The 60948-nt window shown below is 42.4% G+C and overlaps 1 protein-coding gene across 1 annotated transcript; it reads right to left on the reverse strand.

Moving 5' to 3' along the window:
* Window positions 1-9681: 9681 nt before the first annotated feature.
* hs6st3b (heparan sulfate 6-O-sulfotransferase 3b) lies at window positions 9682-60396 on the reverse strand. Its single transcript, XM_071927071.2, has 2 exons — window positions 59849-60396; window positions 9682-10447 (listed from the first exon to the last, which is right to left on the reverse strand). Exons 1-2 carry the CDS (start codon window positions 60394-60396, stop codon window positions 9682-9684), a joined length of 1314 nt encoding a protein of 437 aa, XP_071783172.1.
* Between the last annotated feature and the right edge of the window lie 552 nt (window positions 60397-60948).

Below are 60948 nucleotides of genomic sequence, written 5' to 3' on the forward strand. Positions count from 1 at the left end.
TTAAATTGGTGGCTCTGATTCTGGATTCACTTTTCTATCAGTTCCTCTCACACGCTGAAACATGTCTTTTCTGCTTTGTGCTAGACTATAAAGTGTACAGTAGCCTACCTCAATATGGAGCATGCATGTATAGCTAACTTTAGGGTTATTCCCTGTCACTTACTGGGGACCAGATTTGGGATTAGGCAGGTATTTATGGAGACAACACATTGTTTCCAGTAGATTGAATGTGGTATGTGCGGAATGATGAAGCGTATGGCCGAACACATCAGAAAACAGATCAGCAGCAGACTGGAATTTCAGTCTGCTGGTTGGCAAGCCTGCTGGTCATGCTCCACCCAAGTGGCCACGTCATGGCACAGCAGCTTCTGTGTGTGCTGAAGGTGGTGTGATGCAAGAGTGCAATTTACTGCCAAATGCCTGTGCCTCATGACTGTTTATCAGCAGACAGTAAAAACATCACATGAAAAAATTACAGTTCCAAATGGGTATTTAGTTACTTGCTGTCATTCTGACTATAGAATTCTTTGTCTAAAAAACCCTTTGGAAAACAGGGACTTTAGTAATTTAGTGATCAATAAAGGTATTCTGACCTTAGTGATACTGCTGTCTCGGCAACTAGCTCATAATCATAATTGTACAGAAATGTACTTTTATCCATCAAAAGCAGCAGAGCATGAAACATTTTATCTATTCCATCACCAGTCATGGAGTTATTTATCCCACACACACATGCACACGCACACACACACACACACACACACACACACACACACACACACACATACATAAATGCACACATACAGACAAACAGTTATGACTAATTCATTAATTTCCCCATTCATGTTACTGCAGGCTTCTTGAGACAGAGTCAGAGCAGATGAGATTTATCTGATGTGTCACGCTGACAACCCCCTTCAAAAGAATGGAGCTTTGGCGTCAAGCCACATCAAAAGGTCACCATATTGCTCCCTTTGAGGGAAATGTCACTGTCAAACTGAGTCAGATATAAGAACAGAGAGAGTCCAGCAATCCATGATTTCTCTCCTCTGACCTTCCAGGAGAGTAGCTGTCTTTTCTACTTTTTAGGTCTTTTTTGTTATTACACCTCCATTTAGCATTATTCATTAACACTTGCTTAAATCTGGCGTAAGGTTCTTTTAATGAAAGTTCACATAATGCTCATGTAACAGAGTTGTTAATACATGTATAATTACACTAAACCTGTTATTTTAATTTGTATACCTGACAGTTTTCTTCTACCTCCACTTCTGCTGTCATATAGGCTACAGTATGTACAGTAAGAGCCCCACCTCCTGCACCCCTCCTTCTCCTAGCCCCCATAAACTTCCTGTCCCCCCTTCACCTCTCCCCTTTTGCTGTGTTCCCCTATGGGAGAGGTGGGTGTCATTTTTCCTCCCGTATTATCACAATCCATCTTATAGTTTCTTATCATTCATATTTCTATTTTTGTTATCCCTACTGTCATAAAGTCTGGGTGCACCTGTTAGTTTATAGATTGTCATTTATTGGCCCTTATATAAAGTTATATTTAACAACGAAATCTGCTAGCTAAAAACTGTAGGAGTTAAGCTAACATTCCCCCTTTTTTTCTTCATTAATTTCATTTGTGTAGGAGCTGGAGTGACATATTCACTTGGAGGATTTGTTTTGTTTTATTTCATGTCAGGTATGTTTATTGTGTTTTATATATATATTTTTAAGTTTAGTAGCGTCATACCGTATTTTAAGCCACAATCATGTGGTGACGATAGCTTCCCCCTTTTGCTGTGTTCTCCTATGGGAGAGGAGCTGGAGTGACATATTCACTTGGAGGATTTGTTTTGTTTTATTTCATGTCGGGTCAGAATAAACGGACGTCAGGTCCAAAGACATCCTGGTTTTGGGTCCTTCCTTCACCTTCCACACAACGCAGAATTTCACCGGTTACACTCAGGCACATTACGTTAGCTTTCCTTAACCTTGTGGTATTCACTTAAATTGAAATGTGGAAAATCGCAATTGACAGCAATCACTTCCAACATTAACAAAACATCATTCCATTAGCCTGATTTCATTCAAATGTTTACCTGGGAACCCGCTGCTAGTCATTAAAACTATTGCCTAAAAAAAACAAGGAGGTTGTTTTTTGTGGGAACTGATGAATTAAGATTTTGACCAGGACAAGCTTATTGGTGTGCCTCCCAATACAGCCTTACTATAGAACTACATTATGTGCTCCACCTTCTTTTGGTTTTTGTACTTTTTGTCATTACACTCTTGCATACCCAGCAAAAAAGCCCCCTTTATCCAATTAAGTACCCTTTCACCAAATAGAAAAGGTAATCCTATTTGCCTCAAAGGTGTCCATGATTGTGAAGTTTGTCTTTCAATTAACACCAATCACAGTTGTGAAATTAACCTTTCTACAGCCGCTTGCTTTTAAATTAAATTTTCTCAATTTCAATTATCACAACATTGAATACAGCTCTTAGTAGAGTTGGGTTTAGGGCTCATCTATACCTGCAGTGCCAATAATTATAGAGGACAGTGCTTGTTACCCCATCTAGTGGTAAAGAAGTTTGAATGAAGCAAAGCAGATCTGATTTAAGGTTGTTTGGGAGGAAAAACAGGCTCATTAAAGTTAGAAATAGAGGTTGACTTCTCATGTAATTTTACTGTTATATAAAGGTCATAAGAAAAATTATGGCAGTCTTGTGTGTACATAGGAAATAACAGCCCTTTGAACAAATGCAGGAGATAAAAAAAATAAAAAAAAGGAGCAATTCTATTTTATGGCCAATAGATGTCAGTCTCCCCCATATTTTCATGGATCTCAGAAACCCAGTGACTCCACGAACGGGGGGAGATGGTAATAACTGAGGAAACCCCAAACTGGGGTATTTGTCTTGTGATGCAAACTGTATCACACGCTGTGTTCACTGAGGCTGTACAGTGGGGAGAAATAGGTGCTTTGCATGCTATTATGTGAATCAATATCCTTATATTCTCTCCAGAGGTTGTACCATTCTTTGATTTGACTCTCCCTATACTGGCAAGAGACAAGTTTCCACCAGGCCCACCTGAGCTTGAATGGTGCAGGAGGACCAGATGAAAGTCTGAACTTCAATAGAACCAACTGTGCTAGAATATCCTATCATGTTGCACACCAAGGACTTTTATTTTGGTTGAAAATAATTTCTTTTTTATTTTCACACCCAGCCTCCTGTTTGCCCTCAAGCTCTTTTGCCTTATCAGAGATATTTCTAGTGAGAGCACACCAGCATTGCTCATATTATCAAAGTGTTTTTTTTCTTTTGGCATTTCTGCTTTAGGATAGTGGAGAGAGACAGGAAAGAGAGAGGGGATGACATGCAGCACGGGCCAGATTCAAACCTGTGCCGCTACGACAAAGACTTAGCCTTAGCACATGCTCTAGCAGTTGAACCACCCCGGGCCGCCCCATCAGTGTTTTTATAGGTAGATTTAGTGTGAACTTCACTCAAACATAAATCATTGAATGCAACAATTTTACCTTTGTTAGATTGGATTTAGTTGGGAATTTTTTAGACTTTTTCTTGTTTTATTTCATTTTCTTATTTTTGTTGGCTAAATTGAACAGTACGCTTCCAGCAGAATTGTTTTTTCCCATCTGAATTAACAGTTTGAGCACTGAATTTCATCTATGTTGATAATGACAGTCAAGCAATTTAAAAAAAAAATGTTATCTGTTTGTTCCGTCTACATTGTGATATTATTGTTCAGTTAAAACAGTTAACATCTCAAAAACATTGCTATCCATCAAACTCCACACTGCTGATGACATTCAGAATCACTTCATGAAGTTTTCAAGTAATTTCTCCAGGTTTTGGTAGCAGGCACCATGGTGGGGTAGCAGGCACCAGGGTGGGGTAGCAGGCACCAGGGTGGGGTAGTAGACATCAGGGTGGGGTAGCAGACACCAGGGTGGGGTAGCAGGCACCAGGGTGGGGTACTAGACATCAGGGTGGGGTAGCAGCAGGCATCAGGGTATGGTAGCAGGCATCAGGGTGGGGAGCAGGCATCAGGGTGGGGAGCAGGCATCAGGGTGGGATAGTAGGCATCAGGGTGCATCAGGGTGGGGAGCAGGCATCAGGGTGGGGAGCAGGCATCAGGGTGGGATAGTAGGCATCAGGGTGCATCAGGGTGGGGAGCAGACATCGGTGGGATAGCAGGCATCAGGGTGTATCAGGGTGTGGTAGCAGGCGTCAGGGTGAGGTAGCAGGCACCAGGATGGGGTAGCAGGCGTCAGGGTGAGGTAGCAGGCATCAGGGTGGGGTAGCAGGCATCAGGGTGGGGTAGCAGGCATCAGGGTGAAGTAGCAGGCATCAGGGTATGGTAGCAGGCATCAGGGTATGGTAGCAGGCATCAGGGTGTGGTAGCAGGCATCAGGGTGAGGTAGCAGGCATCAGGGTATGGTAGCAGGCATCAGGGTGTGGTAGCAGGCATCAGGGTGGGGTAGCAGGCATCAGGGTGGGGTAGCAGGCATCAGGGTGAGGTAGCAGGCACCAGTGTATGTTCTGACTATAAAAAATTCAGAAAGTAGAAAACTGTCTCGCAGAGTCGTGTCATTACACACTTCCTGCTGTTAAACATTTAAAATAAAACAACCATACCATCTGGGTGGAAATGATTTGCAGTAGTCATAGGCTGAAAGACTGAGCTCGCCATCCATACTGCTGAACCTGAGGGAAAAGGGAAGGCGTGTCAATAGATACATACAGCTGTAATGTGAATGGGGAATGTGTGTCACATTAGGAGATTGGTGTATACCAGTGAATTCTGTCCAACTCCATTGGGGCACGTTGTTTTCCAAAAGTAGACCTTAGGTCAATGGGGAAATCAATGTAATTTTTGGCAATATTGTTTTTTCACAGTCAATCATTGATCTGGGAGAACAATATGACATTGGATGAATTACATTTCATTCTGCTTTTCAATGGCTCACTCTGCAAAAACAGATCATGTGTAATTAAAATTTTGTTTTGTAAATATGAGTATAACACAACATGGAAGTATCTCCATATATTGTTTTTACCTAGTAAATGGTATTCAGAACTTGTATCCCTGCAGTGTCCAAGGTCACTCAGTGATATTACAATCAAAAAATGAATGAATTCCAGGCTATGATGAGTAAATGGTGGGTAATTACATTGATGTAAGTTGAGATGAGAGATAAGTTGAAATATCGAGACAATTTCCTACCATAAACACTGGATATGCCTCTCTTTGAAATGGCCACATTGACATTATAAAAGCAGCAGACACCTCCTTACCTTGTTACTTCTAAATACCAGTGAATGGGAAGAGACGAGTGATTACAGCCTCTGAGACTACAGCCGGCTATTTCTGGGACTGAACATTCTGCATTATTCTTTCTTGACCTTTAGCAAGATGGAAAAATGTCTGAAAAACATTCTCTCGATTTGTTCTCTATCGCAAGTCCACACAAGAAGACCATGTTCCACATTTTCTCCTTACATGAGCGTATTCTTATCGAAACAGGCTGACAGATGATGACAACTGAATTACACTCAACATTAAAAATAATTAGCGATTAAATCAGTGTATGCGTCACCCATGGGCTAAAAATATTTGTATATGTATATCACCCTTTTCATCAAGTTGATCTAGTCAAGTATATCTTGTGGTTAGAGCTGAAATAGTTGATTTGCTTTTTGAGCACATAATTATTTCAAAATGCAAATATTTTCCTAAAACATATCAAACATCCCTTTGAAACATTTCTGAATATTCATTAATGAATATGAATTAATAATTTTTTTTGTTAAAATGTAGTTTAAACTATATTTACCCTGGAACCAGAATGTTTAATGACCATATGTTCATGGTTCATGGGGAGAATAGGTAAATCAGATTTAAGGGGAAGGACTAGTTTAGCTGTAATTACCTTACCACCACATCTTTACTTTATAATGAGTGTATAGGAGTTCATACCTAAACTGTCTCAAAATATTTTGGTGTTACTTACACTAATATATAGCTGGTTATTCGATATATATTTCAAAAAGTGTAACTATTCATTTTCAATGTTTAACAAACATTTTGAGCACATGCATGGGTGTATTTACTCACATCCTCATGTTTCTGTGGAATTTACTGTCTATACAGTAAATACATCCTAAGTCCTGCCTCTGCAATAATCAACAACACACATCATGATATCATGGCCATTCAATGCATTTATTTCTGATATCTTAAGTAGAATTCACTCATTTTTGCAGATCTGACAAGAAAATGGCAGATTAAATATTACACGCCAAAAGGCTTGGAGACTTTTCATTTCATCACAATACTTTTAACAGGAACATACAAATTCTGACACTAAGAAAGCTCTCTTTCACCATCACTGGGGTGTTGATTATACTATTTTCCATCAGGCAAAGCCATTCTTTTGCAACAATTAAAAATATATAAATAAACAAATACATGTTAATCAGCTCCTCAGAGATGTGCACTTTTATTGAGTGGCAGTTCAAGTTTATTAAAATGATTCTTTCAAAGTGGCATGTCACACATTTCTGGGGATGGCAGTACAATTTAGAGTGACAATTCCATTTTGGCCTCTGCTTCATCACTTAATTTACACCATGGTCTGATAGTTTTCAGTTTTCTAACTTCAAAAGTTTGTGGAAGCCGTTTTAGGTCATTGTTTGGTACAGCAGATAATGACAAAGTCACCGGAATAATAAAGCTCATTTTTCTGCAGTATACTCCTTTTATTTATCCTTTTTCAGCAGAGCAGGCAGTTCAACCTCCTTGTGTATTTATTCTATTCAGACAGGGAGTAAGCACAGAGGGCTGACATAGATGGATCATAGTACAGAAAGTGCCATCGCAATTGGGAAATGAACCCTGGCCTCCGTAACAGATTCCTACACGAGTCTCAGAATCCATATCTCATCCTTAAAGGTGAGCGTTCTGCCTACAGTGTTGATGATGCTGGGGCAATGGATCTACTGGAAATGATTTGGTTAATTTATCAAAGCTGCAAGCAAGTTGTGCTAAATTTACAATGGTAATAACACACAGACACAGACAGGCACACACACACACACACATACAAACACACGTACACAGGTAACACTTAAAAATAAAAACGCCATGATGATAAACTCCATTCACACTTATAACACATTCATAACACTTGAAGGAGCGCTTCATTAATCGTTATATGGCACATCCTTGAATGCTCATGCAATCCTTATTTTATCTGTCACTGGGGGTCCATGTAATACTTACATGGTTTGTGACAGTAGCAGCATAGCAGTGGAACAGTGTGTCAATTTATGTAATGAAATTTCCCAAATAAAAGCTCTTCAATTGCCATTTTTAACAGAAAATCATGCCGTGGGGTTCGCCAGGGAAATCAGTGTTGTGAAAATATTCTTAGCTAGTAACTGACAGCTAATCAACCAATAGCTATGGAACTAGCAGTAGCTAATTGGTTGAACTTACAGTAATATATGCACATGTCCAGAGGAGAGGATGAGAAGCACATTGAATGGCGGGTAACACAATGGGCTTCGCACAACATCGTCACAAAAGCTCGCTTCAAATTTCCTAACTATAAATCAAAGCCGTTCCACTGCTAGGGCACGAATGGCACAAGTATTACATGAACACTTTGTTAAAAATGATAAATTGGTTGAATCAGTATTCAGAAATGTAGGTGGTAGCTGTTTTGAAACTCTTGATCAGGTGTTATCAATGTGCTCTAAAGCTAGAGTCTCCCTCCTACCGCCATACACACACACACACAATCAACCCCCCACCCACACACACTCACACACTCACACAGACATAAGTGCATCCGTACAACTAAGTGCACACATACAGTCGCTAAAAACCTCGGAACAATTTAACCTGCAGTAATTAACGACCGCATTTATCAGTTGGATAAATCATTCAAACAAGACAAAACATGGATGCTTGTTTTTAATGAAACAACATTGTGCCATTAGAGGTATTTTATCAGTAACTGCAATCATAAGTACAAACATAAGAAATTACTGTTAAAATAGCAGCAGCAGTATGACTTCAATGTTGACATTTACTGAGCATTTAATTTGATAAGCAGACATTTTGAATGAGCAAAAGATAAGAGGCATAAAAGCATCACGGCCATTGAAGCCTATTTAACCAAATGGAAAAAAAAAGAAGCCCTCATTCATCTTTTCATGTATTGCCAAACAGATTGGATTTAAGGGAATGGAAACTATCAGGCAGAGGAGATGACGGACATGTTTTATTTCTCGACTGTTTGCTTTGAGGCTGGTCTTTGTAGACTGGCAGTCTGCTGGCATTAGAGCTCCCTCACTGCCCACGGTGCCGCTGCCGTGGGCTCGACAAACATGTAAAAGCAGCCAGTGTGACGGGGAGGGGCGCGAGAGCCGCATGCTGATCACCTCATTCACAGTCAGGCCGCACACCAGACACGCTGACATATTTCATCACCTGTAGTATTTACCAACTTTTCATCTCTGCAACCCACTACTTCAAAAATGAATCAGTCTTAATCACTTTTTTAAAAAAAACATGTTTTTTCTTGTCATGGAGTACTTGAGCACTTCTTTCTATTTGTTATGTAAAAACTTAATGCCTTAGCAAAGGTTCAGGGCAAGACAGAAATGAAAGACGGGTGATTTTCTTCAGTAGGTAATCCCTTCTTTGTGACTCTATGATTGACTTTCTATACCAGTGTGTACACAGATAGCAGCTGAACAGGAACTGCAGAATTTCAGAATTTACTGTAAGTTGGAGTCTGAGAGTTGTCTGGAGAATATGTTGTCTTTGGGAGAGGTGTTACAATCTGCAAAGTATTGCACTCAAGAGAAGAATGTATTGCACTGTAAGCAAAATATCAGCATCAGAGATATACTATAATTTGGACAAAAAATAACAAGAACAGGTACTGCACTTACACGCATAAGAAGTGATCTTCAGAGAGGGTTTCATTGGCAAAAAAAAAAAGGTAAACAGAAACATTTTCTTGTTTATTACTTTGGCTTTTATCTTTTGGAAGTAACTCTCCATTCCCCAATTGTAAGTATAATGTGGACATGTGACATGCAACAATAAGTTCTTTCATATATTTTTCAAGTGGAATAAATTTTCTGCCAGTTGCAACAAAAACATTGATTGACATTCACCCCTTTGCAGTGAATGTCAAAACAAAACAAAACCACTGCAGTCTATAAGCAGCGTCTTCCGATTGTTTCTTCTTTCAGCTTAATTGACTGTCTTTAAATAGTTATCACAATCCGCGTGATGATGAATAACCAAGGCAAAGAAATACATGAGGAAAAAAAGATTAACAACCATTACAAAAGAATCAATAAAACCATCCATTTAAAGATTTAAGACACCAAAGGGCACTCCAAGGCAGAGCTGCTGTGAGACTCACAGACTTGGCAGTTTCATGACCATAAAGAAACTAGCAGAGCACTCGGATCACACTGAAGCTGAGAAACAGATAGATGCAGTAGATAGATTAATAGTGAGACAAAAAGAGAGAGATAGAATAATGAGAGAGTCAAAGTACACATTGAAACTGTTCTGTGGGGAATCTCCAGTAGCTCCTCTCTCTCTTGCTCTCTCTCTCTTAGTGGGAGCACGGCCTCACCAGCGGGCCACTTGGCTTGTGTAGTCCTCAGTGGTGGTGGGGAACTCACCGTCGCCCCCTTTCCCAAACCCTCCCCCTTTCCCGCCTCTGTTTCCATCCCCCCTGCGTTTGGGAAACCAGGACCTGCCCTGCTCTCGTTGCTCCCGGAGCCAGCGCCTCTCCTCGCGCCTCTTCAAGCGCACCTCCTGGTGCTCCCGCTGGCGGGTGAACTGGAAACGCTGGAGGAACAGGTCTTTCGCATATTCGTACAACTGCACGTCCAGAAAGTTGAGCTCCTCGATGCGTATGCGCACGGGCTCGCTCAGGTCCACGTTGGCGGCGCGCGTGCTGTTGATCTGCGTGAAAGCGGCGATGAAGCGCAGGCTGAACGTCCGCTCAAACAGGTACTGCGTCTTGCGCTGGAACTCGGTCAGGCCGTAGAAGGCCATGTTCTTCAAGTTGCTCATGGCGCTGCTCAGCAGGATGTGGTTGCGCTCGCTCTCGTTCATAGAGGACAGGTTGTAGCAGCCCACCAGGCTGAGATCAGCCAGCATGCGCACTTGCCGGTTGTTGGCCAGGTTGGACGGGCAGTTCATGAACTCTGTCAGGGTGACACCGGACCAGTCGTCCCCGCTGTAGCAGGTGGGCAGCTCGTCCTGGGTGGGCGAGCGTCCATCGCACATATGGAGGGAGGTCTTCCACGTGGCTCCGCGCTGCACATGCTTCCACTCGCTCAGGTAGCGGGAGACTGGGTCGCGCAGCATGGTGATGTAGTAGAAGTTCCTGCAGCCAAAACAAACACAGTCAGAGAGCTGTGAGCACATCAACATCACAGAGGGCTGCCCTGCATTGTGCTGACAGATGGTGACTTCTCTGACTATGTATCAAACTTCAAGGTTGAATGCTAATTGGCAAACTGAAAGTTTCCCTAATGAGATTATCAGAGAGTTCTCTCTCTCTGTTGCCCTTGAATATTAAGCCTTTGCATCAGAGAGATATAAGTGATCAAACAAAGTGCAGCTAGAAGTCACTTTTTCATCCCACTGTTTTTTCATACCTGCCAGCATTGAGAATTATTGAAAATGAAGGCATAATGATTATCCCATGTATATGAACAGAAATCAAGCAAAACTGACCTACCAAGTCCTGAACCTCTCAGTGTTTAAGAATAATGAGGTTTCAGTTTGGTGTGGCTCAAATCTTTTGCGGTTTTAACTGGGTATTCTAGCCATCATTTATCTACCAATCACAGCAAGGCTTTTTAGAGGAGAAAATGTATTCCACTGGCATTTTGGTGGTGAGGAGCTGGTAAATGAATGCTATTCCTTTTTATACACACCACTGCCTCTCCTCCAGAGAGTGACTATCTCCTCAATCCTTGTAAGCCTAAGGACAGCCACTGAACATGGAAGACAAACGAGGAAGCTTTACTTCGATTCATCAGTTTTCTGCAGTGCCAACATAAGGACATTCAAAGGAGAGAACGCTGCCGAGGCTCATTGGGTGAGGAAGGAAAGCAGCCAGCCTCTGCCCCGAAACACATAACAGTGTTTTTGTTAACCAGTGTGAAAACAAAACACCTTTATAGCGGCTGAGCTGAACAGTCATGATTTACTTATCACTCAGCAGAAACATAACTAGCTCTATGGGCACACTTAAGTTTGTCAGTCAATATTTTGGTGAGTGAATTTCAGACGGACTGACATTTACAAAGAAACATGTAGAAAGTTACATCTGCCCTTCATCCCAAGGTTGAGGACCTCCAAGGAGATCTATCAGTCTGCTGAACCACAGGTATGTCAAAACGTGCTCCGATGGAGAGCAGAGATGGGACAGGTGTTGGCCGGGCGAACCTCTCCTAAGGTGATGTCCTCTGAGTGCCATGTGAATATTTAATGAGGCGACCCCCAGAGAACAGTCTGGGTGGATAAAGTGGAGTGTGCCGCTGAGATTTCACACTGACTCCAAAGCTGCTCCACGCTTCAGTTCTTTCCACACAACAAACATCCACACAGTCTCACACCCAGGAGTGGAAATAGGAGGGCTACACATACAGTGTGTGCACAAACAATCTCGCAGTCTCCGGTGCTTATTTTTCTGTGTTTGCTAGTCCTTCAGGGTCGGATCCAAAGAGGACGATAAGCTGAAAACTGTATTTTGAAATTGTCCACACAATAGAATATTCTGCAGAAACTCTGCAGAATAACTATCTGGTTATTTTTGTTTCAGTCTGGGGCGAACACACTGATCGTTCTGTTCCTTGTCTTGTCCTCTAACAACTACTTGTTCTGTTTTTGTCCTTACCCGTCCTGTTAAATCAGCCCTAAGTTCTTCAAAGATAAAAGCAGTGAGATTACATCATGGTCATGGTCAGAGCATGAGTCTGCTACAACTCACCGCCCATGACGAGTCTGAAAATATTATTCAGTGTGGTTTGAAGGGGACTGTCTACGAGTGTCCGCTACAATACCACCAGGAAATGGAAAAAATCAACCCAAATAGCAAAAAGGTCTTCAAATGTTTCAAACTCAAAACTATATAATTACAATAAAATATAATTATTTAAAAAAATTGAGTAAAGACGAAGAAAATAATCTGGTTTTAGTTACATATTTGCATTTTAGCGGTGCCAAGCCAGGTGATGTCAGTCTCATTAAAGGCTGTCAAATATCATGAATCACATTTCGTCATTTCTCTGCCACTGAAAGCACGCAAAGCAGATGTGATGCTTTTATGGAAACTGTAGGTGGGATCAATTTGCAGAGACTGAGCCTGTTCTCATTTCAAATTCATACTTATAGTTACAGAAAGGAATGCGGCTTAATTTTTGTATGATATTCTATGAATTGAGTGAAACAGGAGGTGGAGTTCAGGTGATAGTAGTGAATGATAGTTTCACACTGAAATAGCACATTGGGAAGTAAGAGTGTGGAGGTCAGGGTGTTGGATGGGTGTAATACTTGTCTTCAACTCAGGTGACACAGGTTCAATTTCCAACTCATGAAGTTTTCTGTTGTAAGTTCATTTTCAGCTGAGGTTTTTTATTTAGCCATGACCAAAGCCTTACCCTTATCTTAACCAAAGTTTTAGTTGCCTAAACGTGAGCCTAACCTTAACCCTAACCTTTATAGAAGTTGTTTTCGCTGCCTAATATTAACCATAACTGTAACCTTAACCTAAGTTGTTTTAGTGATAGATAGGTAGGCATAATATAGTACGAATCAAATGCGTAGGTGTAGTATGAATCAAGGGTGCATAACGTTGTTGTAAGCTACCATAGGAATGTTGTATGAGAACACGTTGAAAGACTCCATTATTCTATCAGAGATAATTTCTTGGCTTTCTAAACCTCAGAAAATGTCACAGTGCACAAATAGAAATATTCTCTGACTCAACAAACTACAAGATGACCAAAATATATGTCTTGAGTTTATTTGGGGATGATTTGTTCTTAAAGTGCCACAGGAATACCCCGTCCGACTAGGCAACCCAATATGAGTCAGGCAAGAAGTTGTGATTAGAGCCCCAGTGGCAGCAGCTGCATCCTGGCACTTACTCCTGGAGTGGGCTCGCTGCAGACACATCCTCATTAGACTGTCTCTGGGACATAAACACATGCAGCAAGTGTTGTCTGAGCGCACTCAACAGCCCAAAGGTCAGCTGTGTGCACCATCAGTGTCACAACGCATCAGCGTCAACCGGTCTGCAGAGCTGTCTCAGGGAGCCTTTCCCTGAGTGATACAGATGGACTTCTAACGGGGGGTGGGCAAGCTAACAAGCTAACCTTACCTCTGGCCTATTTTATAATCAATATCATACCCATAGTCTTATGATACCCATCATACAGGATGAGAAGCCAACAGTTGTTATTTTTTACTAGAAAAACTCTACACCGCGAGGATGCTTTCCAGTAGATGCTTGTTACTGTAAAAGTACAGCGATTACTGTAGTAAGCAGCTTTAATAAGACATCATTTTAATAATGTAGACACTCGTGTAGCGACACGGTGACAGAGCCAAGAGTTCCCAACCCATTCTAAGTGTTTAAGTCCAGAATCCTGCTGAACTCTAGTTAATCATGGATCAATAATGGATGGGAGGCATATTGCAACTCACTCAGCCCCTGAATACTCATCTCTAAAGCAGCAGCACCAGCAGCATGACTCCACTGGAGCATAGCCTAAATAGGGGTCATTAAAAGGAGATGGAAGAGGAATGGAAAAGTATGGATCAAAATGGAGACTAAAGCGAGGAATGATAAGTGGATAGAGCAAAGTGCCAAAGCTGACAGGAATACTGAAGCTTGGTGTCAGTTTTCACGGATGTGGTTAATGGACATGGATAAAGTTTGATAAACACTCTTGAAATACAGAATGCATCTAAACTATGGTGATGTTTGACTGACACGTGAAAAAAAAAATCTACCATGACTAAGCAATCTGAGAAAATTATATGATGAAAAAATGATATTCTCAGTTAAACTGAGAATCTTGTTTTGCTAGAATTTCAACCTCAGTGCTCTGACAGAATATTGGCTACCTGGAGTATGAAGGACAAAATAGGCCAGCTTCCCATTAGGATTGACACTAGACCAGCCCCTTAACTCACAATTTCCCCATACAGCAGAGACACAGCGGAGCAGACGGTACCACTGTTCCCCCTCGCCCAATGTCAGCGCAACAGCCAACTGGCTTTTAATTGCCCATAATTAGCCTCAATGACATGATTTCAGCCTGCTGCCCCTCCATGATTGCACGCTGCTAAAAAGGACATTGTACTTAAAGCCTCAGCACATTGTCTTTGGAAGTGGAGGAGCTGAATTCACTTGTCAAGATGTTCCAGTGTGGGAGCTGGATATTGTTGCAGGTGCTTGAGGGTGGGCCAGACAACAGGGAAAAGCAAAACAATAACTATCTCTCTGAGTTGGGCAGAACTTTGTTCAGAGTAAAGGCTGACACAGTGAGCAGTAAATAAGTAAAGACAGACCATGCCCCAGTACAGCAGTGAGACTGACTGATGTTGTTGGGATGTGGGGTGCTGGTGTAGGGGGGGGAGAGGGGGGGGGGGGGGGGGTATGTCTCCCAATTGAAGCAACTGCTTCTGATTTCTTCCCCAAGAGGTATCACACAATCTGCTCAGTTACTGTCCAGCAACTTCTCTGGACCCTTTAGAACAATAGCCTTCATCTCTCTGTTCATTAGATCACTGCAGACCAGAAGAATTGAAGAAGGAATAGTGACTTTTTCTTTTTTAACATTATTCTTTGGGCATTTTTGTCTTTATTGGACAGTCACAGTAGAGAGAGATGGTAAGGATTGCAGGATGACATGCGACAAATGTCTTAGCCAACTGAGCCACCAGGATGCCTCGGGACTGTAATTTTAATCATAATCTATCTTCATGTTGTGCAGCTGATTAAACCCACTCAACACCTGTTTTTGCCTTTCATCTTTGACCTGGCGGACGCTCAAATTCAGCGCCTTATCTGAGACGTGCCCTGTGGCCATCTCTTCAGAGCCTCACAATTTCACTCCCATTGCAAGGGTCAGACATAATGTGTTAAACGAAAAATCCTCCTTAAAACACTAACCCAGTTAAAAACAGCTATTGGTGATTTAGCTTACATTTCTAGGCCCATTTTAGGGTTTAGTGGTGTATTTTTCTTATTTTTCTTGTCAGATAACTGGCCAAACTTAAACTTAGATAGCACAGCTACAATGGAGTTAGATGGCAGAAATTTGTTTTATCTATCTAAAACATCAACAGTAAAACTCAGGTTTAGTTGTCAGTCCCTCAGAATCGAAGAGCAAGAGCTTCTTTCTAGACTCACCATTTTGCACAGAAGTTCAACAATCATACAGGGAGAAATCCATCGTAGAAAAACCAATAGATACCAATTTTTCCACTGACAGTAGCCTCAATAGACCATAATGCAATGTAGCCACAAGCCATGTTGCATTTTGAGTAAAGGACGACTTTTTGTCGACTGGAAAAACTCTCACTCTCTTGCTCTTATTATCGCTATTGCTCTCTCCGCCTACAAGTAAAACCCACAGTTGAAAGCAGCAAGACCCGTTCTCTGGGGCTTGTCAAAAAGTCATTCTGGGAAATGAAGGAAATCACAGAAGTAGATGTAGAAGACGAGGCAGGTTGAGGGAAAGTGGGTACACCAAAAAAGTAAATTACTCGCATCATCACAAAATAACTCCTGGAACACACTGAACATCATAAATTGATGATGTATAACAGTATCCGAGGGTGGATTTTTTCCTTTAACACTTTTAATGCAAGCTGATTCTTTGTGCAGCATTTCACTGCAGCTAAGGGGACATGAAGTGACAGAATCAACCTTTAACTTGCCAGATCATCAAAAAGGGTCGATATTTTGAGATTTCCTTTAATACTTCTAGCCAGAGAATATTCCTGATCCTTTAAGAAATAGCTGCACACAGAATGGGATGCTGCAGTGGCAAAGGCAAATTTTCACTCTCAATGTTATTCGAATTAATGATACTGGAACAGGACAGTGGGTAAAAACCATCTGTCTCTGATTGCCTGTTATTTATTGAGCACAATAGAACAATCGTACTGTCCTCTAATGATTCCAGCTATCTAACTCAATTCTAACGCTCGTTGACGTTACCCCAAGAGGAAAACACAATACATGTAGAGATGAATGTTTCTAACAGCAGTCTTGTGATGCTGGAGTGCAGCGGGGACCCGATGAGAACTGTTATACCTGGGGAAAAGCTATTCTTGTAATTTTGCACCTCACTTGACTTCTGCCCTTTTCTCCACTCTGCTTCTCCTCCATGTCCTACAGACATCAGCGTTCCCCCAGGACCCACAACCTTTTCTTAAAGGTTGTCGGATTAATCACGCTGCTGATTTCACTCGTCAATCTTCCTCTATGTCTCTCATGTTTATCTCTCCCTATGTCGTGCGCCGCTTCTCTCCGTTGCCTTCCATTTGAGGCAGACCGTGGTTCTCCTTCTTCATTCTTTGTTTTGTGTTTGGCTGTTTCCAAGAGACCACTGATGCAGGAAAATCTCAGTAATGATAAAGGTTGATGAAAGAGAAACGCAACACAGGTTGACAGTCTGATTCTGTCGGGACAAATATAGTCTAATATATGTTTTCTTCCTCAAGATCTGAAATAAAAAAAGGGGGAACATGAGAACCACTGCCGGCAAGCTGCTGCTGAGGAAATCAGTTAATAAAAACACTGTGCTGACCATATGAGACAGTGTATTATAAAATAAGGTTACCGAGTGCAGAGAGACAGTTTGTGTAACTATATATGTAGTTCATATTCTCTTCCTTTATTGCATTACATCCATCCATTCATCCAGTCATGGCCATGGCTGCAGAATCCCAACAGGCAGCATCTAGTTGTTCTCCTACAACCCTCAGACATGATGTGGAGCAGCACATCTGACTAGAGATCATGTCAGGCCTCAGCAGTCAACAGCAAGACATTATGGGGATATGGGTATGCCGGTGGTGCTGCCCTCGGCTAAACTGCCACAGCTCTCTGAGAGACGGCCTCAGCAGTCCTGCTCAGCCCACAAACAACACTGCATTCACATTCCGAGCACTCTGTATACACCAAAATACACAGGCCCCATAATAGAACTGTACAAGTATAGGTGGCAAGCATTGCTCATGCACTTCACCGTGTCTCCAGTGCAATGAGAACTGTGTTTCTCAATTTCATGGTATAATTTAACAAAGGACCTGTTAATGTAAAGTGACCCAAATTATTATTACTGTCAGCATTGTGGAAATTTGACTAACACACTTTGAAAAACTCTCCCTCTGGTTGTCAAACAGATTTAGAATTCCAATCTACTTCCTGGTGTAAATGATGTCACCTACACCACGTTTTAAAGGGATGGTGAACTTTGCTAGTACCTTGGGTTGTGTAGCTTCCTGGACATGATATAACCCCAAAATCGCTGATTCTCTGTTATGTGTTGCTTTGGGGCCGATTGGTGAATTGCGTTTTGTTTCTCTTTCCATTCACTGCCATTATATGGCGAAACAGGTCTGAAAATCACACTTTTAGCACATAAACGAGCGCGAACAAAGCAGATTCTGACAATATGTAAAAAAACTAGTAATCCTGCTGAAATGTTTTTAAATGAATCGCTTTCTTCATGTTATTAAACCAACAAGTGTAACACAGAAATCTGGTCGTATGTTACACTTGTTCAAACTGAAAGGTTTAATAACATAAAGAAAGCGATTTTGGGGTTATATCATGTCCAGGAAGCTACACAACCCAAGTTCACCATCCCTTTAATGAATGCTCTGATTGGTCAACAGTATGCATAGTTAATCAAGTGCCCCATAGTCTGCCAGACAAGAGCCAGCCAGCTACTTGCCAAACTAGACCATCTAACCATCAAAAACTGAAAAAAAAAAAAAAGAGAGATGCTCACTGTGTTAGAAACAACATCAAACTTGGAATCATTGCACTGGATGTTTAGTGTTATTGTAGTGGCACTGTAATTAAGCTGTTGTTGAAAGTCTGGCTGTGAGCAGGGGGCTCCAAACTTGTCAAAGATGGTGTAGAGGACAAATTGTCTTGGCTTCATGTCTCAATCTCATTAACACGTGAGACGAGTCCTGAGGGAGGAATCTGTTCCCCAGCTGGTACGACAGCACTATGCTATGAGTCACAACGTGAGTCCACCTGTAGAACCGTATGATACAAGAGCACAATATGCAGCTCGACTTTCTCTATAAGCAAAGGCTGAGAAGTGCGCTACAGTGCTTTTCGCCCTGCCAGGATCGTCTCCCTGAAGATTGCCTGGCAGGGTTCCAAGGTATAATTTTACTATCAATGTGGCCCTGTAGCCTGGGGCGAGGCACTATAAATACTACCCTCCTGCTCCTATACCAGCGATACAGTAGGCCCCACTTCTAATTAATTATGTCCTATTCTGAATGCAGGAGGCATATTGCTTTCTGAAACACCAGGACGTTATGCTTGAGTGTCAACATCATGCATTGAATGCGAAGTAGAGTGAGAGGAACGATCGCATGGTACTTGCATTCACGTTCATCCGAATCAATGCATTCTATATTTTTTTTTAACCAATTCTCATTCAAAGTTAAATGAAGTAACCCTGAAATACTTTTCCAAATGGTGTATGCCCACATTTGATCTAGTCTTTACAGATCTAATCACCCATGGTATTGTGTCCTCCGTCCCATAGGGAAAAGCACTGAGTGGCAGGAACAGTACATAGAAGAGCAATCGCATCACAGCTTTTGGAAGAAGTTTCAATTTACAATCTCCTGAGAAAGAAAGAAATAACCTTCAAAGAAATGTGTTACCCACCAGAAGCTGCAATCCTTTATTGTTTTTTATCAGTTTGAGCCTACAGTATTGCCAAGGACAAATGTTGTCAGACTTCACTGCTTGTTATCTTTTGTAAGTGGGTGAATGTAACAGATAATACCGCTTGGGGCTCACCTTTTGTAAACTTCACTAAACTACACAAAATAGACACTTGTTTGTGTCCTGTCTTTGTCAAAAAGCATTGTCTTGTTTTGTGTGACAAGATAAAACATTAACTGTGTGTAGTATAAAATCAACCCTTGATTGAATACATTTAAAACATGTATTCCAATATACAGCCTCTTCATCTTGTTTAGTCTCTACAAGTCTCTGTAACTGATAAGTCAAGAAACAGCACAACGGGTACATTTAGTTCCTCCTGTCATTATGAACATAAACTGTAAATGGTGCCATAGAGCTTGGTTATTTAGCGTTTGATTTATTTTGAGGTTCTCTTGTTGCGCATGGCAGATTTTTCCACTTAACAGCAAGACCCATTTCCCATCGCTTCCCTTCTCTATCATAAACGACGGACTAGAAGGACTCGGTAGAGCACAAACCTCTGCAAAACCTCCGAACGCTGAACAATTCTCCATCTTGCAAAGCTGCAGCCTCCGTAACAGTTCATGTTTGTTTATCGTTTGTCTTATGGGTTTGATTTTCTGAGAAAGTAGCATGTGAATGCGATGCTGTTGGATTTTCTCACCAGCACATGAACACAGCACATAACATATAACATAACAGTTATGACTAAAAAATGATAATCGCCTAATGGTGGAAATCCCAGATCCGGATCATCACCATCTAATCAACTGATCTTTGAGCCAAGTACTATCTGTCCACCAATTTCATCCAAATCTACTATTATCTACTATCCAAATGTACTTTTTGAGGTATCTTGCTAACAAACAGACAGGGTGAAAACACAACCTTGTTCCAACGTTGTGGGTAGAGCTAATAAAATACCAGACTGCCTGAAACAACCAGTTACCACAAAGTGAGAAAGGTTTTAGATGAAGGAATATGATCATTTATAGCTTAAAACTGCAGGAGTGGCCGAGTGCGGTCAGACCAATAGATGTTTCTTGTCTCAGTAATGAGGCAGCTGATTGTTCAGACATGCTCCAGGGGAGAGAGGTGATTTGAGGATATTCGGTCTCAGAAAATCTATTGCAAATATGTCTGAAGATGTTTCAGATGTTACTTGCACCAAAGGAATCATCAGGCGTGTTTGGCAGGACACCGGTGTATAAGTCATTCTCTATCACAAGGGTAAAGTAGTGTAAATGTTTGGCACAGTTTGACTGTTACACTGAAGCACTTTTTTGTTTTAAGGATCTGTGATACACATCATGTTCGTGGTCTTGCATGTCACTGTCATTCCCAGGATAAATCTGCATTTCCGCCATTACATTTCCAATATTTTTCCTGGAGAAAACGCTGCTTGGTTCTGTCACATGGTCATCAGGGAGAATCCTAATGCTATAGCCCATGGCCCACACTGTGCCAAGGAACATTTAGCTTTAGCGTCTACTTGACATTCATAGTCTGCAAGGCTTTCATTTGCACAAAAATCACTGCGTATGAAGGCAATTTAGCTCTCTCATTAAAAAGACATAAATGCCTCAGAACTTAATGGCATCTCACAGTAAAAGAGTGAGCCTTCAGAGTTTTGAGATTACATCTTAAGATTTCCACGCTTATAAAACAGGAAGGGCTGTTATCAGCTCAGTGTTGCCTTTTCATCACAATTTGGAAGGAAATGACCAACAATAAAAGTGTGCAGTCATCCAGCTATTCACCTGTGAAGTTGTGCAACACCCAGACAGATGTCCGATATTTGGCCAAAGCTCATATTTTGCAACAATTACTTTGAATGGTTTCACGTCTATATTGGCATGCATATTATTAATGTGTTGTAGTCAAACGATTTCCACCACTATTGTCTCTGCCAAGATTTGAAGGACAGGCAATACCAGGATAAAAGAGAGAGCTTGTAACAGTGAGTGGGAGCTTAATCTACCACAAACCATTTCGTTATATGTACCTCCCATAAGAAAAACCTTCACAGGGAAATACTGTAATGTAGTGCAGGCTTTGCGGAAAGCAAAATAGGATAAAAGATCCTGAGCAGGCTCGGTTCTCACAGTGTACAAGAATCATTAACTAAATACAGTATCTCTTGTATTATGTTTCATCTTGATTAGTGCATCTCCCACTTCAGAGATGTTACAATCGTGCTATGTGCTTAACCTTGTGGAAAAAAAGCCTGACGGCGCTGTACCATACACCATGTGCAAAGATGCTTAAAGAGAAATGACTTCTCTAAGTAATGACTTCCTCCATCCCTGCGGTCTTTAATTTCAGCAGCCATGAAAAGTGACATTGATATTACCAGCGGTAAGGTTATTGAGACTGATGAGAACTCTCTTTTATCAGTCCACTTTATGAACTGTAACATTACGTATCCTCCGTTCCCAAAGCACAGCAATAAAGACAATCACAATATGCTGTGATAAAAGAAGGACACAAATGCGGTGTGCTTTGAACATCAATACTGTAAACTCGTTTGCGTTGTTCATAGAGTAGTTCAGTAGCTTTAGAGTGGAATTATAGCAAGCTCTAGGCTGACTCCTCTCCTCAGCAGCTCTCTGGTGGGGAGATGCCCTTGGTCTGCGAGAGTGAGGACGTTATTCAGCATGCAAGGTCTCAGCGGTGCATCTGTACATCTCAGCGCTGTCCCTCCTCTCTCAGACAAGATGAGAATGAGACTGGAGACATGCATTATTTGTAACCGATATCGTTCCTTAATGGTGTCTGCGCTCCCCCCGGCAGCCCATAATGGACCGTTTTTGAGGTTCTCGGCATCTTGCTCGGCTTTTTGATGGTGACGGAATGGGGACAGTGGGTGTCACCTGGGAAGAAACAAGAAGAACGATGGGACCTTTCATTTACTTGTCAGGAAGCTGGCATCGCCGGCACTTGACATGGTGTGCATACAGAAAGTGCTTGTTCTAGCAGCGGCAGATGACAACAAGGAGAAAAACTGCCCTTCAGTGGAGAGACGCTTCACTCTTCCCTCCCTGCTGCGGAGACCAAGATTGAAGGGAAAGTGCCACGTGTCTGAATGGGGAGGAATTAATATATTGATTAATGTAGAAAATAAGCGTGAGCATTACTGACACCGATAACCGTGTACGATTTTTCTGTCCTTATTTCACCTCCTATTCCTACTACTTTGGGTCTCTACTTTGAGGCAGGGAGAACTACACAGAACAGTCTACCTGGGCTGAGACACAAGAAACCACTTAATGGACGGAGGCAACGGTAAGCAGAGCCATGTACCGGCTGAACACACTGTGAGTGTCTGGTGATGTCTCGGCTAGCTGTGTTCTCGAACAGAATACAACGTCTTTAGAGTGAAATCAGCACATATTTTCCAGATGTGAAATACACCGACTGCGAGCCAGGTTAGAGGCCTCCATGTCAATCTGCTCTCCGCGACACTCATGCCCCCTGCGGCCCGACACAAAGGGGCCTACTTCACCAGCGCAAAATGCAACCTCGCCGCAGCATATAAGAAGAGTAGGGGACAAAAAGTCTTTACCAGAGGCGAAACCTAAATTACAAGCTGTGTACTTAGGGAAGGATGAATGCACCTCTAGAGGAATCAACTAAGGATGCGGCTCAGGGAGGGAGCCATCTGCAGTCAAATCTGAATGGCTGTGTATCTTTAATGAGATCTGTCGTCTCATTTCAGCTCCTGGGACGGCACCTGCTTGACCTCCTCTGTTTGTCAAGCAGCAGAGAACAAAGCTTTAAGTGGAAGCTAGGCAGCGTTGACATAAGTGAGCAGCAATTAAGATTTGATATCTCACTGAAAAATGAATAAATAAAGTTTGAGTGCACAAATGCAACTCTATTTATTCATATGTTAATAAGGATATCTAGATTAGATGCAAGTGTGTACAGAGGAAATGAATAGACATATATAAATACCTTCATTTGGACAGGTTATGCACAGACGAACAGTGTAGGTAGGACAGGAAATCTGAATGTCACTTTACGAGCAACGCCCCGCTGTTCTGATTGATCTCCTGTAATTTGAGACCAATTAGATATTCTAATGTGACAGCACAACTTCAATTACCGTGATAGTGAAAATTCCTCCTGTCTAATTACGCTCTCCTTTTCATTTCTGCCTCTCAAAGATCCTTCTCCGAGAGACAGGGGAGGAGGAGGAACAGGCGTGCGCTCGTGTGGTCTCTGAATTAATAATAATGCCAAGGAGAGACGCGAGTACACAGGCGGGCAGGGGAAACCACAGTGCACGTCACATCACATAACGCAGAGTCGGGGACGCTGAGAGCTTTACATGCCGCCGTGAGAGAGAGAGAGAGAGAGAGAGAGAGAGAGAGAGCCTCACATCTCCCCGTAACTTTCACCGACGGAACTTCATCACTCCATTCTCCCAATTCCTAACTCTGCTCCTTCGGTGTCGTCATTATTATAAATAGCAAAATCCGCACACTGCAGCTGTTTTTAGCCGTCATCAGAATTTCATCATCACCATGACCACCACCACCACCATCATCATCATCATCATCATCATCGTCATCATCATGGTTATTGGTGTACAATGAATGCAGAGGTAGCAATCTCACTCTGGGTGGTGAGTGAAGAAAGGGAGGGATAAGGAATTATTGATGATATCTGGAGCCATACGCAGGCATTGACTCACAAAGTGATACTATTTCTTAGTAGGTTACTGTTACTGTACCACTACTAGCCTCTAGCCACTACTACCCTGGTATATTGCTGTAGCTGACTATAGCTGCGTTGTAAATTTAAACTAAACCCTGCGAGGCTGCAGACATTGCGCTTCTGGATTTGTACATATGTATTTATTTCAGTTGATTGAAGACATTTCTCACCCTCAAATTCATGGACTAATGCACCTGGAAGACAGAAAACACAAATATATAATATGAAATATAAGCTTATTCTACTGTTGCACGCATTGTAAGTAAATTAAGTAAGTAAAGTAAAGCTGACTGTAAAACAGGTTTTAAATGTGTTTTGAGGCTGTGAAATGTGTGGATCGTTGTAAACATTGACTCAAAAGATCCATTCATCCATTCATCCATTCATCCATCAACTACTCCTACAATTCAAGTGCATACACCCACTGCTAATATTCTTCAAATCCAGAAATGGGGCTTTAAAAAGGTTATTAAATACAGCCTATATCTAATTTATTCCCTAGATTAAGAAATATTGAGCTAGCACTCAAAAAAGCATCAGACATATTGACGAGCTAGTATTCATCAGGCAGAGTCTCCGTCTCCTTCCACCGAGATAAAATCTCCCACACCCAAATGATTTATCACACATCTCTCTGGGAGAAAGGCGGAGCGAGGCTGATCGAAGCCTTTGTTGCCATCTAAACATGCGCATTACCTGAAGGAGCTGACGGGGAAGGTCTGCAGATCACATAAAACTCACATTGCCTCTGCACTTCCACATTGTCTATTAGATCTGATGACTTCCACAATCTAAAGTGCTTTGATTACTGTACCTGCCCATTAAGCTGTGCCAAGTGATAATGAATGCATTCAATCCAGATCAATGCAGCTGACACTGATCTTATGACCGCTTCATTTTACAGTAAGAGACTGGGCGGTCTGCAGCACTGCGCTTCATTTGAATTCCTCCGGCCGAGAGCTTTTGACCTCAATGAGTGGGAGACTGTAATATTACTAATAAATGCTTTTATGTAATTCTCAATAAATAACATAATGCATATAATTATAATCAATAAAACCTATACTTTCAATAATTACTTTTATGTAGTTCTTACAAATTATATAGTGTGCGTAATTATAATACATAAAACTTGTAATTTCCTTTAATGCACATTTCTAATGGACTGACTTCTCTGCCAATTTAGCTGTGGGCAAAGTTGAGCTCATTGAAGGAAAATTGATGTGGCACATTTCCCAGCACCGAGAGGCCTAACACTGACTTGGCTCTACTTTTGCTCGACTCCCCATGCTATCCCACAATGAACATTTGCATATCCTAAGAGTTATTAAATTGGACCTTTACATGAATGCTGTCTTTCAATGTCTGAACTTAGTCGAGATGACTAATCTCCAAGTTTTATCCAAGTTTTATAATGAATTGAGTGTCTCCTAAATATTAGCGAGGCAGACAGAGAGTCATGTACTATATAAGACGACCGATTCTCAAACTTTCTGCTGCTCATTTTTAGTCTGTGGCTGGCACAGAAAATCAAGCCAGCACTGGAAGGGTTTTAACCATGGCTAATCCCTGCCCTGCTGAGAGTCTGCGGAATTGGAGGGGTGTGTGTGTGTGTGTGTGTGTGTGTGTGCGTGGGTGTGTTTATGCAAGAGTAAGAAAAGGGTGTATGTGTGTGTGTGTTTATGCAAGAGTGAGAAACAGGGAGGGCCAGAGAGGGAGGGGATGGTGAGGGGATAAGAGAGAACAAGAAATCCATAATGAGGAGATAGAGAGCGAGCATTTATTGGAACTATTGCAATTACTGAAATACACTGAAACACTGGTTCTATCGCTCATTCAAAATACAAAATATGCTTTGCCAAATAACTCTCCATTCAAAAAAACTGCACAGTCTAATTTGGAGTTAATTCCTGTTATACACAAATGTGGAATGAAATATGGCGTATTTTGGGCATTGCTGCACACCTTGATTTTTATGCTTATTGGTCAGTTCAGATATTCAAAGTTCTTGAAAGCTTGTGCATATGAGTATGTGTATATGAGATAGATACATAGTTGGAAAGATAGAGAGAGCGAGAGAGAGAGGGGGAATACAAGAAGATTAAATGAATTCGAGAGAGGGCAAGGGTAGGGGAAGATGTAGACAGAGAGCCGGCCTCAAGGTCTCCCATTGCTCAGAGTAGAAAGCTCACAATACAGACTGCAAAAGATGACAATGCTGTCTCTCACTCGCTCATTCTCTCTCTCTCTCTCAGTAATCACTGTTGTAGGCCGCTGACCTCTCTGCCGGGGAGAGACAGTGCACAAGCCCTTATATAAAGCCCTTACAGATTAAATAAACTGTGCTTTCTCTGTCCACGGTGCAATGGCAAATAAAAAGAGAAGCTCTAATAAGATCATTCTCAGATTCAAATATCATTGTATTTGTCTGAATAGAAAATAGGCTTTAAGGTTATCGTAGCCTATAGCCGTAACTCACCCTGCATCTCCCTCTCTCCAGTCCTTTCCAACTCGCTCCTCTGTCAGAGCTAAGTGGAGCAACAGACCCCCTCTGCCCGCTTCCTCTGGTGCACGTCGATACGGCCACTTATTAGTCTAATGAGCATTGACTTAAAAGAGATAGTGGGGTTATTCCAACCACCACCTCCTCAGCCGTATACCCACCTCCTAAATCACCGCTATACCTCCGCTGTTCGATCGCAGACTTGCAGGCTTTTGCCTCATGGCTCAAGCCTTGGGATGCTTCTGCCACTAATATGATAACTGCAGAGTAAATTATTCATGAGTGATCGTTGCTCTCGTGTTAAAGGAAATATAGTGGCGATCAAAGAATGCCTGTTTCTGCCAGACATCTTTGCAAAAGCCCACCTATGAGGGATGATCAAAGCCCACTTGATGTGAACACAGTTGCTGCATACAATATCAGCCAGCATCTCACAGCCTAGCCTCTTCGAAACATGAAAACTGTGAAATAGTCACAAACAGGCGTAGATATAGGAATTATGGGCCCTAATTGCAGGAGGCGAGTCTGGGCCCCCCGCCACCTTCCTCTAGTCCCCACACCACCATTACTCCATCCATGACAAACATCTACTGTACGTCTACCCATCCACTCAAACACACCTGCACACATTTTACAGTATTTACTGCGCAATTATCGGACACATCTGTATTGAAATTATGGGTTTTATGGGTTTTTACCCAGATGCTAATCAAAATTCACAAAATTCAAAACCTGTCTTTAGTTTTAGTCTACACATGAAAAACCTAGCCATCTTTTCATAATTAAATCCCACAGGTTTCAGAAAACAGTTGAAATTGTATGGTAATAATAATTTCCTAAAGTCTAAGAAAGCAAAGGCTTAGTAGAAAAAAACCCTGGCATTTGAAAAAGCCTGGTTAGTAAGAAGGGCATCGTGCCCAGCTGCCCTCTGAGTTCTTTCTGGCATTGGGTGAGCAGGGTGTGCAAGCTGAGACTCCCATGCTGTGCCAAGCAGCAGCCTAAGGCTTGTATTTACAGGCACCGGAGCAGAGAATTCCTCCTCAGCCCGTCAGATCAGTAGGTTAATCAAACAACAGTCAGATATTTGGACCTGGAATAGAGCGGAATGAATTATTCACAACAGTGACAGACTTCCTGGGGAACAGTTGGCAGTGAAGGGGATCAAGGTGGTGGCAGGGTGTGTGTGTGTGTGTGTGTGTCTGCATGTGTGTGCCTGCATGTTGGTGGGTGTCACTTGAATAGGAAAGGGAGGTAAAATATGCTCAATTTGGTACCCGTCTGAGAATTGTTTTGTATTTAAGTGATTTTAATCTTGATTCTCAATTTACTCAAGCAGCCCCTTGAGTTATCAGTAGATTGGGTTCTAGTAGTTCCTGGTGTGACTGCCTAGAATAGATATGAGGAGCACTTGCAAACGCAGGGAACATTTTGTGAGCTTGAAATTATAAGGGTCTATCTGTGTAGAGTGCAATTCTGACATATTGAGCATCAAGGATTTGACATACTATCTGGCAAAACTGTGCTTCCTCACCTCATACTGAGTGCTGCTCGCTTGTCTGGTGTTACAGTCTCGCTAAGCAACTGCAGTGGCTGTTCTATCTGGAAAAAAAAAAGCCAGCAAATATAACTTGATTGAACTAGCAGAGCAGTTTTGTGTAACAGGTGTGGAATCTATTAAGTTTGCTCAGTGCTAACGAAACGCCGCTCTCTCACCTTGTATTGAATGATGCTCGCTTGCCCTGTGTTACAGTCAAGTCAAGTTTGTTTATTTATATAGCCCTTTATCACATGCATGTCTCAAAGGACTTTATAGAGAATGAGCCGAACTAGATCTAACTGATCAACAATCAACCATAGAACAGAATGATATAAGGCAAACATCAGGAAAAACACACAAAAGGAGATTAGTCTTACAATGTTTGTGTTTGCAGCTGCAGTGGCTAATCTACTTACAACTACATTGAGCTGGCAATGCAATTTTGTGGGACAGGTGTGGAATTTCTTAAGCTTTAGGCAATGCTAACTAAATAGTTTTACAAGCAGGCTATTATGTTATGATACTGAGAGACAGCTAACCTGCCGGTGCATAGCAACATGGTAGAGTGGATCTCTTCTTCTTGACAATACAGTGGTGAATGATGTGGTTATCCTGATTATTCCAGGACTGCAGTAACTTCAACTACAGCAACAGTTGATGCTGCACACCTAGCTAGGCGCCGTGGTGGGACTGGACAGCATCTGGACTTGCCTGTGTATTTGTTTCTGTATGAACAAGCAGAGTGAGGCAGTCCTCCTCCTGTTTTGGTTGAGGCGCCTCCTGTGTGCCGTAAGTCAGTCCTGCACATTTCACAGGAAACTGTACCCGGGGAGACATAGAATAAACACATAGAGAGCAACACATAGGAGAAACCAATTTCCACAGCGGTTTTTCTACAGCCATTATACAATGCTATCAAAATTAATTTGAGAATGATACAGGCCTATTGAGGCGAATATTCTACATCTAGGGGCTTTGAACATTTAACCCCAAAAGGATCTTTTTAAAAAAAATTAAATAACACAATAATAAGCTAATTCCAAGATCATGATTTCTTGAAACACAGAGATTCCTGAGGGCCTATGTGTCTTTTAAATAATGAAACTAGTCAAATTACTTTCATCAGCATCTCAGAGAGCAGTAAACCAACAGGAGCAAAACCAGGGAACAGCAAACCCCGTAGCGGACAGTCCTCAGTGTGATCACAATACTCTTAGGCTATCCGATCATGGCAATATGCAGAGAGCTGAATAAAATGAAAGAGCAAAAAGATCCCAAGTGGAAACAACTGTCTGTTATCTAATGAAATATTCAATAGGTTTATTTCACAAATTGAGCACAGTGAGGTCCGGGCAGAATAAGAGTTCCTCAACACACTCGGCCTCTCGCTATCGGTGGAATAATCATCGCGTCAGCATTATTCACAGAGCAAAACAACACTTAAGTGATGCAAAGAAAATACTGTATTGACCAACGGGAATATTCCTATGGCAGAGGATTTGTTAATTATAAAGCAGTGCAAGTTACGGCAGTGAACGCTGCTCTTGTCTGGAAGACACTGTGTTTGTCAGGAGGACGGTTCTGCCACATTAGGCAATTATTCATACAGGCTTTGGTGTGTGGTGTCAGACTGATGGCTGGGCAGACTCAAAGCTACTGTTTGCTCCACTGCCTCCACCAGCCTAAACCCACTCTGCTTCACTGGGCCATAACTCAGTCCACAGCAGCCCACCTTACTGTCAATCCCCAACAAGTGACAGGCAACAGACTGCTCCAATTATTAATCCCTAATGCTCCATTTATTTCCCCTAGCCACCTGGGTAACATTCAATACGGGAATAGCTTTTCTTTCTAAGAAATGAATGTATGCGAATCATTCTTAAATGTTTGAGAACACTGATTAATGATTGATCCGCTTTCACGCATGCATCGCAAACACACACACACACACACACACACACACACCCATACACTTGTAGCTTCCAACACGAGCTGAACTTTCAGAGTCCAAATTAGGTGGCCAGCTTTGGCAGAGTAAACAGTGTATCATTATACAAATACCAAGATAGAAGTATTCGTCATGGATGCTTTGTTGGTCGTTCCAATAATTTCACAATGGGTTTACAGATAGAGCATCATGTCTTGTGGGTGTCTAAAACCTCAGTGGAAGTGAAAAATAGGCCTACAGACATTTCTGCATGTTTGTTTGTTAGGTCATGGCAGGAACAGTGCATCAGTAGAAATGAACAGAACAGTTGAATAAGTGTATCAGTTCCCCATTAACAGTAACCTGAAGAAGCACATTGCCTTTGTACCACACATTGTTTCAGCATTTAGATGGTTTGACTGTATTCTATTTGTTTTCTGTCTACTATTTATGCTGATAATTCATATATACGTACAAAGTTAACCATGTACAAAGTTATCAATGTTACTAACTGCTGTGCATATGACTTTTTTACCCAGCAAGATGTTTTGAATGTTGAGGAATACGAGAGATGGAGAATTCTTGGGCACATATGCAATCTTGTGCGCAAACTTCAGGTATTCTATCATAACCACTGTTGTACTTGTTTTTGTCATGTAGGCTGACAACTCAAGATGGTATTTTCATGGTCAAATTAACTGAGCCACCTCTTTCTGTTTTGTAAATGGAATTCTATTGATTTTCAGAAAATGTAGCAGGACCTTAAATGGCCTCTCTCCGTCTGTTCCTTTTACCTCGTAGCTTTTTCAAGACTCCGCGATCGAGAAATGAAGACCCTGAAATCAATACGTGCCCAAGACAATTTTCATTCATTATCATCAAGATTCCAGGTGTTATTAAGAGTCAATTCCTGGAAAATGCCTTCATCAACAAATACAAGCCAAGCATCGTGTAGCCATGCTCACCCAAATGCCCATAATTAACACATGAAATCTGCTCAAATAAGAGCGTCCATGGTCAAATGAGAGTAAATGAGTGTAATTATTGGCTTGGAGCAATTAAGCCCAGTCTGTACTATAAATGTTGGCACAGATAGAATGGATTCCAGCAACTTTGTATCACCCCATAACTCATAGATAGATTTAAAATGCAAATATGTAATTTCTATTCCAATAAATTTATGTGAATCATAAACATGTAAGGAGAATGAATTCAAACTTTTGCATTTGCATGATTAAATGCAGATGAGATGATGAGATCAAGAGGTGTGTGCATGTCCGTGCATGTGTGTGTGTGTGTGTGTGTGTGTGTGTGTGTGTGTGTGTGGTGTGTATAAAAGCGATATATAATCTAAAGCCTTCTGTTTAGGCTTTGACAACCAAGACAGGTTTTAATGATCATCATTCGTCTTGAAACTACAGCCAGTCATTTTTAAGGAAGAGGAAAGTTATTCTGCAATGCATCTCTTCTCTTTTCCACACAGCGGGTTGTCTCACTAAGGGCCAGGCGCTACTTTTGCAGATTTGTGAGGCTTAATTGGAAATCTTGTGCCGGTTATCCAAATCCCGAGCCGTTTGTTTGGTCTCGTATTATTATCAACTGCTACCCTTGGAGGATAAGGATAAGAAGGATAAGGACAAATGTTTGGCTTGCAGTGTTTCTGTTAGGTCAGCTTACCTCAGTTATTAAACTATGATGACAGACAGTGGTCAAAATGTGTATTAACATGTGCAACTATCTATGCCATCAAAAATCAATACTGATTAACTGACAGAGACTTTTAATTTTTTGATATCCAAAATCTTTTCTTTTTTGAATTGGAACCGGTTACACAAACAGCCCCTGATGACGGGAATGACATAGTGTTAATCTGTTATGATTTTTCTAACTGTGACTCAGCACAGCAAAATCAGCACAATTAGCACAGGTAGCTTGGTGTTAAAGGATTTGATGGGATTTCCTATGCGGCACTTGACTTGGGTGACTGGTGACGTGAGACTTGACTTTGACTTGTACTTCGATGACTTGAAAAGGTTTCAGAGAAGTTTAAAGTCTTGACAAAAGATCTTGTGTTTGTGTAAATTACTTAGATTGAAAGTTATGATTTGTTCCACCAGACGACTGAATTTAAATTCTGTTTGGTGTATTTAGATGGAATGATTTAAACTGATTAAACTGATTCTAGAAATCAAATTCATGATGCACAGGATGTTTTTATAATATTAAAATGATATTGCATTGAAAAGTCTTTGAAATTTTGTTTTCTTTAAGACATTCAATTGATACTGGACTCTTGATTTGTTCTGACTTGACTTGGTGTTCTAGATTTAGACTTGAGACTTGACTTGAGACTCAACTAGACCTGAGATTGACTTGGGACTCGAGGTGATACCTCTGCTGTACGCTCTTGAAAGAGGCATTATGACACAACGTCTTATGAAACATAGATAGCTAACTATGAAATCATGGTTTCAGTTTTAGGTCAGTTGATGGGAGTTTTGTGTTTAAGGTTTGATGTGACTTCCAATGTTCTTTTTTTCTTTGTTTCTCTCTCTCTCTCTTTCTTTACCATCTCTCTCGCCATCCACCCACTCAGATCAGTCCTGTAGTCATAAATTTCTTATTCTGCCATTCTTTCCCCCCATGATGTTCTGCAGAATGTGTGTCACCTGGGTTGTTCTTTTCTGTTATAATTATCTGACTTGTTATTACTGTCATTTCTTTTTTAGGGTATAAAGCTTGAATGTTTTGACGTGGCACATGCAACATGCGGCGCTACTTTATTCAACAAAAACAAGGCACACTAAGGCATTGCAGTCTATCTTTGCATTCATTTGGTTTAGAAACATAATTTACTAAAGGTCCAATTACAACACATAACAATCGCTTCTGTCTTCAACACCTTCACAATTCTTACCTTCTAACCCTTAGTCTCTCTCTCACTGACTTTCAAAAAATCTCTGCTGTTTCTATCTCAGACATCAATCGCAGTATCACAAACTCCAACATCCCTAACAACACTACCAAAACAAAAACAAACAATACACCAAGAACCACATTAACAAAAATAACCAGACTTAACATAAACCCACAGTCTGTGTAGTGAATTTTATTATTATTATTATTAAACCTTTATTTAGACAGGTAATCTCATTGAGACACGGGGTCTCATTCTCAAGAGAGACCTGGTCGGGCAACAGCAGCAGTACAACACAAAGTTACAGACAGACAGGACATTCAATACAGAGACAAGATAGATCACAAATCATAAAAGTGATAAGTGCAAAAGTGCCAAAGTGGTAACCAGATTTTAAGTACTATGTACAAGAGCAAACCCCCACAGACGCTCTCTCCATATTTCGTAGAAGTAGTTTAAAATCCCCTAGGGGAATCAAGCTGGACAGCTTCAGTTCCTGCTGTAGCGTGTTCCAGGTTGAGGGGGCAGAGTAGGAGAAGGCCTTTTTACCAAATTCAGTACGGACTGAGGGGATGGAGAGAGTGATGAAGCCCTGGGAGCGTAGGCTATAGCAACACTGTTTACATGACGGATAAATAATAATTAATATGGATAAATAAATGGGCAGCAGTCCAAGATTTCAGGACTTGTTATCCATCTTCAGCTGCCACTGCAGGAGTTACAGTAAGTAAGCACTACATCTGCATTTGGAGCAAGGTTACTTAATCAAGCTAATGATCAATACCGGGAGCACTTCATTGTGTAGAAAATGGATATGGATCGATGACGTTTATCTCCTCTTCTTTGCGCCGACTCTCTGCTGTCATGACAACAAAAGCAAAGGCAAGGTCTACTAAATGACCTCTGGGCCGGTGGTTTAGTTTAGCCTGTCAGTGCAGGTGGGGTGCAGGGGCCACGGCCACAACATGGTCCCACGCCCCAGGAGCTCAACACATGTCCCACTCCTCTGTCTTGGAGATTTTCTGCAGAATATCGACACAGTGGACTGGCAAGGCCGCGGCATGCTGGGCTTGGACATAACGTTGCAGTGAAAGCACTAACAGAAGCTATTAGTGGCTGCATCACGTGGGGGTGGGTGAGAAGAGCTATTCATGACATTGGGCGAATATAGGCTACTACTATATATTGGTTCCATGTCATGAGTGCAAACAAGCATTCAAAAAGCTGGGTTGAATGGGAAGAAAAATCACGGATTAGAGTTTTAGTTGCGCAAACATTTTAGGCAAATTCAGATGAGGGAAAGATGAAGGCAGAAATAATCTGTGTTTGAGTTAAACCTCAATGGACAGAACCAAAGAATTACAGTCTTTCTGGTTAAGTAGCCTAACATTAGACTGAAGCCCAGTAAAAATGAGTAAGAGAGGAGGAAACTAATGAAGCCTAGCAGTTTTGCTACTAGTAAATGTAATCTAGCCATACTAAGTCATCTAGGTTAGTTTACATTCCAAGTTCAAAATAGCCATACTAGCTGACCTTCCAAGATAATGATTGCCACGGTCACGAGTGAATGAAGAGAAGAGGCCATTACCATTTATATTTTTTATTTGTTTTGTCCAGAGTTCCTTTTTTTGCCATTCAAGTTTGCCAGGTAACTGCCTCCAGAGCAGCTCTGCCTCCAAGAAATGGTGGTATAGCTATAACTCCAACCTGCGGAAAAATCATTAGAAGCACTTTAGCATACGTGTGTATGTTGTGCTGTAACTTTGGTACAACTTCCAAGCGTGTCATCCAAATATATTATATGCCAACATGCCATGATCAAATTTATATACTGTACACTCTACAGCAAAACCCGTCTCTGTCACTTCTGATGACTTTACAGCAGATATGGCAAATGAGAATGAAAGAGCGACCTTGGAACACGATTTTTCATTACAGCACCATGTCACAGGTAATGAGTCCAATATGCCTTTAAAGACCTGTTTGTAGCTGTGTTATTGATGTTGCAGATATAGCTGTGGCTTGCTGTCAGTTAACAAGATATGTGATTTATCTGTCCCAGCACATCTCCCTAACAGAGCTAAATTTAAAAGCAGGAGGCAGAGGCCTGAACCAAGATTGAAACAAATAACTACTGTTTCAATTAGACTCATCATGGCGAAATGAAGATCGTTCTCTCTTCCAAGTGCATAGCAATGAGACTGACGAGCTAGGGCGAATGACAGAATTCATATTTGATAGCTCCGTAAATAAAGTTTTCACTTCCTGCTTTACCTTAAGTCGCTCTCAAGGATATTTTCCCCTGTGCTCTGTGCGACAGAGTCCCACCAATACATAACACCAGAACAAACAACCTCATTATAGGTGGATCGTTTACCCAGCAGTTTGCTCTTTAGGATACTTCGGGGCATTCCTTTTTTACTTCTTATGCATGTAGAGGCTAGTTTAATTAAGTCCCTCTAGATTGGCCTAGAGGTAGAGAGGCAGACGACTGACGCAGCGGCTGGTTCAGTCCTTGGCTTCAGCAGAGGGACTGTTCTAGCTGTGAGCTTGTTGACTGGACAGTGGCTAGTATTACATCTATGGAGGCCACTGTCAATGCCAAGTGCTCCAGGGGCATTGCACTGCGGGTGACCCTGTCCTGACCTCTCTGTTGAAATGCAGATGTGGTTTTGTAGAAGGCTGTGTGACTGCATCAAGGAGGGGAATGCAAAAAGACACATTTCAGTTACATTGTGTAGCTGTCCAAAGAATTCTTGAAGATAAAAATGTGGATTTTTGTTTTGACAAAAATATTCAAGCAACACAAGAACAACGCGAGGCCTAGAATTCAATGCATAATGAGCAAAGTTATCATAAATGACAACTGATGCAATGCGCCTCTGGCAATTGTGGTCAGCTCCAGTCAAGATCAGACCTATTATTCAACATTACAAACGAGAGGTTGACATATTCAGTTTGCCTCTTTGTACAAGTTGACTCCACAGGACTGGAGTTAAGGGAATGATGAGACCCCAGTAATAGCTTTGACTTATTACTGTGTTCATCTCTCTTTTCACCTCAGCCCGCCCTGCCATCCAGCATCTGGGCTCCTCAGCCATTTATTACTGGTGCTGTGTACCGCTGCAATCTCGGGGAGCACTCGAGGTCCCTGCCAGCCATGGCTCAGTGCGAGGATGACAAGGCTTCCTCGTGTAGCTGAGCATCCAGCTAATCCATCTCCTCGTGCCTCATCTTCTCCTCAGACTGTGTGCAGCTCAAGAGCCAAATGTTCAGTCGTATTAGAGCGGTCCTCCGAGGACCTGATGCAAAGTGAGACAAATTCAGATGAATCCTTTTTTGATCTATGTGCTGCCCACTGTATCTCACCGTATCTTTGCTGGAGAGAGCCATTGTCACATGATTCATGTGAATGCGTGAAATTATTTATTTTAATATTATATCTCCCTCGGTTCTTTGTGTTTTCTCTTCTCAGCCTCAAAAGCCATTTCAGCATGTGCTTTGAATACATAGAAGCAAGCAGAATGGGACCCAAAGAGGGTTGTAGTGAAGGATGAAATGATCTACTATAATGTATCACTGATTTCCTCTGTGCTGCAGTGCGTGCATGGAGACAGATCCAATATGGAATGATGTAGCGTTCAGATAAAAAGTCAAAGAATGAACAGCCCCATTTCACAATGATGTTCCCCAGGCAATATTCAGGGAGAGCAATGGAGGCTTTCGCAATGGCAGAGAAGAGAGCCAGTTGCTCTGTGAGAGCTGTGTCCTTGAGTGAGGCAGGGTCACAGCCCTCCATCCCTAATTACCACAGTGAGGCCATGCTGCTCACTTTGGCACTTCTCTCTGGAAAATGCTGAGATCTCAACACAGACAGTGACACATTCGCAAGGCAAAAAATAACACTATTATCAGAATAAACTGGGAAACAAACAGTCTGGGAAGCAAATCCCGACAGTATATATCGTTCGCTTATACATTCCAAATGCACTATATGTTAATTACATTTTTGCAGTAGGCCTACTTCCTTTTGCAGGGTCTTCTATGTAACTAAACTAATTTCAATTCAACTGTAATGTGCACTGTTTCCAATGGCCAACTCCTGGCCCATTGCTCCATAATGAGGTAAGAAAGCACAGGCAAGTTTGTCCTACTAGAAGAATAGTATGTCAGAATGTACTCTGGTCTGATGTGCGGCCAGCAGATTTAAGCCACAGACTACAATGGGATGAGTGGCATAGTAGGCTGGATATCTCTGATCCAGTCTCTTCCTGTATCTGTCCCCAGTCTGGCCAAGTTGAACCCCACTGCTCTCCCAAAGCTCCACTTTGCCACGTATTAAGCTTTAATGCGACTCTTGTGTCTATTGATTTGTTAGCCATGAATTTCCCGTCCTGCTTTGATGTCATTGTGGTGTCACTGTATGGAAGATTCCAGATAAAATTATAGAGGGTTTTAGCTTATAAGCTTGTTATTTCAGGGGATTATTCGGCCGCAGTTGAATTATCATTTTTATTCCTTTTTTGGCCACAAACTGGATTATGTGTCTCTGTTCTACAGCGCGGATATCAAATACCCATCGCTGATATGCTATTACGGCCATGAACCCCCTCCACCGCTGAGGAGACCCGTGCTGATTGGGTCTGGGGAGAGCTCTGTGTAGAGGATTTCACCGGCTTGGCCTGCAAGCTCTGCAGCACAGCACACTAAAGACCGGGCCTTAGAGCCAGGGATCTGGGCAAAATAAAACAAAATCACCAAATGTAATACAAAGAGATCATTATGTATTATAGCTTTAGCGAGTGCGTTTTGCCCAAATAACTGTGGAATATTCACTGATGCCGATTCTGCTGCTGTGTGGGTTCGATGTCTCCGAGCTCCGGTATGACTATTCTTCTTATTGTCCGAGGTAACCCAAACGTCCTGTTGTTTTTGCCTCTCTGTTTATTATAGTGGAAAAAATGTGTTTTAGTTTCTGTTGACCCGCAGGGACCCTATTACAGCTAGCTAGGAGGCAGCTCAACTCCACCAGGAAAATGACCCTCGCCTGTGCTCAACAGACCTGGCTACAGTCCACTGGTCCCTCCGCTGCAGAGCTCAATACACTCTGCTGGGGAACACAGCAAGCCATAGTGCAATGCACAAAAATACAATACAAACAAAAAGCAGATTAATGACCAAGATAATCACAAACTGGAGATTTTTTCGCCATTGGATCTATCGCGTACATGGTATTATTTTGGACAGCAAAAGTGTTTTCTAACTCGACAATTTCTACCCAACTTTGAACCTGAGCAGATCAGAATCTGGAAGAGCTGCATGCTTTGAACTCTCCTCCAAACCTCAGCCAGGGCTGCGAGCAGCATCTGGGCCTCAGCTATTCATCCCTGGCCTTATCTGATGTAGGAGCTGCAATTCACCTTGACATTAAAACTCCTCTGAGCTGGAAAAATAAGATTAAATATCAACCACCGTCTATAGAAAATTGTTGGATTATTTTATGGCAGAACAGATTTCATGTGTAAGAGGCAATCATGTCAAAGAAGGCAAATCGTGTTACTTGTATTTGATAATTTTGATAATATAGGATAATGTTTTTATTGGCAACTGCTAAATAATTGATTTTCAAATTCATTTCGCCAGCATTCACCAGGTGCTTCCAGGTTTCTTTATGGGCTCTGGTGTTTCCAATTAAAACCTTTGAGGCTGAAGACACTTTCATTTAAATGGAGAATGTATGGAAGGAACAGTGTTTAAAGGGTGTTAGTGTTTTGGTGCTCAGCAATGTGTGAAAATGCTGCGAGTGCCTACTAGGAGCTGGAACCTCCTGGAGTTGTTGTTAGTATGCAGGTCTTCTAAACAAGCGGCATTGGGTTGAAATCCCACTTTGAACTGGTGCTTTTGTGGATCCTCTGTTTTTCTGTATTCATATCTATGCAAATAAAATCTATTTCACCGTGACCTGAATGAATAAAAGCTTAATAAGGAATAAAAATAGGAGCAAGAAGAAATGTAATAGAATAAGGCAATTGAAAAACGTTGATGAATAGAAAAATAATTTCCTTGGGGCCAGTGGTTAGTTAATTTTAAACAAGTGGATAGAGTTCCTGCCATCACCTATAAAAATACTGTTCAGAGGCTATGTGTTTAACATTATCAGCAAAGTGGCAGACACTGGGACTGTGCGATTCATTTTTTTAAAAATCCAACTGAAAACTGGCCATAGGTGACAGCTTTAGTAAGTCTACAATCACGTACCAGTGTGATAAGCCTGCTTTCAAGGCATTTCAGGAAAGTAAACTCCATTTAGATATTTCATTTAACTCTATAGTTTAAAAAGAAAAAAAAGGAAAATTATGGCTGTAATGATTCCGGGGGAATTGTTTACAGAGTAAAAACCTTTCATACAAATGGAGAGTTGTTGAGGTGACAGCAAAGATTCAGAGGAGGATAAAATGTTTCCTGTCTCATTCTCCTCTTGTGCAGTCCTCTTGTACTAGAAACTAATTGAAATGCAACCATAATTGCTTGCTAACCAAGAGTAATGTACAATAGAAAAGCTACCATGCTATGTTGTTCGCTGTCTGTTTTGCTGGAAAGCTATATAATACAGCTTACATACTATAATTTGCAGCAACATACAGGTATATAGGTATATATACATGTCTCAAATGTTGTCTGTCTTTGTCACCTTTGTATCTAGATCTATCACAAAACAAGTTATAGGACAGGACAGGTGAAATAGTGAAATATGAACCTTATGAAATGCAAGCATGCATATGAACCAATATAGTCTGCACGGTGTCGCTAAATGGAGTGTGGCTGTGGAACTGGCAGCTGCAGGGCATTGAAGAGTTCTGATTCCTGCCTGCTTCCTCCTCTCCTCTCCTCTCCACATCCCGGTCATAGATACTGACCCCCCCCCCCCCCCCCCCCCCCCCCCCCCACCCCCACACACACACACACACACATACATAACCTATAGGGAACGACATGCACAGGCACCTACACACACACACAAGCTCATATAGAACCAACATGACATAGAGCCGAGGGTGTTCATTTCCCTGTACAAAAAAAGTGTGATTCGTCACACAACTGCTTCTTGGGCATCTGCTGTCGTGTTTCGCTCCATCTCCATCTGCACAGTTCTGCAGCTGAAGGTAAGTAAGACTAGTGGCTGTGCATGTGAGAGGTAGAGGAACTCGCTGTTACACTGTTCATTTTGCTCATGCTCTTTGTCACCTCATCGCGCAAATATAACCTGCTGATTAACAGCCCACGCTGGTTGACACTGACAACCGCGACGTCATCGGATCCTGCCATCGGACTGAGCTCAAATTTCATTATCCTTCACCCTTGCTGTGACAAAATTTGGTCTCCGGCTCGTGCCCCAGACTGCGTGAGGGACATTCAGTGAAAATATGAGACTGTCGAAATGACCTTTCTCCAGGCCTCACAGGAATGGCTCTAATTGGCAGCTTTTATTGTTATCGACTGTGGCAAACAAAAATGTTCTCCTGTGCGCTACACTGTGCTCCCCATTTCACAAGGAAAAGGTATTCTGAAAACATCCTGGTTAAAGATGAAATGTAATACTGCATGTTGCTTCTTTATTGATCCAGGTAACGTCTCACAGATAAAAATCCTCATGCTGCTTTATTTCACTACTTTGCCTCAAAACGATACGAGATCAATACCAAAGGGGGGAAAATAAACCCTGTGCTTCATGGACATAATGTGTATGGCTATAATCGATCTCATCATGCAACACTATAAGAAAGGTCATACCTCACAAACTGCTGGGCTTCTCCTCAACCGTTCAATCAATAGTGACATTTCACCCAAAGAAATAGAGTCGGGAGATGTCGGGCTTCTGTGCTGTAGCTAATTAGCCAAGTATTTAGCCTTTGGCTGGACACCACAACAAAACACCCAATGCAAAGCACCTGCCCACGCACATAAACACACACACAGACAGACATACACACACATACACACACCCTCCCACCCACACACAAATTCAAAGCACGCATAATCACAAACACAGACTTAGACTCCCCTTCTGTTTTTCCGAGCTGCACACTCAGTTTACTTCAAAGAGAGACTGAGAAACCAACTCCATGCCAGGGAGTGTTTTCCTCTCAACGAATACCTGAAACTATTTCTGTTCCAACCTAATACACCCTGGTGAGCTGTTCTATTGTATGCTTTGCTGCATCATCTCATGTCAGGTCATGTTGTGTGCATAATCTTGATCATGGGTGGTGCGTCCTCCACTAGACAGCTGCTGTTAGCTCTCTTTTTCCCGCCCATCGCACCAGATGGACCCACAGATGGACACAGCGACATTCTATTAGTCCATCGGCTCAGTCGGCAGCCAGCGCGTCATGCTGCAGTCTATCATATCTCCCGGTCCAAATCCCCGAATTAGACTTTTTATTTGCCTGTAACTCACAGATTCATCGTCATCTCACATATGACAAACAATAAAAAGTGGAAGAGGCGCTCAGCAGACGTCTGATACCTCCAGCACAGCGCACAGCGGCGGCAAATGGATCCTGTGTTGTTTTGAGGGCTATGCTTCAGATGCTTGTTAGTGTAGTGGAGCTGTGGAGGATGTCGGCAGCTCTGACAGTGTCAGGCGAATCTCCCTCACAGTTCTCAAGTGTTTTGCGTGATGCCCGTGTCAGATCATCCCGCCGCCTCCCGCTCTGCTCTGGACAGTGTTTGTCCACCGAGAATAGCTGGCTGGAGAGATAGGAGTCAGGTTCTCTGACCGTCATTATCAGACAAACGTAGCCACGGCGCAGTCTTGCGTTGCCGCTCTTGGGCGTTTAGCTATCGGCCCGGGGCATCTCCGAGGAGCAGGGCCGGGCAGCTTCCCTGATCCGCTAAGGAGTTTGAGTGAAGGAGCACGAGTGTGGCCCCAGATCTTCACCCGATAACATCCGTGATTCATCTACTCCGTGTTATCCCGCTGTAATAAAGCCCATCTCCTGTAGCGGCCTAGACAGCAGCCAGGCCCGGCGCTGACAGCCCCACAGCTCCTTCGGCTTTAGTTGCAGCCGGATCAGCTCACATTACAGGATGAGCTTCACAGAGCATCTCAGACATGTAACATAAACTACTCCACTGGCAAACAGGGGATAACTTGGATCGCCATCAGTTGGTGCAGTTGCCATTCTAGCACTCATGCATGGTGCTGGTGCTATTCATGTGTAGTTTGTGTAAGGAAAAGAGACTGTAAGTAAATCTTAGTTGTTTTCCATTTGAGCCCTCAGTCTGTGTAAGAACAAAAAAATTGCAATAATTCTTCACTGCCTATATGAGGTGTTAGCAAGTCAAAGTCAGACATCAAATATTTCAGAATGAATTTCTCCTGCATAGTTGAAAAGACAACTGCTGCCGAAAATCCCCCACAGCCTTGCTATTATCAGAGGCCAGAGAGTAACAGCTCTGTCTGACAGATGAGTGGAGCTTTGACTGCTTTAGCTGGCGCGCAGACACAAAGTTTCATTGACAATCTGAGTAGAACGACTTGCTCAATGAACAAAGCGATCGGCAGTGCTGACAAGCTGATCACGGGGCCGCAGGGAGAAGAAAAAGAGAGCGAGAGACTGAGAAAGAGAGGGGGAGAGAGAGAGAGAGAGAATGACATGTCTGTGTAATGTCTGTGGCGCTCACTTGTTTCTGTTGCTCTGCAGATGATGAAACTTCATCAGTGTCCTCATCAGAGCTAATGCGGGACTTGCCATCTTCGGAGCGACAGGGGAGACGCTGACGCTCTCGGTTTCATCCGTCTCCCCTGAGGAAAGCCCTCCTCTCTGTCACACTGCTGTCTCGATGACATCGCACATGTCACCGCTTCAGAAGCCTCCCGTTGTTCATGAGAAGCACAAACTACTCGAGTCTGAAGTGCGGGGAGTCACAACAATCCAAGACTGCTGAATAAACAGACTGATATAATACGGAGGAAGGAGCACATAATAATCTTTGTTGCTGGTCTCGTGACACCGCGCAGGAGAAAATACAAGTCGGAGCCGGCTTTGTGGTCGACTCGCTCTCAGACACCATAAGCCAAGATTGAGGGCCTACCGCTCTAATCATCTTCCTCCTCCATATTCCTCCCTTGTTCATCTCTCCTATGACTGATGGAGACAGGGCTTTTTTTTTTTTTTCTGAGGTCGCCTTAACCTCAGCCTCCAGCCCAAGTGAAGCTATGAAATACACTCACACTTCATTTACTCTACTGTGGCTGCGCTTTTACGGTTCCCAAGGGATAGTGAAAAGTTGTTTTTTGCAGTTCAGCAGAAACTTCCCCCCCTTTTTACTACTCCATATGCCTTTAATCTATAGGTACCAGGGCTATATCAGCAATTGTCACAGTACTTTATTCACCACAGATCTGTCACCACCAAAGTCTTTTTTTTTTTTTATTCATCAAATCCTCTTAAGAATACTCGAAAATGCAAAGGCAACCTCAGGTCTAGAATATGTTAAGGTGACCAGTAAGTGATTATAAAGAAAAACGGAGGTAGTCAAATAGTCTGGTCCTTAGCATTACAGAACCAATACATGGGTTGAAAGCTACACTGAAACTTCAAATGTTTTGCACACAGCCCCCTCCTCCATTATAATTTCACAACTCACAATATAAAAAAAACAAAAGAGGTTTACACAGCCCCATGCAGCTGATACAAACAGCTGTGCTTCCATGTACTGTATGTTCTCATTGTGAACTGTATAATAGTGAGACAAAATGAACTAATGTCGTCAATGTCCTACATCACTGTTGAAACACAGCTGGCTTGGACGCATACTGCGGCTATCAACCTATTCTAATCACGGGTATTTATATGCTAAACCAATCTGTGACAGAGAATGAAAAGAAAATGAAAGGCTGTGATATCTCTATAGTGATTCTGCAACGGCTCTGAAACCAGCTTGCAAACCTCTGCCAAAATACCCCAGCCATGCTGCAGGCGCAATATGCCACGACGAAGCAGAGCCAAATTGTTTGTCTAAAGTGTTTTCAGTGAGAAAAATTGAGGTTAACAGTAAAAAGGCTGTTATATTTTGACCCCCATTCAATAGAGGACCATGGTTTTGCCAATTAAGTGGCCTTGGCATATGAGGATTTGAAGACAATATCCTCACACTTTCTCCCCTTTGGCATTTCACACTAAACTAATGTTCCAAAACACATTGATCTTGCCTCACAGGGGAAGCTTTACAGTACCTGCTTCCCAATTACTCGCATAGGCTTATTCCTCTGACACAGTCTCGCGGAAAACACACCGGATTGGCCGCTAGTCATGACAGAAAAGCTTAGTGGAGGTAAATTTGCGGGCAGGACGGGAGGGCTGCCAGCTCCCAGCCAGCATAGCTGCACTGCACTGAGAGAGGCAGATTTACCGGCTGCTCCCTTCTGCAGGCCTCTCTCTGTTTGTCTTGTCTCCAGTGGCTGACTGAAGACCTTGCTCGCCCAACAAAAACACTGTCAGAGATAGCTCAGCCAGGCATGAAATTGATTTTGTATTAACAAACAAGGGGATCTGTTTCTCCCATACTGTTAATCAAATCATTTCGAGGAATGAGGGGAAGATGAGAGTAAAATCATTAACTTCCAACGGTAAATCACGTTCACTGCCAACCTGTTGTCCCATTAACCCTGAAACCTGTTCTATAGCTAATTAAGGCAATTACTTCAGGCATGACACGCCAGTTAATCATGAATGACTGGCCCATTTATAGTGGTGGCTTCATTACCATTGGCAGCCCTCACTGATGCCCCCCCCCCCATTCTCCACACACACACACACACGCATGCACACACACACACAGCAAATACTAAGGGTAAACTTGACTGTTGCTCTGCCTCCCATGCTCTCCCTATTTACAAGGCTATCATTTGAGTGAATGCAGGTAACAAAGAAAAGTGCACACAGCGAGCGTGCGGTAATGCTAATTGTAAGAAGCATGCTGGAAGTAATCTACTTTGGCGTGTGCCCTCGCAGAACAGATGACTCTTTTAAATTTACCGCTAATGGAAAGCATACAGAAAGGATGCCCTTGCCAATCTGAAAAAAAAGAAAAAAAAAGGAAAAGCTATACATCGACACTAGTTTCACACTCCCATGCATTAAATGTGACCGTGTGTTAACACTGTGAAGAGAAAGGGCGGACAAGCTTGGGAGCGGCATTTTGCCTGCTTGGTCCACTCTCTCTCTCTCTCTCTCTCTCTCTCTCTCTCTCTCTTCGGAGCTGTCCATGGTGCTGAACACGGCTCCGGTCTCCCTCTAACAGTGTGCTCAGTGCGCTCTGACACCTACCTTGTCAGCAGTTCCCGTCTCATCCTGCTTGAGGGACTGACTCTGACAGACAGTGGTGCTGAGGGAGGCCCTTGTAGTGAACTGTCCTGAGTGGGAGTATTGATTTTCCTGTTTGTCTCCTCTGACTGCGGCAAGGCGGAGGCCAGCAGAGACGGCTCCCTCGGCTCCGCGGCCCGACCCTCTCCGCTCCCCTCCGTCCTCCCTTGCTCCTATAATGACCAGCTATAGCCTGCTCCTATATGTGCCGGGGCCCTATGCCGCTCGGCACAGCTGCGGAGCACTCAAGCTGGGCAGAGGCCGCTCATCCTCACACAGTTAAATGTCACTCTCTTCCCTCCGCTGCACATCAATAACTGGAGCTGGCGCTGCAGGACACCTCTCTCAGTCATTCCATTTCCATTTGCACCCATGAATACAAATTTCTGGATGACCTGCCACTCTGTCAAGATGAGGGGAATTTCATCCTGCCGCTGTCCCACTGAACTGAAGCCTCCAAATGTGGGGTGACATTAAAAAGCTGCAATGTATATTTCCCTGCAGCTCACAGGCATCCACTGAAAGGCTGCGGAGAAACAAAAAAGCCTCACCTCAATGCAGACTGCTGGGACAGCTTTGACTTTGATCTACTTTCATTAGACAACAGTGGCAGACAGGTTTATTGCTGTGATTGTGAGTGCGGTGCGTTAATTAAAAACAGCAATGGTTACCCTCCCTTAGACGTTGTTTGTCTTCTTAACATGAAAAAGCACAGCCATTCATCAAACAGGCGTCTGTTTGCGTTAGCTTATCAAGCACCAGTGCAAAAGGTCCGGGGGGAGCCTGTTTCTGTGCCTATGCTTTTAAACAATTAGACCAGATATGTTGAGGTATGTGGAGAGGGGAAGGGAATCAGGCACATCACCTTACTTTGTCACACTGTGCATTTCAATGTAAATGTCAGACTGATTTATCCTGGGCTACAACTCCCTATGGACAAAACGTGTTTTGCATTAAGAGACAGCAGAGGCAGCTGGATTATACACAGGACCCCCACACATGACCATACAGCAGGCATCTTCGACTGAGACAGACTGAAATATTCTGTAGAGCAGCATTATACGTCCCATCTATAGCACGTGTAACTATGGCAATAGATGACAGTCGTACTGTCTACAAATAGACATGGAGAGATGGCAAGCAACAGGTTATGCAGTAAATACAGCAAAACCCTCTTTGAGAAGCCTGCTGTTTGGGGAAACTAAAGAGCAATTTAGCAAATAGCTGGCACCATGAATTAAGAACAACAGAGAAAACGCCTTTTTATGGGTCCATTCAAGAGGAACCAACAGCCCCAGCACTGATACTATCACCACTCTGCACAACCATCTGGTCAGGGATGAAGCTCCGCACCGACATCAAACTCTTCACTCTTCAGAACAAATACAACATTGTGCTGCATGTTTCTGCGGCTGTATCTTTTTGTCAAAATGGTCAAACTGCAAAAGATACCATAAAGTGTTATACCTTTTTCGAGAGTAAGTAAGTAAACAAGCACCTAACATAAGATGAAATTAAACTAAAATGATCCCCGTGGAGAAATTGGGTTGAGTATGAACATGCTGCCCAATTAAAAGCTTAGCATCTCTCCAATAACTGGCTGAACAGCATTAAGTAGCTTTTAGCTCAGCTTTCACTACAGGACAAAGGAAGAGCCCTACTGTGTGGAGGCACATTATTTCACAGCCTCAAAACACCACCCCCCGCTGGGAAAACCATTACCATGGTTCATGTCTGATGTAAGGGGGTGTGGAGTACAGCCTGTACATGAGGCTCCTGGGGGCCAATGCTGAAGAAGCATGTGATGTGGAACGACGGGGACCATTTGAAAACCCTGGGTAGGAAAATGTCTACATCCTGGTAGACATCCGGCCCTTTGGTTAATTAATTCGTACCTGTTAGAGAGCCATGAACATGAGTAAGAAGGAATATAGGAGGGAGAAATCAATGAGACAGCCAGAGAAGTGTAACATCCCACATGCCTGCGAAAGTATAAGCCCTTCCAGGTCACTGTCATGGATTCATTTTTGTCCCACAGCCTCACTAAGCCTTCTGATTTTTGTTTCATGGTTTCATGGCTTCAAAACATACACACACACTCGTGCGCGCACACACACACACACACACACACACACACACACACACACACACACACACACACACCGAGACGACAAATGCAATACATCAGCGTGTCTGTGAGATGTGATCAAAACCTTGTCATGAATCTGGCCCTGTTATGGATGTGAATAAATTACAGTCCAGTACAATTTCCTGTGGCATATGTAAGGACTAGTTTGAGACATTTGAAGATAATAAAAAAGTTAAAAAAAAAAAAAAAGTGATAAGAATAAAGAGGCATAAATATCACTAAGATTTTTCTAGGACTTGTCCCAAAGTCTCTCCAAACCCCCTCGTCTCCAGTCCGTTCTCTGCTTCTCCTCATAGTTTTTCTTTGGAGCATTCCCTTCTTACAGAATAAATGGATGTGGTAAGACTCAACAATGCTGCTTTTTGTGGACCTGGATGGATTGTATGTAAGCTGGGAGATTGGGTTCAGCGTTCCCTGTGGACTGAGGCCTTTGGTGTTCGGTGATAAATGCCTCCTGTGTGGTAATACAGCGTGATTAACGGACACAGCCCAAAGCCTGATCCCTCCTTTCCCTCCTCACTGCACCTGAATCAATCATCTACATGGAAAGGCCACAGTCTAGCGCTGGAACAGCCGCTTAGAGCTCAGCTCTCCTCTCTCAGTTTAGGAGAGCAGAGCTGGCTATAGGACTGACTTTGAAACACAGTAAATACAGTACAAGTAGATCAAACGTACATAAGCGTTTGCTGTAGTTGGTGCATTGTCACTCACTCCTACATTGTGCAATAGGCCCACATGCACAAACACATGTTAAAAGATAATATATGTAGCCCACACAATCACAAATACAAAACACATAGGTTAATAAACTGGATGTTAGATCTACTGTGCTGAGGTAAAGTAGTGTCTAGTGTATTAAGTAACAGAGCCTGCCTGGCACAGCCAAATTAAATTTAGATCTAATATAATTTAACTGGATAACACTTGTTAATTTCACTCCAGGCTGTGAGTGCTGAGGAAGTCACATGAAAAACTGAAGAAATTAGACTAGTGATCCTCAAGAGAAAAGAACAAAACATTATCACACATTCCTACAAGACATCCCAGCGGAGATTTGACCACTTGGAAAACTGCATGCATATCTTTTCTTTCGTTTTACTGTTTCCCTCTGTCTTCATATGCAGTATTTTGGAATGCAAGGTTTTTCTCATTAAGAATGTTAATCACAAAGAGCTAAGACCTTAAAAAACAAATAATGTTTTATTCTCAGTAATATTTTCCATGCATATTTTGAGACTTGTTATTTGAGTAAAAAATGAAAAATAAACAAACACGAAAAACTTCTTCATTACTGATGCACCACATATATTGGGACAATTGCATCCTCAAATCCACCCCCCCCCCCCCCCCCCCCCCAAAAAAAAAGAGAGAAAAAGAAAGAAACCAAAAAAACATCACACTAAAACAGCACATCCATTCTCGTAACGCAGAGGTGTCAAAGTAAGGTCAAATTCAAAAGAGTTAAGTTGCAGCGTTGCTCCTCATTGAGCAGCTTACATGATCAGATTTGATATTAGGGCCGACATCAATAAAAGGCTGCAGCAGCAGTTTTACAAATAGCCATGAAACCATATCATTGGAGGGGAGATTATGGCGGTGGCATAAGCAGTCAAATCAATCCCTGAGTATTTCTGTGCAAGTCGATAGTGGACCCAGGTGAGGCCCATTAGTCATGTTGGCACCCTACATTGCGCTCCGGGGCCTGAAACAACCCTACCAACTTCCCCGCACACCGGCGCTCAAAGCTCTCAACCCAATTTGGCCTCATAGAGCCCAGTATACTGGCTTCCATCGGTATGTGACTGTACACTGATGCTGTCCTGCTGCTTGCTGAAACCGCAATCAATGCTTATTTATTTCATATTGCATTAATATGTCTGTGTTTATATCCTGAAATGTTTAACAAAGGCACAATCTTCTCCCTGTTGGCATTGAGAGGAAAAAAACCTATTGGTGATAATTCATATGTATTGTTAAAAAGAAGCACTCTAAGATACTTAATAACACTCCTTTGTTACTTATTATGGCTCAGAGGTGTGCCTGGCATTACAAGAAAAGCAAATGCAGCCAGTGTTAGGACAATTTCCTTCCACCACCCTCAAAGAGAAAGTAAACAAATCACGCCTGAAATCCCAAACATGAGAGGGGGAACCTGCGTGGAATGATGAATGAAGCGAAGTCCGCGATCCGTTGCGGAACGTGGACTGATGAGAACTAACTGATCCCTGGATTTGTGAGTGGGATTTGAAGCTCTATTTCGCAGCCCCTCGCCTGGTGCCTCGGGACGACCGGCTTACATTGAGGGACATTGGATTCCTATGATGAGGTTGATGTGCTGTATCACAACACGTGCTGGGACATAATGCTATTTGTTCCACACCAGCACTCTGTGATGCCGCAAGATGTTACTCTACTCTCCAGTGCCATACTGTTGTTAGGACAGATTTTCAATCCATACTTATTATACTGTGAACTGGGACCCAATTTATAGTGCAATATAGGTGGGTGTGCACAGAAATTGATCTACAGGGGAGCATCCTTTCCCAATGGGAAATAAAACAGTGTTTAGTCAGCATAACGTGGGACACGCCACATCATATCAAATATTCTCTGCTTTCCCTCATCAACAATATGCTGGAAGATAAAGAGATGTATAGCAGTAGTTTCAAGAGAGGAATAGTCTGCTAGAGATGAGGATTCTTGAATTCTGAATGGTTATGTTTTGTTATGTATTGCATATATGTTGTGCTGTACTGTTGTGTTATGTTAAATGTTATATTTTCTATGTTATATATTAATACAAACATGTGCCTATCCTTCGATTCTGGGCACTGCTTATCAAATATCTGAAAAGATCTTGCAAATGAAACCAGGAACAAGCACCTATTTATAAATGCAGGAGTTTAAGAAGCAATCTGGGCTGCAATCTGTTCAGTGAGATCATTCAAACCTCTCGCACAGCAAGTCCTGTTGATGTTGCAGCATGGGGAATATGCTGGAGACACCCGCAATAACGATTGCATTGATTGATCGTAACTTATTGATTACGATTTCATTGCAGGGGTGTATGCAGGGATTGATATGGGCAAGCTGATCTCAGACGCTCCTTCTCCCTGTAGTGGGCCAATATCAAGTGCGGCGCTCAATCTTTCCTCATTTCAGCGCGGCACAGGCCGGCATGACCCACAGCCACATCAAAAGGTTGAGAGCCCTCTCCTGGCAGAGGGAGCTGGGGTGGCACCGTCTTGCAGGGGAAGATTAGGCTGTGTGAAGGTGACTCTACCTGTGCTTACATTTAAAGTGTGCCAGGTGCTCAGTCAACCCCTGAATCCAAATTGGAGAGCGGTGTGAGGCAGGCAGCCCCGGCCGGCCTCCCCATAGCATAACTTACCTGTCACCGGCTCGCCCCAGATAAGGACAGATGACCTTTCTCCGGGTTGTTATAATAAATCAACTCCAGCGGCGGTTATTCCTGGCACAGACCTTTCGTCAGGCCTTACAGGTATCAATTGAGAAATAACATAGCCAAGCATCTGCGCTGGCATTTTCCCTGTCACTGTTTGATATGTCAATCTGTCAAGTAAGTAGGCAAGCAGGAGCAACACACATATGCACACGCGCATACACACAAGCACACACACACACACAAACACACACACACACACACCCAGGCAAGGTAATTCTCCCATGCAGCAACGGGGAGGCCGGCCACGTCTGCCTTGTCTTTACAAGCATTAAATATTTTTTTCCTTTTCTCTCCCATCTATCTTTCCTTGCAATGATTCCTTGAATTGATGGTCATATCAATATCAACAGTATCTGGTCTCCATCAAAATTATGAGCAGTGGCAACGACAGATTATTATTTCCAGAGAGCTGTCACATTATATAATGTTATTCTTGTAGTCTCTATTTTGAACACTTTAACAAGATTCATATTTGCAATACATGCGAAAAGGAATCTTTATAACGAGCCTTAGTTTTTACTATTACATTCTGCTTTTGTGCACCATTTACTACAAGAAAGCATAGAGTGAGCTCTAATGAAAGTGTAAGGAACAAATGTTATTGGGTTATATTGAGTGCTGCATTTATAAATTGGTGACACTTTAAGTTAAACTGGGTAAAAAAAAGCCTATCTAAAGCCAAATAGTTAGTTTTGCAAGGCAGCACAAAAAGCTGGGCTGCAGCATACCAGCTGTGTAAAGCCGACAAGCCAGTATCTTCAAAGCAATATTTGTGAACTTGCTGATCAGGCAACTCCTCATTAGCACACACTAAAGAATTTATGGTAAAAATCTTCTAGTTTTACACAATCACTTTTTTTATGGACCGTTTATAGCACGAAAGTATAATGTTCTTTTCTCAATTAGAGGGAAAACAGTGCCAAAGTTAATTGCCCCTCTGATAATAGGAGTATTTGAACAGCTCAGCCACCAAGCAGGCCTCTTGGGGACGTTCAACACAGAATCTCTGACTCACTGCACTAGCTGACTCATTCCCATCACACTGATGACTACATTTAACTAGATCAGTATGAGCTGCTTTGTTCCCCTTCTCTTACTTGAGTCTAGGGAGTGATCTCACTCTGATCAAAAGCTGACTGGGATGTAGGAGTTCAGCTTCATGACAGCATGTCTGGGATCTAAGAGTTCATGATGACATGCAATTCAAAATTATAACTAAGGGGAACATCATATGTGATGACATGGATCAAATTAAGCACAAAAAAACATCCTCTGCCTCTAGCCGAATGGTTTTTAGAAGCAAAATCTAATGTCGCTGCTTTCAGTGAGGAAATGAATTGCCTCTTGTTTGATTATTGCACACAAGAGATGACATGAAAATAAAACAATAATTACAGTACCTAATACAATAAAGCCTGTCTGACCATGGGAGCATCTATCCAAGTCTTACAAAATGAGTTCCAGTCAACTGTTAGTGGAGCATGAGGACTGTCCTGGCCAGCCGCTTGACCAAATGCCACCCTTTAATCTCGCTATGAGAGCTGAATCAGACGATTGGAGATTCATATTTGCCGGACCAGCAAGTATTTGACAGCAGTGTCAGCCGCTTGCCTGTTCTGGCAAGCTGTGCGGCTTTCATTACCTAGAGTGGCTTTTAGACAAAGACTATGAGCGCCATATTGTATCTTAAAAGTTCCCAAGCAAATAGAACAACGCCAAATAGATATAACAAGCCACACACATGCACACCTTTTCATTTTCCCCAAATGCTGATATTGTATCCTCCTATCAGTGCTCAGCTATTCAATCAATGTCCACTGAACAGTAACGCATGGAGGCAACTCAGGCCGCCCTGTTTGGTGCATCATGTATCAAGCAGCAGATTTCCACACAGAACTGGGACACTAATCCCCTTTCCAATAGAAAAGACATCACGTGGCAAAAAAATAATAATCTTCCTCAAAGTGATTAGATTAAAAAACTTCTGAAAACCGGGTACACACTCACATGAACTACTACACATCTTTACTAAGATAAGCATTGCATGATAAAATAAGCATTATAGAAAAGACCCCAGAGATTCTAGTCAATAGCAAAAATTGTCTTAGACTTTGTTATCAGCACCACATACTGTTGGAAAAAAGTTGAAATTATATCATATGGTATAATCAGAATATAACGCCTGCCATCTTTTTTTTTTAAGCTGTTCTGAAAGTACTTATTTTGCTGCTTAGTCTCACTTGAATCACATTTAATCACCTCCTCGACTCGCTTTATTTTCTTTGTCAAGACAGTGAACGAGCGCTTGACTTATGCTGTTGCACCCTCTCTCTAGGTAACACTTAATTATCAACCCAACTGGATTACTGCTCAGGCCTGCCAGCAATGACAACTTGGATTAATGACACATGAAAAGCAATCTCCACGCCCTGAAAGTCCAAGGGCTGCAAGGGCACACTCAGCTCCACACATAATAAACATCCCATAATCATGATGAGCACTTGCCTCCCACGCCTGCTGATGCGACCAGAACTGTAAATCTGTACAACTTTCCTCCTCCAGGTTCATCTGTGTCCGTAGGGCGCCCATTACCCTGCTGCTTCCCTGCACTGGATTACACTCACTGTGGTGCGCCTGCCGTCTCGCTGTGAAAAGTTTTAGTCCATAAAGTGCAACAAAAGAATTCATCCATTTACTGGTAGTGTATTTAAATAAGGTTTCCAATGTGTGCATTCTCTCTAGCCGTATTTCCCAGAATATTAATCGAAAACCTATGTATCAATAGATTGGAAACAACAATAGTTCGGGGTTTAAAAAAGCAATATTAAATTGACAAAGTGCCCTGCTAATGTACTGTTATGAAAGGAAAACTCTAGAACAGTCTTGGCAAAATGTAAAACACAAACACTATCTGCATTCAAGTTCATTTGGGTCAGGTTGGTAATGCCTACCTCCCACATGCCCATCCCGGCAGACACCTAACAATGGCATATAGATGTCAGGCACAGGTAGTGGATACAGTGAGACATGCATGGCTCAGTGATCACAGCTGTAAGTGGTAACGGCCACACAGTAATTGCAGCCCTCTCTGCATCAGTTATAATGAATAAAATATGATGTGGGGTATTATTCAGCCAGGAGTAGGGCATGTCATCTGCGTGCCATGTAAGTAATAATGGGCTATTACTGCTGTTGCAGGTTGCTCATTACTCTGATTGTTCTAGAAACGAAGGGGGATGTGAATCTATTCGTTTCAGTAATGCCGGAAAAAAAACTGCAACAGTGTTGCAGTGCCACAGAATCACTAGAGAGAGACACACACACAGCTTAACCCGTTTATACAGTTGGGTAGCTTCAGCCAAGCAATCTGATTGGTCAAAGATGTATCTCAACCGTGAAGACAATTCCCATAAAGCATTGCTAGCCATCCTTTATAGGTTGCTATTCCAACTCTGAGCTAGTTAGTCATCTTTCTTGTTCTCTTCCATCTTTTGTTCTAATGCATGTACACTACTTTGAAGGAAACTTTTCAGACAGTCCACATGCCATGGTAACCGTTGTATAAAAGCCATAATACCCTCGAGGGACGTTGTCAGCTAAGCCTCGTACCTAGTCGTATCACCTTGTATCCATAATCACAGCAGACAACACACTCTCAAGTGTTATTGCTAAATGAGCGCCATCTCTCTCTCCGTCTCTCTCTGTTTCATCAAAGAAGAGCATAGGAGAGCGACCATACTGTACTCATGTTGTGGCTGGTCTCTTTGTACTTCTGAACGAAGCATTCATTATGCATAGGCAACAAGAAAGCTGCTAATGAAGATTTTATAATTGATCAAAATTGCGACATCAGCATATGCAAAATATTACCATCAGGCCACAATTAAAAAAGGGGGAAGAACAGTTTTCTAACTAATAAAAAATGAAATGAAAAAAACTGCAGAGACTATCCAAAAAGTGCTAATACTTTTAAGAACTGATTGTTACCTAAAAATCAGAGTCCAGCTTTTTGTTGTTTTCATTGGACTGAAGATATTGCTCACATCTCAGTTTGGATGACTGAGGTCTTGATACAAGGAACGACTTCATGTGACGGCTAAATATGATTCTTAAATGTGCTTTGAAGCTGTAAACCATTCATAGCAAAGGGATGTGGAGAGAAAAAAGATTGGGCTTTCTAAGCACACATATAAGCATATGAGCACACTGAGGTAACTCCCCAATATTGCCTGCCTTAAGTATTTGTATTGATGTCACTCTTGTTTTTCATTTTGAAAACCTATTTATATTTCTAACAACATGTATGAGTTCTGGCAAGGTGTGTTTTTGAATAGGGCCATAGGCACAGAAAGAAAAAAGTTTAGCCTTTTTTGCAATTATTAATAAGACTTTGAAGAAGAAGGAAAAAAAAGTCTGAATACCCATAATGAATACAAATTCTTGAGGAATGGTAGCTAAGGCTGACTGTGGACTGTTCATGAACTCATCAAAGATATGCATACTAAATGTTCTACCAAAATGATATACTGCTCTAAGTACAGATTAGTGTGAGGACAAAGAGAGATATGGACAAAGGCCAAGTCAATTCACTCCTAATTCCATGGCTGGCCGTTAAATGTCACCAAAAATACCACATGTAGAGGTTTTTATAGGCAAGACAAATAATTGGTTCAGGCTGACAAATCTTGCCTTGTCAAGCCTCTATGGACACAGAGATGCTGACAGTGTCAATAACCGAATCACATTATCCAACAAGAAGGATGACCATGATTAACACTCTCATTTGTGTATCAACGACACATCCAATTCACCTCGGTGTTCCGCTGCATGACAGAATCATCTGTGAAAGCTAGGGCTTTGATTTGTTGTTTCACTAAGTTTGCAGAAGAACCGTGAATAATTAAAGCCATGCCAGGACAAGTTGGAATAAATCAGAAGCTCAGGTAGAATCAGCGGTTACTTGTCTCTCTCTTCCCCTCCAGCTATTACCTTTAAAACACACCGCGCTCAAACACTCTGGCTTCTCCGGGATGGTGTGTGAAGAATCCTCACCCCAGCTGAAGAAACAGTTTCTCACTCTGCTCTATCATTCATAATGTGCATGTAAGGATGTTATCATCTCGGGGTTGAGTGACCGTGTGCTTACATGGAGGCTGCTGCTTCTCAGTTTCCCTGGGGTGCGACAAAGGCTTCAATTGGGTCTCCCTCTATTCCTGAAAAGTGTAGGATTATGGCTAAAATGGCAATTCTGATTGTTTTGCTACATACAAATACATACACATTAATCCTAATTATTAGACGTGATGATCTAAGGAACAAAATTGTTTTAGTGTACTTTTGATATCTTGTATCAACATCTTCACTATTTTCAACTGCAGCAGACAGTTGCAGCAATATTCTATGATTATTAATTGTGCAAACTAAAATCATGATATACAATTATACATACATGATTTGTTGGCACCACTGTCTCATTCAAGCAGCATACTATATGTTTCACTATAAGGACTTCAGGCTGTATGTTTGATAGTTAAATCTCCTCACCTCAGACCTGCAGCCTTGGCAATAATGACAGAGTGAAGCAGAAAGTGCATTTTTTCTCTCAATGACAGAAGCCCTGACTCCACCAAGATGGAATCAGATGATAAAAGACAGCAGTGGAAAAACTGAAAAAGCCCACACTGATTTCTGTGGAAGGTAAAAGATTTCTACGATAATGATTTGAAACCTTTTACAACACTTCTAAAGATATGACTTGGTCAGCCATTACCTTGTGCAGTGTTAAAAAAAAACAACACGTTTTAAGATTCACCTCTTTATTCTGTGACCCTATGTCACAGAATATACCTACAAGAGACACGTAAACAGCTTCTAGACAGCAAACACATGGCTAATATACATGTAACAATCAGCAATATTTCTAGCAGCTCTCTGCAGTATACGCCTCTGAAAGCACCTCAAAGGAAAACACTTCTCTCAAGAAACCACATTCATTCAATAGAAACATAACAATACCATATAGAAATAGAGAGATGACTACAGACATAAATCAAGGCCCATTATCTCCTTGCGTGACTGGAGCTGGTATGTTGCTCTGAAAATTGCGCCTCAGCACTGGTAAATCATCCATCCTCTAACCACTCTCATATTAACATGCTGCTCTCCACACAGCAACTTAAGAGGACAGCGCTGAGAGGCATGTTTCTCCCAAAAGCCCCTGAAGACAGCAGGTCTGCCTGCTCCACTTCTCCCCTGACTGGCAGCACACTCCAGAGGAGCCGCGCCGCAGGACACACACACTGATCCAGTCTGACACGCCTGACCTTTCCCGGGCCGCACGGCTGGCTCAACGTGTGCCGTGCCCTGCCCGGCTGAAAAGGCCATGCGATGCCATGCAGGCAGTGGCTCCGCCGCCCCACCTCAGCCCCCCTGCTGCCATCTCAAGAACTGGCAGGGTGAACGCCCCGGGACGGTGGACAGACAGCCGCTCAGTCTGAGGGGCTCTCAACCGCAAAACAAGGCCATGCCATCTGAATTTGGCAGTGATATACTATCCATTGCACCCTTTAGTGAGGCAAAGATTCACCAGTTGATACACCGGCAGGATATCTATCTCTAACTTTTTAAACAAGTGAGTTATTGCATTGCGATATCGCATATTACACGCATTACTGTGAATTCATTCTTTTATTACCTTTTTTTTTAACTTTTAAAAGGTGCATGTCATTCTTACCATTAAGGCGATTTTAATTAAGGCACAGCTCACAGACAAAATGATTCTCAAGATGTAATTTGCATAATACTATCAGTCATCCCATTTAGTAAATGTGCAGTGTGCAGTGGTGGCTGGCTAGTGAGGGGTCTAACATGACGTGTTTGCCTAACAGTCTTGGTAGAGGAAGCGGCAGAATAATCTCAGAATAGATGCCGGGGCCCACTTAAGAACAAGTGACGAGAGGACTGTAAGTGCAGAATAGATGCTGCAGCTGTGAAATGAAGAGCTGTCGCATCCAGTGAGCACTTTCCTGAGTAAAGGAAACACTTGGCACTGCAGAAATAAATCATGTGCTCATGTCCTTGTAGTTTAGTGTACAATTGTATTTCTCAGAGCAGAGAAGGAAATTCGCTGCAAAAAACACTGCAATTCAAAAATCCACCGTGTGCTGTGAAGACCTCATTTAGTGCCTTTGCTTAACTGTCTCACCCATAAGATGTGTACATGTGCATATTTAATTGGCAGTATACGTCAGTCTGACAGACAAATGTGTATAGTGTTTTTAATGTGTCATTTTAATCAACAACCTAAATTGTCGTGAATTCTAAAGAGCAAATTACTCCAGCAACTCCGACTGCACTGAATAAAACACACATCCATTCTGCTGAGTGAAAGCACACACTAATGCTCATGCAGTTATTAGCTCATTACAATGGCCACCTTTAGCAGTTGCACTGTATCCCTAGTATATTGTTAAGAGCACTTGCCTTTTCTCCTGCATCAAGTATGACAGAAAAAATGAGAGAGCTAATGCATTTTAAATTAATTTATAGTGCTTTACATTTTTACCTCAGATAACTTTTGTGTATCTACCAAACATCTTGGGAATAATTTTAACCAAAGGAATATGAAATGTCCTGGGATAAGATGACTTGAAATGTGAGGATTTAGTTATAATAATAATAATATCATCATCATAATAGTGTAAAGTGAAGACTGAGTTGTTTGAACTGTACATGCCACTATGACCATGAAAACCATATTGCCAATAATATATTGCCAATGATAATAAAGCATTTGAACCTACTGTATAACACAAATGAACACAGGGAGCCGCCTCATAGGGACAAAGCCACATCACACCAGGAATCAGCACCACAACACAAAGGATACAGGGAGATGTATGTGTGTATTAGTGTGTGTGTGTGCGTGTGTGTGTGTGTGTGTGTAGGAGGGGGGTCGAGCAGGATACAGCCCAACTTTGAACATCTTAGTGGACAGAGATGGATGCCCTCATCCATAGGGATGAAAAGCCACTGAGGAAAATCAATCAGTACTGCTAGCCCTTTACCCTATCCTTATGGATTTGGAAGGCATTTGGCTTGCGCTTTGATTAAATTCTCTTCCAATTTTGAATAAGAGCATTTGGAGCTTTTGTCCAGCAACAATGAAATTACCACAGGGCACCACAACATTTGGACGGTTGGTCACAAACAACATTATTTGTGCTGTGAAAAGGGAGTGCTGTAAATGGGTTCAGTACAATTGGTTAAATGGCACAGATAGGGGGAATAGCAGCACCAGCACAGCTGGGCAGCTGCAGGTTCGTTTTGGAGGGTTGATGTGAGGACAAAAAGACAAGAACAGACAATTTATAGGTCTGAATGTTCAGCAAAGTTAAAGATACTGTTGAAATACATATATATAATGCGAATGACAGGTGCTGTAGATGAACAGTATGTGAAATTGGGGCTGAACCAAGTGAATTTGCAATTTACAATTCACTAGATACATTTGTTTTAGTTATAATTGGTCATAATGTTTTTTTCCCATACCATGTCATAGTAAGCTACAGCAGTCTAGTGAGCAGCTCATATAATACCCCTCACAATCCCACACACATACACACACACACACACACACACACACACACACACACACACATCCTACCGATTTCTAGGTGACTGATTGCTAGGTGATTGATTGCAGGCAGTTGCCTTTTTACAATCAGCATGTCTGTAGTTCGGTTTTACATCTTGGACACCTGCTCTAATGGTCTAATCTGTGACTACACAGTCAGTCATATTGATGAGTGAAACTCTGGCTCTAGAGGACTCTACAGTACCGGGATACACACACACACACACACACCTAGTGTAGTAGTGACATGCCAGTGTCGCTATTTGGCCCTGTATTATGCGTCTGCCCTCAAGGCAAGTGCCCAACCCATCATAGAGTTTAGGCAAACCACACTGCTCATTGTAGCCTACTACTACCAGTATGCAAATTTTACAATTAAATTATAAATATATCTACTGGGGCCTTTCATGGTCAGGGGCCAGAGGGCATGTGTCCTGCATGCACTGTTGGTAATCCATACTTGTACACAGGACACACACACACACACACACACACACACACACACACACACACACACACACACACAGAGAGAGAGAGAGAGAGCGAGAGAGGGACCCAGGCGTGTACCTTCTGTTCTTCTGAGCCTCCTTCTTGTCCATAATGACAGGTACACAGTTCGTTAGCTCGGTCCAGTCCGCGTGCAGCCCGCAGCTCCAGCCGGTAGAGAACCGGGAGAAGAGCCAGGACTCCTCTTTCCCCGGCCGGTGACATGTGCATTTCTTCTGTCCTGGCTTGCAGTCGCACGGTTGCTCCAAGCGAATATTCCTCACCAAGTGCCTCCCGAAAGTGGTTCCTCCGGTCTTCTGGATGTGCAAAAACACGATCACGTCGTCTCCCTTGATGTTGAACTCCACGTGTCTCTCAAGGTCTCTTTCGGTGAAGTTGAATTTGGACGGTAGTTTAGGAGGGCTGTCTTCCTCCAGGTCCTGGTCTCGGTAAAAATCGTCGCTGTCCTGATACGGGGTGGAAAGTAGACTTACCCCCCTTAATTTCTCCCCAGTCTTAAAGTGGCATGAATTGCTGCCAGCGGGACATATGTACTGGTAACCTATCATAACAAAAAGGACAGCTAAAATAGGAACCAAGATGAGCTTACTGGATCTATCATCCATCATATCAGGATAGTGTCTTCATTCCATTACTGTGAATAACAATGATGACCCACGGGTTCTTCAGGAGTCATTTCCTCATGCTTCAGACAGGCGTGCTGTAGGTGTCGGTGGATTTTCAAAGTGCCACATGTTGATCAAGATAATGTGCAGCTTTGCCCTCCAAAGAAACATAATCTGGACTAAACGGGTAGCCTACCTTTCGGTCTCTGAAACACTGCGCGCCGTCTGTACTGTGCTTGAAGTCTTGTCCAAAATCAAGAGTCATGGCATAGACTGTAATATTTTGGCTGTCCAACTTCTAAAGCGGCTGCAGAGCTGCATCCGTGCCGACGTCTCCCATGCTCGGATGTCAAGTTGAAAATGAGCCAGTCGAGAGTTTTTTTTTTATTTTATTTTTTATTTTTTTTTTGTTCTGATCCCAATCTAAATCGCAGTCTGGTTCATTTCGGTGACATACTTCTCTCAGTAGAAATGTTCAAAACTCGCATGGCTCGGGCTGTTGGGCTGGATCCTCCTGAAGCATCCTACAGCATCGCGGTTTGAGACACTGACTGT

Source organism: Centroberyx gerrardi, chromosome 10, assembly GCF_048128805.1.
Source record: "Centroberyx gerrardi isolate f3 chromosome 10, fCenGer3.hap1.cur.20231027, whole genome shotgun sequence".
Taxonomy (NCBI): Eukaryota; Metazoa; Chordata; class Actinopteri; order Beryciformes; family Berycidae; genus Centroberyx; species Centroberyx gerrardi.

Excerpts from the sequence above, each read along its gene's own strand:
- hs6st3b (XM_071927071.2), bottom strand. The coding sequence starts at position 60,396 with ATGATGGATGATAGATCCAGTAAGCTCATCTTGGTTCCTATTTTAGCT. Across the intron at positions 10,448-59,848 it reads GAGGCTCAGAAGAACAGAAG|GAACTTCTACTACATCACCA; the intron begins GTACACGCCTGG and ends TTTTGGCTGCAG.